The sequence below is a fragment of the Psammomys obesus genome, unplaced genomic scaffold (genome assembly GCF_907164565.1).
Source record: "Psammomys obesus unplaced genomic scaffold, mPsaObe1.curated_primary_1811, whole genome shotgun sequence".
NCBI classification, from domain to species: domain Eukaryota; kingdom Metazoa; phylum Chordata; class Mammalia; order Rodentia; family Muridae; genus Psammomys; species Psammomys obesus.
This window is the reverse complement of record NW_026590061.1, coordinates 391,519-462,807: the sequence shown is the minus strand read 5'-3', so window position 1 is coordinate 462,807 and position 71,289 is coordinate 391,519. Positions and strand designations below refer to the sequence as shown.

At 42.5% G+C, this 71,289-nt stretch overlaps 2 protein-coding genes across 7 annotated transcripts; one reads left to right on the top strand and one right to left on the bottom strand.

Annotated features, from left to right (window-relative positions):
- Positions 1 to 11,094: 11,094 nt before the first annotated feature.
- Etfbkmt (electron transfer flavoprotein subunit beta lysine methyltransferase) lies at positions 11,095 to 32,250 on the top strand. Of its 4 annotated transcripts, XM_055605628.1 has the most exons (5): positions 11,095 to 11,395; positions 14,689 to 15,095; positions 18,366 to 18,496; positions 25,551 to 25,684; positions 32,092 to 32,250. In XM_055605628.1, exons 2-5 carry the CDS (start codon positions 14,803 to 14,805, stop codon positions 32,191 to 32,193), a joined length of 660 nt encoding a protein of 219 aa, XP_055461603.1. In that variant the 5' UTR covers positions 11,095 to 11,395; positions 14,689 to 14,802; the 3' UTR covers positions 32,194 to 32,250. The 4 variants fall into 4 exon arrangements, with proteins under 4 accessions (XP_055461603.1, XP_055461600.1, XP_055461601.1 ...); XM_055605625.1 differs by lacking the exons at positions 25,551 to 25,684; positions 32,092 to 32,250 and adding an exon at positions 22,453 to 23,430; XM_055605626.1 differs by lacking the exons at positions 25,551 to 25,684; positions 32,092 to 32,250 and adding an exon at positions 22,453 to 23,430 and having other exon boundaries at positions 11,095 to 11,452; positions 14,691 to 15,095.
- Amn1 (antagonist of mitotic exit network 1 homolog) lies at positions 30,333 to 65,739 on the bottom strand. Of its 3 annotated transcripts, none has more exons than XM_055605623.1 (8): positions 65,071 to 65,571; positions 54,845 to 54,977; positions 51,985 to 52,129; positions 41,252 to 41,469; positions 40,411 to 40,467; positions 39,475 to 39,586; positions 39,294 to 39,349; positions 30,333 to 30,800 (listed from the first exon to the last, which is right to left on the bottom strand). In XM_055605623.1, the coding sequence occupies exons 2-8, from the start codon at positions 54,884 to 54,886 to the stop codon at positions 30,771 to 30,773; spliced, it is 660 nt and encodes a 219-aa protein (XP_055461598.1). In that variant the 5' UTR covers positions 54,887 to 54,977; positions 65,071 to 65,571; the 3' UTR covers positions 30,333 to 30,770. The 3 variants fall into 3 exon arrangements, with proteins under 3 accessions (XP_055461598.1, XP_055461599.1, XP_055461597.1); XM_055605624.1 differs by lacking the exon at positions 65,071 to 65,571 and adding an exon at positions 64,613 to 65,030; XM_055605622.1 differs by lacking the exons at positions 39,294 to 39,349; positions 65,071 to 65,571 and adding an exon at positions 65,635 to 65,739.
- Between the last annotated feature and the right edge of the window lie 5,550 nt (positions 65,740 to 71,289).

Genomic DNA, 71,289 nt, shown 5'->3' with positions numbered 1-71,289 from the left:
CCTGGCTGGCGACACATGATGACATCATAAGTTGCTGGGTAACCCAGAAGCAGGTTGTGTTCCAAAATACTAACAACCCCCACCCCACCCCCAGTTAGATACCAATAGGCTCAGGAACAAGAAGCATGCACAATCTGACATTCAGCAAGGGCAAGCTTGTCACGAAGCAATTGGCTGACGACTAACATAACTAACAAGCTATCTTTAGACCTCAGGAATGTTAGGTATTTTCCTGTGCCTTGAAGGTTCTACTACAAGGTTGGTGGGCTGCATTCCTAACATAACTAACATTGAACAAGACCTCGGGGAAAATTAGGCATTTTCCTGAGCTATCAAAGTTCTCCTACGTAGTCGGTGGGCTGCCCAGCACAGCTGCCCCACCCTGAGATAAGATCCCTTCCCATTCCTGTGGTTATCTCTAGGCTGATTCCTGGGTGGAAGATTTTTTAGTCTTGTTCCAGGAATTGATGCCCTATGGCCTAGTTTTTCTTTAAAGTCAGGCCTGGTCTTAAAAGGAGACAAAACTGAGTTTATGTCGCCTTCTCATATTCGTCCCCAAACTGAATAAAGCAGATGCACGAGCCTACTTTTACTGGGTCTCGCTGGTGTAACGGGCAGAAGTGTGCAGGGACTTCTACTTTAGGCTGTGGAGTCTGTCCTTTGAAGATGAATCAAGCCATACTCTCTCCTAGAGCAGAGGTCTCAGGAGGGAAAGGCCTGAGACACACCTGCCCTGAAGCCTAGACTGACCTAGAGTGAGAAAAAAGATAAACTTTCTCCTTATCCCTGAAGTCCTTGACTAAGTTAAAGTCAATCTCCCAATCTCCTTACCTCAAGGCTTATCCAAGATCACATATTGTATCCTATATTATCGAGCCCCTCACCCACGCTGGAAAGTGTCTGATCTTCATTCCCTGGGATATTCCATTGCTCACACATCTTCCAGCTGATGCATGGCACACACATAATACCAAATGGCTTCCCTTCTCTGAATTAAAAACCTCCCATTTCTTCTCAGGGTCTCTCTCTGAAAATTCAATCAATGCCTTCCTCCTGTGTTGTATTTTCAAAACTAAATCTTAAAATTTTGTTTTAGATTTTTCTTTTATTTAAATTATGTGTATATATGTGTGCCTGGACTTCCAGAGGTGTTAGATCCCCTGGAGCTAAGAGTATAAGCAGTCATGAGTCACCCAACTTGGGTGCTAACCAGACTCAGGGCCTCTGTAAAAATACCATGCTAGGTGGTGGTGGCACACACCTTTAAAGCCAGTGAGGGACCGCCTGGGAGTGAGAAAAACAACTGTAAAAGCAAAACAGCTGTGACTATTCCCACCCTTGAATTGAAGCCAGAGGCAGATAGCTCTCGAAGAGCAGGGTCAACTGCTCCGAGATAGTTTCTAAAAAAAATAAGGGCAGGGTGAACTGTTCTGAGAAAATCCACAAACTACAAAAACTGCAAACAACCAGCTGTAAACTATCTTCATGCTATTCTTGCTGACCAATCAATGTATAGAGCAAAAGTGGCCAGACTTTTAAGTATAAAAACCCTGTGCTTTGCATGCTCGGGGTCGTCTCCTGCCTTTGGAGGGGCGACCCTATCGTGATTGGAATAAACCTCTTGCTTTTGCATAGAGTTGTGGTCTGTGAGAGTTCCTGGGAAAGGTGCAATCCTGAGCTCCTGAGCTGTGAGACCCCAGGTCTTATACCAGCAGAGGCAGAGGCAGGTGGATCTCTGGGAGTTTGTCTACAGAGCAATTTCTGGGACGGCCAGGGCTATTCAGAGAAACTTTGTCTCACAAAAACGGAACATAAAGTAAAAGAACGTTGTGCCTTAGCCATAGAGCCATCTTTCCATCACCTCTTTCTTAAAACTTACATTTGATTTATTTTGTGTGGAGATCACATTTAGTTCACCAACATTGGCAGCCAGAATCTTACCTACTGAGCCATCTCACTGGCCTGTCCAGCCACTCTTTACTAAATATTTTTAAGTCAATTATGGTCTGAAAAATATTTTTGCTTACGTGCCTCTGGCCACTGTTTCCAATCTGAGAAGGGATTTATGAGGGTGCTGGGCAGGTAACATCTGAAGAAGAAATGTAGGTAAGACAAAAAACGCGGGTTCACATTTTTAAGAAATCAAAGTAAGTTTGCATAAGTCATATGAAGAGGTTAACTCACCAGGTGTGCTGGTGCAAAACTTTAATATTAGCACTTGGGAGTCAGAGACAGGTGCACCTCTATGAGTTTCAGGCCGGCCAGAGCTACACAGTGAGACTGTCTCAAAAAGAGAGGGAGGCAGGAGGCAGGTCTAAGTAGGTTAGGGCAATGGGTTCTTTTCCTCTCCCTGGTTCTTTTTCTAGCTTTTTATCCTGTCTCAGACACTCTTCTCCCATTACTGTTGTGCTTTGACTTTCCAGGATGGGCACCTGGATTGTGCCCATCACAATTCAGATCACCCTAAATTGTGTAGGATCAGAAAAATAAGGCAAAAATTTGAATTCAAAACGACAGAATAGCTTTATGTCAGCTTGACAAAAGTTAAAGTTATTTGATAGGAGGAAACTTCAATTGAGAAAATGCCTCCATAAATTCTGGCTGTACAGCATTTTCCTAATTAGTGATTAATGGGGGAAGAGCCTAGCCCATTATTGGCAGGGCCATTCCTGAGCTGGAGGTCCTGGGTTCTTTAAGAAAGTAGGCTGTGTTAGCCTACTGGAAGTCTGCTTCTACATTGCCTAGTAACCTATGATGTCATCAGGTGTTGCCCACCAGGTGTGTGGCAGATACAGTTCAGCTATGCATGCACAAGCTATAAAAGGACCAACCTGCTACTTTACCTCTCTCTTATTCTCCTCTCTTGCTCTCTCTGCCTCGATTTCTTTTGTGCCCCCCCCCACTGTTGTGCTCAGTTCACATGACCCCAAAGAACACCAGGAATTGACTCCAATGCAAGCACACGAGGGTTCATTGAATACAAGCTCAAGCTCAGGCAGCAAAACTCCCTGACCCAGCAGGAGAGGAATGCAGCCCTCAGCTCTACGGGAACAGGGTTTTTAAAGGAAAAAAACAAAAGCGGGCAATTTCCAAGCCTTGATCTATTTTAGGCACCAAGGCCATAACCATAACCGTCCTCGCCTGGCCATCTGCTCATGAGCAACGTCTGGGATGTCCTGTTACATGCTGATTATGCTGCAGTCAGGAAGGAGGAAAGTGATTAGGACATCTCATGAATTTTCTTAGAAGCAGAGATAGGGGCTATCTGGGTGGGAGACTGCTGGCCATCTGGTTTGGTTGCCAAGCAACGGCATCTCTCAAGTGTAGAAAGGAATATGGTCTGGTTACTTTTTTTTTAACAGCAGGTCAGGTGGGTTTGTCTTAACTTGTCCGTCCTTTGTCTAAACTTATATAAGGGACCTCAGCCATGCTGCCCTAAAATTCTAATTTTTAAACTTTGGAACTCTCACCACCATGTCTCTCCTTTTCCTGTCTCTCTACCTTCATCCAATAAAGCTCTTTCAAATAATATCTGTTGTGCGTGCGCATCATTTTAAAATAAATACTAATAGGCTGAGCAAGCTAGTGAGCAACACCTCTGTATCAACTCCTTGCCTTCTGGTTCTGACAGACCAAAGAATTAAAAGCTACGTTTGGAGTGCTGAGCCAAAAAGTTTAAAACATATCAGGCCAGTTGACCTTGCTGCTTCTAGGCAGAGCCAGCCAAATGCAGGGAAGACTGGCCTTGCTGCCAGGAAGCCAGCCCAGATGGCCCCTAGCTCATTCCAGCTCATCCCTTTGCTCCTGAAAATAGCAAGACTACCCAAGGCCAGCACAGGATAGGACGGAAGCCCAAGGCCAGCTGTTTCCCCTCACCCTCTCCCCTTTCCCTTGCAAAAGAGAACAAAGACAGCCGGAACTGTCCATGGTCCTGACACTTTCCCAGTAGCAAATCGTTTATGAAATGTAGCAGCCCCTTTTTCTGTATTAACCAATAGAAGCTTGCCAGGCTGAAATCCCCTGCTTTGGGTGTTCTGGGACCTAGAAATCACCCACAATCTGGAGGTTGAGGCTCTCTGTTAAATACCAATGCCTTGGTACCTGTGAGAGTCCAGCTTGAGCTGCTAATAAAGCTTCTCATGTGTTTTTCAGTGGACTCAGCTCCCTGGTGGTCTTTTGGGGGTCTCACGAATGGAGCATAACAGTTCCAGCCTTGTTTGTGTTCCTGTCTTGACCTCCTTAGTCTGTGATAGACTACATCTGGAAGGATAAGCCAAAGAAACCCTTTCCTTGGTTTTGGGTCATGGTGTTTCATTGCAGCAAGAGAAACCCTAACTAAGACCTCTAGTAAGTGCATGAAAACCTAATCAAACATTGCTAGTTGAAGGGCATAAAAAATATACTTTAAATATGCCAGTGTGGTCCATTTGTTACTTCAGAATGAATATGTATGAACTTTGTAGAGTACTAGCTTCTGTCTAGCAGAATTCCTATTCTGCTAGGAATATTATAAGACAGCATCTGAAAACTACAGAACAGACTCTCCACTCTGCTATAACGTCTGCCTGATATCCCCACCAATGTATGTGGGAAATGCTTTATTTTAGGACAGTTCTGCTCTGTGACTATGAACACTCATGTAATCACATTCATGGTGGAATGTATCACCAAGAGCAACCCACCCCATGGTCCTTCACATCTTGCTCAGAATAAGCAAGTTCTTATTCTATCTGTAGTGTCAGTGATATTTTGCATATAATGGGTAAAGAAATAAATCTTTTCACATTTATTTGTGTTGTCTGTGTCATCTGTGTGTGTGTGTGTGTTCCGGTGGCTGGGGAAGGAGTGCCGGTGTACATGTACAGGTCAAAAGACAACTCAAAGGAGTAAGCTCTTTGCTTTCATTGTGTGAGTTCTGGGGATTGAGCTCATGTTAAGTCCTTAGGCTTGGTAGCAAGCACCTTTACTTGCTAAGCCATGTCACCAGTCTCGGGAAATTCTAATTATAAAAACAGTGATAGCTGAGGATGCAGTTCACCAGAACATACTTACACACATGAAGCCCTGAGCTATAGTGTTGCTCTAAGTACTGCCATTTTGTTTTCAGACTCCGTTTTAATCACGGGGTTAAACTAAGTTCAAGTTCCCAGACCCTTGGGGAACTAGGGACTTCCTAGTAGCTGGCTAGCTTCCATTGTTCATCAGTTGTTCCCCAAAACATGACTGTTCCTAACCACAAAAGAACAAATGGATTTGATTGGTTAGACTGTAAAAACCTACATTGTGTGTTGGTTGGGACAGATCAACCACATAAGGAAATACCCTATGCCTGAATCCTCATTGGTGGAAAAATGTAACTGTAACTTGGCAAGTATGTTTGTGGTGTTTAACTTTAAAAGCTCTGTAACATTCTGGCTCAGGGTCCAAGTTCAGCTCCCAAGTCTGTTCAGCAGCCCTACCAATCAGTAACGACTTAATTATAATAAATTTTTGTCATCTCCATTTACCTGGTGTTTGAGTGGTATTGTATCTAAGCAGGCCCCATAACACTATCTCCAGAATTATAGAAAACTAAGACAAAACAAACATAAAATTATATACTGTTAGGGTCTGAGAATCACTGAAGGAAGACCCCAGACTCAGGTAGTATGCAAAAGCAAAGAGCATTTATTCTGCAGAATTCCAGCATGCAGGGATCACCATTAAGGCAAAATGGTGACCCAGAAATGAGTTCCTAGGCTCTAATTATAGACAGTTAGGGGCTTTGTGTGGTAACTCTTAAACTAAATGGTCAGGAATAACACAGGGATATGAGGGGATTCAGGATTGGCCGATTGTTGAGGGATTTTCCCTAGTTCCAGGGGACTTTATTGACTTACTGAGGTTTGGCTTTTACTCATGTGTTGACCTTTAACTTGATGGTTAGGACCAGCTGTGCTTTACTTTGGGAACAGCAAGGCCGTGTATTCATAAACATGGCTTTTGGTCAACTTGACCTGTAAGCTGATTGGTTGTCCTCAGGTTGTGGCTTTTTCAGAAATTCTTTTTCAGAACTCTGAGGAACAGATACACTCAGGCCTAGTCAAACAAAGTGGAGAAAAAAAGCCGGTCAAAGTGTCAGATTAGCCAAACAGATAGGCACTGTCTGTCCCAGCTTATTTAAATATCAGCCAGGCCCAATCAGAATAGAGCAGTGCCATCTGCGATGGTATGCCAGTAGACTCCAGACCCCTCAGCTATGTGACCTTGACTGGGATTGGCTAGTGTTCATCGAGGCCCTGTGACCTCCATCCGTGCCGGAGCCTGCAGCCTGCAGCCCGCTGGCAGAGCTGAACAGTTCCTGCGTGGGAAGTGAGGATTGAAAGAAAATTTAAAAAATAACACACTACACATGAAGTCAGTTTGAGATGCTGCCAGTAGAAACTGTAGGGCCTGGTTTAGTCCACAATTTCTTTTTATAGTTAGAACAATACAATGGATACAATGAAGGGGTTCATGGAGAAGTAAAATTTGTTTACCTTGACCATATAACTGTGTGATCCTCACACAAACAAAAGAAAGTGAACTTGGCAAAACATCCTGCCTATCCCTGTCTCCAGGTGAAGGCCAGGGGTGGAAACACGTTTTTTTCTTGTCGCTGAGAACTCAATAACAAAGCAGCCTGACAAACAGGTAGCTCTCCACAGATTGGAATTGGCTGGCTCCTTGGAATTAAGTCCTCTCAATACTACTTATAATAAATCAGACTTGTGTTCCATTAAATAGCATAGACATATGATAATTATGCTGAATGAAAGAAATAACAACGAAGAATCCAAGAGCTAGATAGATGGCTCAGGTGTTTGTTTTAGAGGAATGGGTTCAGTTCCTAGAACCCACAGAGCTGCTCACAATTGTGATCTCTTGGCTTTTAAGAATACACATGCGGGGGCTGGGGAGACAGCGCGCAGAGGTTAAGAGGACTGGCTACTCCTCCAGAGGTCCTGAGTTCAATTCCCAGCAACGACATGGTGGCTCACAACCATGTAGAATGAGATCTGGTGCCCTCTGCTGGTGTGTAGGTGTATATGCAGATAGACTATTGTATACATAATAAAGAAATAAACCTTAAAAAAAAAAAAGAAAAATCTGTTGAAAAAAAAAAAAGAATACGCATGCATGTGGTACACAGATGTACTGATAACACCCACACATATAAATATTTTTTAAAAAGTTCATAATAGATAATTGCATTTTTATAAAAATTGAAACACTAGGACTAGGAATGTAGCTCAGTCAGTAGAGTGCTTGCCTGGCAAGCATAGAAACTAAATCCCCAGCACTCTATAAAGTTGGGTGTGGTGATACACAACCTGTAACCCAGTTTTCAGAAACTGGAGGCAGGAATATCAGAAGCACAAGCTTATCCTTGGCTACATTGCAAGTTTGAGGCCAGCCTGGGCTACGTGAAACCATCTTTAAAAAAACTTCGTTCCCCAGTTGGTGGTGAGTTTGGAGGTTTTGGAATCTTTAGGAGATGGGGCCTTGCTGGAGAAATTGAAAGACCCCATATCCCCCTGAGTTAAACAGAGTTAGACATAGCTAATGCCATTTTGCAGTGTACCACAGTTCTGGGAAAAATAGTAAAGGCCGGATGGGAACTAAAAATTACTCTGAGAAAATCCAGCAACTAAGTCAGTCACTCCCCTCAAGATTTCTGCGGTCAAGGCTGCCCTAGCTGAGCCAAAAACAAAACAACTTTGTCCTGACCACCCTCATGGGATATCTGACAGGTGGTCCGGCTGAGATAAGAGTCCTGAGAAAAGCAACATATGGCGGCACTAGTCAAGGCCGTCATAATTGTTATGACCACCCAGTTCCTGGAATTCTGATGTCCCTGCCAACTTGATTCATGTTATGGTTTCCTCTCGCTTTGCTTCTGTATCAGTGCTTCTGCTCAAACCCTATAAAAAACCCAGCTTTCTGCCCGGAAAGGCGCGTAAAGTCATCTGAGTGACTTTCCGCCCGGGTGCCTGTGTATCCAATAAAGCCTCTTGCTATTTGCATCCGAAAGCCTGGACTCGCTGATCTTTGGGAGGGGGTCTCTCAGACGAAAGATACCCCCTGGGGGTCTTTCAAAATAATATCACTGAGGTAGATTTTATAAATTTATATCCTAGCCTCACAGTTCTCTTTGCTTTCTCCTTGCTATTGAAGATGTGATCAGCTTCCTGCTCTGGCCATCTTCTGTCATGCTTTCTTTGCCATTCTGGACTCTCCTTTAGGAACCATAAGCCAGAAAAATAAAATAATGATAATTTTTAAAACCCCACCACTTTGTTCTATAAGTTGTTGTTGACTACTGTATTTTGTTCCAAGCAACAGGGAAGTAATTAGTTTGGTAATCTTGGCTAACCTATATATAAATCTCTTACTTTCACTTAATAGAATTTGTAGAATATCTAAATTGTGTCAAAGGGTAGATAAGTTTTAAGATGGTCTGCCTCTGAAGGCTGGTAGGAGAGAAATGCAATGGCAGTGCTAAATTTGTTTCTACTGGATGTGCTCAGGGAGGGCTAAGGAAATATCTGGGCCTGGGTGCTGGGGATGGCTGAGTTCTCAAGGATGAGAAGTGACTTTGGGGGTTAGTTTTTATTTTTATTTTTAATGGTGGTAGGGATGGAACTCAGGTTCTTACTCATGCCAGGCAAGTTCTCTACCACTAAGAGATACACCTCAGCCCCAGCTTTCAGTCTGTTGTGTAGGGGGATGGGTGGGTAGGTGTGTTTGAGATAGGGCCTTGCTATATAGCCCTGACCGGCATGATAATCACTACATAGCTCAGGCGGCTAGCCTCAGACTCAAGCACTCTTTCTATCTTTCTCTTACACACACACACACACACACACACACACACACACACACGGTTGCTAAGATTTCAGTTATGAAAGGGGAGGGAGAAAAGGGGGAGGGGAGAAGATAGGTGCATCCAGGTATTGCTGGCTAGCCAGTCTAAAGAAACAGGGAGCTCTAAGTTCACAGAAAAAGCCTGTCTGAAACAATAAGCTGGAGAAGGAATTAAGACAGCCTCTGGCCTCAATGATCCTTGATGAGTGAACCAGTTCACACAAGCATATATAATACACACACACACACACACACACACACACACACACACGCCACTCACAAATAATTAATTTAGGCCATAAAAGCATATTGGTTACTATAGAAGAAATCTAAGGATACTCTGGGTTTTCAGGGTGTGGGACCTATTATCAGGAGTGAGTACACCATTGATCTGAGTCTAATGAGGAGGCATTTGGGGCTATTACTTGGTATAATGGTGTTATTTTCCCTGGTGGCTCATAGAGATGCTATTGTGGACAGCTGGCTAGAAAACCATTAAAAGGAGGCAAAAGGCATCTGTCCATCTATCTGTATCTATCTATCTATATCTATCTATCTATCTATCTATCTATCTATCTATCTATCTTCTATCTATTTATTTAAGACAAGGTTTCTCTGTGTATGTAGCCTTGGCTGTCCTGGAACTGGCTTTGTAGACCAGGCTTGTGGGAAGCTGCTTCTAACATGACTATTCTGGCTTAACTCTAGCTCAGTCATTTTAGAGGCCATCACCATTTTCTTTACTAACCAAGCTTATAGTTCCTATTCCTCTGCCAGCTAGGACTTTCCCATAAATTAGATGATAGGCTGTTGCCATGGGAAACTTTAGGAGTTTGGTACTTGGAATTCTGCTTTCTGGCCTTGGTAGATATGGGTCTAATCTAGAGTTCCAGGACTGTCCTTGGCGGTCCTTGGGAGAGGAGTGTTCTGTTCCTGAGAATTATTTAACAAGTTCCGTGCAAGCCTGGGAGCCCAATAGTAATTTTTGTGTAGCCTTGAGTGAATTCTTGGATACCTTGCCAGTTGACGCAAATACTGATATTGTGAGAAGATTCATTTGTGATTCTTTGCTATATAAATGTATGCTTTGCCTTCATTAAATGAGACTTGATCAGATTCCTGTCTTGTCTCCATTCTTCGCATCTCTTCTCCCACCCCATTCTCTCCCCCTCTCTTAGGGTCTCATTTGACTGACCTGGGGGACGGGTCACAGGCTGACTTCAAACTCACAGAGATCCACCTGCTTTTGCCTTGTGAGTGTTGGGGTCAGAGGCAAATGTCACCACATTTGGCACTTTAAAAAAACCTTCATTTTTATTTTTAATATTGTTGTCTGTGGGTGTCTGTGTACATGAGTGCAGGTGCCCAAGGAGATGTGGGATGGAGCTGGAATCCCAGGCAGTTGTGAAGTACCCTGAATGGGTTAGGAAAGAGAACTCCGATTCTCTGCAAGCGCTACACATGTTCAACCCTGGGCTGCTTCTCTGTTCTCTAAACACCGATTTCTAATGTCTAATTACATTTATTTATTGTGGTGCTGGTGTCTTGGGGGGAAGCCAGAGGACGCTTGCTCTTCCATCTACTGTGTGAGCCTGAGGAACTCAGGCTGTCAGGCTTGGCAGTGGGAGCCACCTAGATACAGTCCAATTTTTGTTTTCTTTTGAGAGTGGGTCTCAGGTAGCCTAGGGTGACTTCTTCAGGGCTGAGTATTATGACCTTGAACCTCACCCCTCCACTCCTGAGTGCTAGAGATGAATCCCAGGGTCTCCTGCTACATAGGCATTCATAACAGCGGAGCTACTACCCCAGGCTAAATTCAGGTTTTGACTAGGCATCTGAGGAACATTTTTCAGTTTGTAAATTTAGATATAGCAACACGGTTTGCCATTTTCTTAGTTTGGGATTTTTTTTTTTTTCTTTCTTGTACATCATACCAGATTTTCAGTAATGAAGGTGAGAGGGGTTCATTTTAGAGCCGAATTGAGGAACCAGTGGGAAATTTGAAGTTAGAAAGGTGGGTTACGAGACCCCGAATCTGAGTCCTACAGGCTGAGAATAATCTCACACTGTGGCTTTATGATAAGGAGCCATATATTATGACTCATCACAACTGAATGTGTCATGAAAGCTCACCCACCACGCCAGATTCACACTCTAGAAGTGTGCTTGGGAACAGTGCTAGCAGCACGTCAGACTTCTCCGCTCAGGCGCACACAAGCTGTGCAGTTCCGCTCCGGGTCTGCAGGGGCTGACTGAGGACTCTGAGGAGTCTCCAGGCTACGGAGGTCCGGCTGCGCGCAGGAAGGGTCGGGAACGGAGCCCGGGCTTCCCAGCCGTCACCGCGGCTGCGCGCACCAAGTCCTTCCGCCTTCAGGTCCCGGCGGCCCTGTGAGTTCCAGCCGGCTCAGGCTTCCTCTCCCCAGAGAGGAGACTTAATGTACTTTTTTGTTTTTCCTGCGCTAGAAGGGCGAGTTGTCCACGAGGCCCCGTGCAGCTCGAGCAAAGTCCGGTAAGGCCGCAAGGACCACACTTAAAAGCAGACTCCTGCACTTTGTTTTGGAGGAAGGTAACGTGGTCACTGGCGCGGCTTGGAACTTAGCATTTTGTTTGCGTGGGACCAGGCCTGACGCTGTAGCCCCAGGCCTGCGGGGCAGCCCAGACTGGCTTGAATTAGTTGCCGTGGTGCCCGAGCGACGAGATTACAGAAATGCTCTACTGTGGCCTGCATTGTTGGCGTGTTTACTTTCTTATCAGTGCGTGCACATCTGTGTGCGGAGACCAGAGTGTGTCCCCAGAAGCTAGAGTTACATTCTTCTGGCACACTTCTGCCATGTCTGGGCGCTGAGAGCCAAGCTCTGTTCTCTTAACGCCCTAGCCTTCTCAAACCAGAAAATTCCTTCGTTCTGTCTGTCTCTTCTGGAGGAGGGAGGAGGAGTCAGAAAGATTCCCTGGCAGGCAGGCAGATAGGTAAGAGGGGCCATGGATGGGTAAGCTGGCTGGTTTTTCCTCACTCTCCTGACCTGAGACAAAAGCCTGGCAACTTAAAACAAAAGCCTTGTGAGCTTTTTCTCCTTCCAGCAGGTTGCCTGCTGATGGACTGGCTCGGCAAATTCAAGGCCAGATCAGGACATTTTTTCAGAATAGTTGTCCATTCAGCCATCCTGTCTTTCTTCAAAGTGACCACTACTAAATTAGGGGAGGAAGGCCCTTCAGAGACTTAATCCCTAATCCTCCAGAAGACACTGTAATTTTCACCTCCCCAAGCGGCCCTCTGCTTTAGAGGTGCATTTTCTATCTGTGTGTTTGCTGCATGCCTGCATGTTTCCTCATCTCCAATAAAAGCCTTTCTTCAACTGCTGATTCTGTCTGCTCTTGTTTTCAGTGTTTGAGACTTCTCTGCTAGCTGTGGAGCTGGAAAGTTTTCTTGCTTTTTAATTCTTTAACTGGTAGAGAAAACTGAAGCCAATCAAGAGCCCCTAGGCAGTGGCACCACCTCAGCCAGGTATTTCTGGGTGCACTGACAGGTCTGGGTCGAATTCAGCCCCTTTTCTTAATCACTGTCTCTTTCTCCCATGGAGATCCGCTTGCCTCTGCCTCCCTAGTGCTGGAATAAGAGGCAAGGTGTACAGTATCATGCCATCTTTCCTATAACACAATTTGAGTACCTACCTAGATTGGCTTTATAACTTCGTCAGTGCTGGGAAGGTATGATGTCCTAATACACAGTCATCCCATATTGCTGTGTTGGAAAAGCTCAGCTGCTAGAGTGCTTGCCTAGCATGCATGCAGCACTGGCTAGCAACAATAAAGCTGGAGTCCTGAGAGACCAAAGAATTAAAAATTAGTTTTTTGAGTTATTGACTTAAAGTTTAAAGCATAAGCCTGAACAAAGGCCAGCCAGGTGGAGACATGTCCAGCCACCTGCGGGGAGGAACCAGCCTTACTGCATTCTTTTCCTGCCCACTAGAGATACAGTAACAGGGCCAGATGGCCTGGCCTGAGCCACTTAAAGATACCATCTCCTGCCAACACACCCAGATGGCCAGGCCAGAACCATTTATGGACCTGGTGCCTAAAGTAAACCAATCATTTCAAAAGTCAGTTTCCTTTACCCAGTTGTGTAACACCAGGGCTTGGAGCCCTCTCTTGCCCCTCCCCCACAGTCTTGCCCTTTAAAAACCTTGTTTCCCTAGACCTCCCCCCCCCCCCCCACTCCTCCTCTTCAACAGGGAGGTTGCTGGGCCCCAGGCTCAAGTTTTTACCAAATAAACCCTCATGTGTTTTGCAGCAGAGTAGATTCCTGGTGGTCTTTGGGGGGTCTCACGAACTGGGTATAACACCATAACACTTGTGATATAGGAGAATTAAGAAATCAAGATCAGAAATATAGAGAGTTAGAGGTCAATCTGAAAATGGAAAAATTGGGAAATGAAATTGAAAAAAAAAAAAAAAAGGAGCTGGAGTGATGGCTCAGAGCACTTTCTGTTCTTGCAGAGGACCAAGGTCAGTTCCTGCTACCCATGTCAGGCTGCTAACAGCTGCCTCTAAGGGGAGCTGGGGCTCTGGCCTCTGCAGACAAGTCACATACACTCAGACACGTAAATAAACAACAAGCCAGGCACAGTGGCACAAGCTGTTAGTCTGAGCACTCTGGAGGCATACACAGGTAGATCTGAGTTCAAGGCCATCCTGGTCTGCATAGCTCCAGGGCAACCAGAGATACATAAAAGAGAGACCCTGCCTCAAAAACAAACAAACAACAAAAGATGGTATTCTGCATTCCTTCTCAACAAAAGTATACTTTTGATTATATTTTAAGTTTAGGCTTGGTAAAATTGAATCAATAAGAAATTTTTATTTATTTATTTATTTTTCTAGTACTCTGCCTGCATGTACACCTGCACATCAGAAGAGGGTACCTGATTGCATTATAGATGGTTGTGAGCCACCATGTGTTTGCTGGAAATTGAACTCAGGACCTTTGGAAGAACAGCTGGTGGTCTTAATCTCTGAGCCATCTCTCCAGCACATTGATGTTCTTTTTTGTTTTGTTTTGTTTAAGATTTATTTATTATGTATACAGTGTTCTGCCTGCATGCCAGAAGAGGGCACTAGATCTCATAATAGATGGTTGTGAGCCACCATGTGGTTACTGGGAATTGAACTCGGGACCTTTGGAAGAGCAGCCAGAGCTCTTAACGGCTGAGCCATCCCTCCAGCCCCCATTGATGTTCTTTTATTACAATAAAATCCAAGCTCGGTGTGATGGCATATACCTATAATATCAGCACTCAAGAGACAGGCAGGAAAATCACTACAGGCTTGAGGTCAGCTTGGTCTACATAGTGAATTCCAGTGCAGCCTGGGCTATAGTGCTGGTCTATGTTTTATTTGATGGATATGAGTGTTTTGCCTACATATGTATAAATACACTGTGTGTGTGTGTGTGTGTATGTGTGTGTCTGTGCTCTCAACTGCTGAGCCATCTCTTAAGCAAGTAAGTCTATCCTAGAAACAAAGCAATCTTCATTTTCTTCAAGACTGTTGTAAAATAAAATGCCTGTGTATTTGTCATTATGATTACTAAAAGGATTTCACAAAAAAAAAAAAAAAAAAAAAAAAAAAAAAAAAGAGCAACTAGATTTCTTTGCCCAGACTGGTCAGCCAACGCTGTCCTTTTAAATGAACCTGCGCTTTGCAAGCTGTCTGATAGCGCATACACCAGCTTACTTTCTTGTATTGTGGAAGGCTGTGGACATGTTGGCCGGACTAAGAATTTTCAATATTGCTCATTTGTTGTAGAGATCCAGAAATTCCTGTCAGCTACGCGGAGAGGCTGACCCTCATTCTCTCCGCTTGGGAAGCAACCCTTTTTAGCAGCAGCACTGACAGAACCTGAGGTCTGGAGAAGCACTAATGGCTTTCAGCCTGGGTTGGAAAGCTCCCAGGGGCCAGTGGAGTTTCCTGCAGGCTGTGAGCCGTGGCTTCCCCCTGTTCCCCTGGAGGACAGTGGGGAATGGTTTGAATCCCCAGATGAAAGCCTACCTGGAAGAGAACACTGAAGTCACCAGCAGTGGCAGCCTGACCCCTGAAATCCAGTTACGGCTTTTGACCCCCAGGTGCAAGTTCTGGTGGGAAAGAGCTGAACTCTGGCCCTACAGTGATCCATACTGGGCAATCTATTGGCCAGGAGGCCAGGCCCTGTCTAGGTACGTCTTATTGAAATGTTGATCCTTTTTCTTTTCAGCACCGACCCCCACCTCCATCTTATTCTCTCTGGCCCCATATCTTAGCAGCAAAACCTGAAAGTCACTGGGGCTCATCAGGTCCCAACCTATGTATGGTTTGGATTGCCACCCTTCTTGTAAAGCAGAAGCAGGTTTATCCTGCAGGAAGACAGGACAAAGTCATCTCCAAAAAGGCTCACACAGTCACCCATGACAGTGTGCCATGTAGTCCTTGTACTTGAAAGTGGGGGCATGAGGAAGGGAGTTTGAAGCTATTCTGTGATATGTAGCAATGCTCTCTGAAAAATTTTAAATAGTCTCTTGTATCCTGTCAGAGAGAGGAGGGCAGGGGTTGACGCCTTTTGAGTCTGGGTTTTCAACTGAAACTAAGAAAGAAGACAAGGATTGTCAACAAAAAATTCAGAGAGGGCTGTAGTGTCATCCAGATCTGGTCTTTACTGTTACTTTAGCTTGGCCTCACAACAGTCATAGATATACACACCTTGAAAACACAGCAGCTCTCTTCACACCTGCCCTAGGTAGCCTTTCACGTCAACTCCACTGAATTTGGAATTACCTGCAAGACACACTTTTGGGCATGACTATGAGGATATGTTTTTCTTTGGTTTTCTATTGCTGGAAAAACAAAAACAAAAAATCCATAACCAAAAGCAAACTTGGGGAGGAAAGCCTTTTTTTTCATTTTACACTTCCAGGTAATAGGAAAGTCAGCTGGAACCCAGAGCAGGAACCTGGAGGCAGGAACTGAAGCAGAGGCCATGGAGGAGCCCTGCTTACTGGCTTGCTTCTGAAAGCTTCCTCAAGATGCTTTCTTATACCATACAAGATTACTGTCCATCAATTGCCCCAATAGGCTGGGCCCTCCCACATCAATCATTAAACAAGAAAATGTCCCATACATAGGCTTGCCGACCAGCTACTCTGATGGAGGCAGTTTTCTCAGTTGAGAATCCTCCTTTCCACTTGCCTTTAACTACTGTCAAGTTGATCAAAACAAAAACAACAATTAAAAACTAACGATGATAGGATGTTTCCAATGAGGTTTTTTTTTTTGTTTTTTGTTTTTTTTTTTTAATAATTTTATGTATGTTAGTGTGAAGGTATCCGATCCCTTGGAATTGACATAATAGACAGTTTTGAGCTGCCATGTGAGTGCTAGGAATTGAACCTGGGTCCTCTGGAAAGGCAGACAGTACTCTTAACCACTGAGCCATCTCTCCAGCCCCTCCAATGAGGTTGATTTGGGGAGGGAATGCCACCCTGAATGTGGGTGACACTATTTCCGTTGGATTGGGTTGCACACTGAGTACAAAGAGAAAAAGGAAGAACAGTCCCTGCACCCTAGAATTCCCTTCTTTTCTTCATAGTTTACCCTGACAGGAGCATGGGTCTCATACAGTGCCTCACTGCCATGCCTTCCCTCTGAAAGACCCCCTGCCTCACCCTAAGTTAAATATAGCTATGAGAAACTCTATAGGCTAGGTGGGGAACTGGAAAATTACTGAGAAACCTAGCTGTGTCACCCACTTGGGATATCTGCGGTCAGGCTGCCCCAGTCAAACTAAAAACAGTTTGTGTTAATCACCCTCATGGATATCTGTGAGACTGTTTCAGTTAAGATAGAGAAAAACAAAATAACAGGTGGCGGGCCACGTCAAGGGGTCATCCTACCCCCCTTGACCACCCAGTTCCTGGAATCTTGGTGCCCCTGCCAAACTTTGACGCAAACCGTGGTCTCGTGTAAATGTACCAGTCAGCCCCCTGTAACCATGCTTCTCACTTCTGTACCAGTGCTTCTGCTCTAAAACCCTATAAAAACCCCAGCTTCCCATCTAGGGGGCGCGAAAGTCTCTCGAATGACTTTTCGCCCCGGGTACCCGTGTATCAAAATAAAAGCCTCTTGCTGTTTGCATCCGAATGGCCTCGTTGTTCCTTTGGAGGGGGTCTCTCAGACGGAAGATACCCTCCGGGGATCTTTCACCTCACCACACAGATTATATCTTCAGACTGTGTTCCTTCACAGTAAACTCTTCCTCCCTTAAAAGTTATCAGGTATTTGGTTTCCCCCCCACCAACCTCCCAGCCCTAGGGTCTCATGATGTAGATCTGGCTGTCCCGGAACTCACTATGCAGACCAAGCTGGCCTCGAACTCACAGAGAAATACCTGCCTCTGCCTCTGAATGCTGGGCGTAAAGGCATGCACCACCACCACCTAGCTTGCAACTTTTTTTTTTAAAGATTTATTTATATATGAGTGATCTGCCTGCCTGTCTATACACTCATTTGTGCCTGGTGCCCATGAAGGTCAGAAGAAGGCATCAGATCCCCTGGGACTGGAGTTACAGACAGCTGTGAGCTGTCATATAGGCTCTAGGACTTGAACCTGGGCCCTCTGCAGAAATGAGGGCCTTTAACCACTGAGCCACCTCTCTGGCCCTCATACTAAAGTCTTCCTGTTTTGTAGCAGTGTGGTCAAATCTTTGGTGCTTTGTTGCAGTTTCGCCACCTTACACAAGCTTTTTAAGGCACATCCACAAGTACAGTTTCACCCCTTACGAAACGCTAGTGTGAGCTGTCATGAAAGACACACACGTCTTCCTCTGTGCTCACTGAACTCCTAGGCGATCCTAAAGACCCAGCCTAAAGATCCCACTTTAGTGCTGTCAGCGCCTCCCCTCCCAGACTGGCTGAGTGGTCCTTTGGGAGTTTCTTCTCTTTGGCAGCTGGAGGACATCTTAGGTGGGCCCTGTATTTGATTCAGCTCAGCATTTTTAAGATCCCTCCCAACAATCTTGTTTTTTCACAAAGGCAACTGTACTTTTTTGTTAAAAAACAGTAGCCCAAACAGATGTAATCCCTTTTTAGCATGCCCGTCTACTCCGTGCTTTAGCACTGATCTTGATTTCATTTGGTTTTGTTTTAAGGCTGTAGAGCTGTCAAACAAAAGGTATTCTGTTTCCCAGGAATAATCCTGTTACTGTTAGGCCAGGTGGGTTTTCTGCCGTCGGGAAAACTTAGATTTAACCAATGCTCTGGGTGTGCATGGTGGCACAGCTTGCCACCGTGTGCATGTGAAGGGCAACTTGCATGACCTGGTTCTCTTTTCCTTTCTGCTGAACTTAGGTCATTAGACTTGTAAGCAAGCACTTTGCTTCCAATCTTGCCTGTTTTTAATACCTCTTACTGTCCTTTTCCCTAACTCCGGTGTTTTCTCCTCTCTTTCTAATTAGGTATCTTTTGGATAACCCTGATGTTGTGAGAGGAAAGTCTGTCTTAGATCTTGGGAGTGGATGTGGAGCTACAGCCATTGCTGCTAAGATGAGTGGAGCATCAAAGGTCTTGGCAAACGACATAGACCCTAGTAAGGGCTGCATATTTTAAAGCAGTTTGAGCCCCCCCCCCCCCCCTTTACAGGACGCACTATGGTAGCTTATTGCCTTGTTTGTAATCTGATATGATGAGTTATGTTCACTGGGGCACTGTCTGGGGCCTGAACTGATGGTGCATTTCCCCAAGAGGATTTGATTTGTCTGCTAGACATTCCAGAGCGATACCTGTTAGGGCATGTGTGTTAGCTTCTGGGTTGAGAATTTCCTGAAATGTGTAAGAAATATTTATTTGACATGATACCCAAGTAAAGATAGGCTTGTGTCTTTAGTGGATGTTTTTACTGCATTAAGACCCAAGTTGTGTTGGGTGTAGCAGCCCACACCTTTAATTCCAGTGCTCAGGAAACAGAGGCAGGAGGATATCTACCAGGTAGGGCTACAAAATAAGACCCTCTTTCAAAGAAAGAAAAAGGTCCAAATTGTGACAGGTATGTTTTTCTTTCATCTGATATATATATATTTCTGATCCTACTGTTGTTTAGGGTAGAACCCTTGGTGGCGGGGAGAAGGGTTCTTATATTATTACAAAGTTTCAGATATAACTTAAGCCCAACATTTGCTTTTCTGTCTACATTAAACAAACATACAAAAAATAGCCAGTAAATGTTAAAAAAAAAAAAATCCCACCATTGCTGTGCTATATATAATATATGGCTTTTTAAAAAGTTCCTTTTTTGGCTATAGCCCACATGAGAAAGCCCACATGAATATAAAGCCAAATAAGAGCCCGTTATTAAGCTGGAGACTGAAAGCAGCCTCTTGTCACAAAGAGCTCTGGGCCCCTAGATTAACCACTATAGAATTTATACAGACCCCCCAAAACAAACAAACAAACAAACAAACAAACAAAACAATTAAATCACATCAGATGAAGGCTACGAGAGTTTTCACTTTCAACAAGGGATTGTTTTCCAGCAAAGGGTAAACACTGATCTGTTAAACATTTTACAAGCGTCATTTCTCAGAAGGGAGAAACTGCTCTGTGAAGCAGGATGTAGTGGGTATGGGGTCAGGATAACCTGTTCTCTCCTAGACCATTTCTATTTTTTTTCCTTCCTTCCCTCCCCTCTACCTCTCTCTCTCCCTCTTTGAGGCAGAATTGCATATAGCTCATGTTGATGCTTATTAATATTTGACAAGCAGCAGTTACTCCTTTAAAAAAAAGATTTATTTATTTATACAGTGTTCTGCCTGCATGTGTGCCTGCAGGCCAGAAAGGGGCACCTCATTATAGATGGTTGTTAGCTACCATGTGGTTGCTGGGAATTGAACTCAGGGCCTTTGGAAGAACAGCCAGTGTTCTTAACCTATGAGCCATCAATCCAGCCCACCAGCAGTTACTCCTAAACCAGCTGTATACCCAGATCATCACATACAGACTAGGATTTATTTAATTAACCTAGAGCACAATGCTAGGCAATATTTACTCTATCCTAAACCTTCAAGCCCACTCAGATTTCCCACAGTCTACTTGCTTTTTAGTCATATCTTAGGTCCTGTTCATTTCTCCTGTTTCCCCTCCTGATGTTTCCTCTCTTCTTGGATCTTTCCTCCCGCTCGCTTCTTTCTCCTCCCCTCTGGACCAGGGTGTCCCACCCTATTCTCTCCATTGCTTAGCATTGGCTGGTGTTTTTATTGGCAATAGAAAAAATAGCACGTTTATATAAACTTGAGACAGGTGATGCTTCAATAAGCATTACAATGCAATGTCAGGATTGAAACCAGATAGTGGGGGAGAAAAATCAGCGTTTGAATAAACAAGGGTAAATCATATACATTCCACAAGAACATTATACCAACACTCTCAGGATGACCTCAACTAGTTAAGTGTAGCTAAACATGACCTTGAATTTCTGATCTTCCTATTTCTACCTCTCAAATGCTGGGGGTGTGGGTAGGAGGCCAGCCCTGGCTATGGTCCTGCAGAAGAGATGAAGAGTCATGGAGGGCGGAGGGAGGTAGGCATGGGGATGGGGCCAGTTTTACATCCTGACTGACTGGCAGTCTGGGTGCTTCATTACTTATACAGAACTTAAGCAGGGATAGGTGCATGTTGTTCCAAACATAGATCATATAAATTTTATTTCCCAATAGGTGTTTTAAATTCCTTTTGGTTGTAAGTTTAGACATCATTGGTAAATCATGACAGAACATTATTTTCCCTCATCAACCCCACAACCCAACTTTTAACAATATTGTAGTTTCAAGGGAATATTTTGTGAAAGCATGACAGCCTGTTTTCAGCTCTTGGTGGTTTCAAGGACCCTAGACAGAAAGAAAATCTCCAAGTCAGCCTGGGCAGATTGTTATGTCCCAAGCTGTGTATTATCAATTTTTAATAGTCAGAGTGATAATAGTCATTAGGTCCAATAAAAGTCTTTAGTCCAAAGCTTCTGCAGTTATTTAATTTCTGCCATAATATAATGTTTATATTTTATACATTTATATGTATAATCTTGATATTCTTTTGTTCCATAGTGGCATTTACTTTTTCTGAGAAAGGGAGGTCTTAATATTTTATTTTTTTATCATTTATCCACACCATTCTTTGTCCATTGGTAGTAAGAAGGGGCTTTTTTTTTTATCTGCTGCCAGCTTTTCTAGCCTACCAAATATTGTTTACCTTTTCAAATTTACTTTGTTCTGAGTATTTTGTTCCTGAGTAAGTGCAGGGGCAGATGTGCCAAGAGTATCTTTGAGAGCCTCCAAAGGAGGTCTCTGGGATTTTTATTTGAGTCACAACTTCCAGGGCCTGAGGAAGACCTTCAGGTAGGGCCAGGTAAGGATATCTCCCTAAAAGCGGGAGGGCAGCATGGTCAGGATATTCCTGGGGAAGCTTAGCAGCACCACTCCTGGAAGAAGGAGTGAATGATTCATAAGAAAATTCCCATCAATCCAGTAACCCCAAGTTGTACAAATAGTAAAAGCCCCCACGCCAACATGCAACAGGTAGGGATCAAGGCCAAAAGGTGGGAGGCCAGAGGGAACGAGTGCATCACTAGGCTCAGCTGCGCTGGAGCCTTGTCTAGCAGCTGCGCTGCTTTATGAGTTTCACTGTTGCCATTGGATATGGCTGTGCCACCACCATGCCCAGCCTCCATGTTTGTTTGTTTTGGCTTGGCACCTCCCTTTGTACCCCAGGTTGGCTCATACTTGCAGGGATCCTCCTGCTGTGTACTACCAAGCTTGGGTAGGTCTGCGCAATCAGACCCAGCCAGCATGTAGTTTATATGACGTAAACTTTAAGCCTCTTTGCCTTAAAAAAAAAGAAAGAAAGAAAAAAAAAACTAATGGGAGTTGGACAGATGGTTCAGTGGTTAAGAGCACTGGCTGCTCTTCCATAAGTTCTAGGTTCAATTCCCAGCAACACTAGACAAATGAAGACAAAATACCACATAAAAAATAATTAAATTGAAAACAACAAAATAACAACAAAATGCCTTTTAACAAAAGGAGGTATTAGATTATTTTTACATTTATTTGCTTGTTCATCTGTGTGTGCATGTGTCACAGTGCACTTCACATGGGGACAGGGGACAGCTTGTGGGATTTGGTTTCCTCTTTCCATCATGTGGTTTCAGGTATTGAACTCTTTTATTTGTTGACATGGGGTCTTTCTGTTAGTCCTGGCTGTCCTGGAACTGCCTATATAGACCAGGATGGTCTTACATTCTGGGGGGTGGATATGGAGTCAGGATTACCTGATGTATCCTAGTCTCTGCCTCCTGAGTGCTGGGATTAAAGTTGTAGGCCACCATGCCTGGCCTTCAGATATTGAACTCTTGTTAGGTTTAGTGGCAAATGTCTTAACCTGAAGAGCCACCTCACTGGCCCCTATTGTTAGGTTTAAAAAGTGTTTAAATAATAAGGAATTAAAGTAGCCTACTAATACATGCTTATAGCTCAACTCATCATATGTTTTGTAAAGTTGCAGGAATGGCGATTACACTAAATTGCAAATTAAATGGACTGAATCCTTTTCCCATTTTAACCAAAAACATTTTGAATACCCAACAAGTTAAGTTTGACCTCATTGTTCTTGGAGATATGTTTTATGATGAAGACCTTGCAGACAGTCTTCATCTGTGGCTGGAGAACTGCTTTTGGACCCATAAAACACGAGTACTTATTGGTGACCCTGGGAGGCCCCAGTTCAGTGGACACAGCATTCAGCATCATCTGTACCAACTAGAAGAATACACACTTCCACCGTCAACACAGCAAGATAACAATGGACTGACCACAAGTACGGTGTGGGATTTTCATCCCTGATTTGTCAGAGTGCTTTCAAGAATGAGTATAGTTCTGTTTGTGTTAAACTCTAAAAATTTCCTCTGTAGGAGGTACTCAACATTTTAAAGAATCCAGATCAGTGTGGTGTGATGGCTGGAAGTGTGAATACTATCACTTGGTAGGCAGAAATAGGGTGACCTCTTTGGAGGACAGTCTGGTCTACATAGTTCCAGGACAGCCAAGGATACATAGGGATACCCTGTCTCCTGGAGAAAGTGATTTAAAATTTCCTTCATCCACCTTGGCATAGTGGTTCATGCTTTTAGCACTAGGGAGGCAGAGGCAGGTGGATCTCTGTGAGTTTGAGGCCAGTTTGTTCTACAGTGAGTTCTAGAACAGCCAGAGCTACATATTGAGACTTGAGCTGAAAAAAAGAAAAAAACAAACAAAAATTTCTTTCCTTTGACACCTTTTATAATTCTGTATGGCTTAGTAAAGTTAGTAACTGTTATGTTCCCATTTCATATAGCAGGTTGTCAGGGTTTTATAACGACAAAAACAATGTAATTAATATGTATCCCACACCGCTGATTATGTAGAAGGCATGTTTATATGTGCATGGTTATAATATACAGAATTTGCTGCAATATTAATAAAACATCTCTGGAAAGATAAACAAGGAACTAGAGTGTTATCTTTCTGTCCCGACCCGCGGGACCTAGTTATTCGTGGGGGCGAAGGGGGTCGTACCTGTAGGAGACGAGGGGGAGAGAGAAACGAGCACAAGTAGACGAAGGCCTTTCAAGTGCTACCTTTATTGTGCAGCAGTTTTATTTTTATAGGGCAGTTCTGGCAGGGAGGGGGGTTTCAAGGAGGAGGAAGTAATAGTGGAAAATCACTAAGACTATTGTAAGAAGTCACTTGATTCATGTGATTGTTACAGTGGAGGCTCACAAGGTTATACAGTCACTAAAAACAACGTCTGTGGTTTCGGACATCTGTTGTTTGTCCGGCAGGGCTGTTAACCGAAAGGCATGATTCACAAACATCTGTTGTTTGTCCGGCAGGATATGACAAATCAGAGTCTGGGGGCTTTGTCGGCTCCCGACATCTTTCTGTTAGTGTAACAAATTTACTGAGAAAATCAACTTAAAAGAGAAGTGAGGTAGGGGCTGGAGAAATGGCTCAGCGTTTAAGAGCACTGTCTTGCTCTTCCAGAGGTCCTAAGTTCAATTCCCAGAAACCATATGGTGGCTCACAACCAATGAAAGGGTTAAAACAGCAGAACTAACTCCTTTTTGTTTTTCAGACACCATCCAAGGCTAGCTTTTTCTTGAAGTAACTTGGTTCCACCCTTGAGTTCTGAGAAAAACCACAGAATGTTCTTGGCAGTTACAGCTAGACATAGCAACTGAGGCAGACCAATAAAGACAGGGTTGGTTAAGAAAACATAAGTTGTTTCCAGGGCTGAAATGTTCCTTTTGGCAAGCTGTTCCTCTTTGTGGTTTGGCCAGATGCTGTTAACAAATTAGGTCAAAGTGCATTTCCTTTGTCCAGTCATGTAACACTGAGGCTTAGAAGCCCCTGCTTGCAGTTTTGCCCTTTAAAAACCCAGTTCCCTTGGAGCTCTGGGCTGTTTTTTCCCTACTGTTCCATCAAGAGGGATTGTGGCCTTAGCTTGAGCTTGTAATAAAAAGATTCTCTTGCATTTACATGGGTCTCGTGTTCCTGGTGGGCTTGGGGGTCGTAAGATCTGGGCATAATACCATCTATACTAGAATTTGATGCCCTCTTTTGTCATGCATGCATGCATGCACATAGAGCACTCATACATAAAATAAATTTAAAAAAATCTTTAAAAACGAAAGAAAAAATAAATAAGTAAAAAAAGAGAAGTGATTTAGCCAGGCGTGGTGACACATGCCTGTTGTTCCAATACTTGGGGAGGCAGAAGCAGACAGATCTCTGAATTCTGAGTTTGAGGCCAGCCTCGTCTAGAAAGGGAGTCTAGGACACAGAAACCCTGTATTAACAAAACAAAACAAAAAAACAACCAAACAAAAAAACAGAAATTTGTTTGGCTCAGTTTTGGAAGCTCTAATCCATGGTCTGTTGGCCCCATTGCTTCCCATTGCTGAGGAAGGTGGGATATTAGGACAGCCACAGTATGCAGTAGGAAGTGGCTTCACACATTATAGTGGCCAAGAAGCAGAGATCAAGGGACCAGGGATAAGTCACTGGCACTGACTTTTTTCTTCCAACAAAGCTCCACCTCCTAGAGTTTCCATCCCTGAAGAACCAGCCTGACTCCATATTGTAACCAAAGCCATTTTGATATTCTAGTTAGGTTTCTGTTTCTCAGAGGTGGCCTGCACCGCATCCCTGTGACTATAGAATGTTTTGTAACACATGTTCCAGGAAGATTTCCTTAACTGCCTGGTCTTGCTTCTGTAACCATGCTTACTTGCAAAATCCCTCACCCTGCAGTTTTGCCCTATAAAAAAAGAAATGGAAAATTGGCTCAGGGCTATGTAGTGAGAATTTTGGTTTCTTTCAAAACACAAAACCAACCATTTGTATGTTTTGTTTTAATCCCAGATATGGGATATGGGGCTGCTTGAGGTTGTCCACAGCAGCTGATTATAATGTGTCTCATGCCCTGGCAGGGGTGTGATTTTGCCAGCTTCAGATAGTTTATATTTGGAATTCTGGGGACTCTTCAGAACATACATAAATGCCAGAGCCCCAAGAGAAGCCAGAGGTGCCCTGAAAATATGGCTGCTGTTCCCCCAGCTGCTGTTGGTTCCTGCTGCTTCTTTTGCTGTTGTTGGGTTGCTGGATTGCTGGTTGCTGGTATTCTGACAATGAAGACTGGACTTTCCCCAAGGAACTCGATGTACCTAATCAGCAGGAAGGAAGCTAGAGAGGTCTGTGTCACCTTTTCCCTATAACCTTTCTTGCCTATCTATTGTTGGGGGGTTAGAAGGGACTGGGATGAAGAGTGGTAGATATAGGAACCCAAATAAAGTAGCCAAAGGCCCTGGTTACAGGGCTGCTCTCTTGAACCCCATCTTCCAAATAGTTCTTTCAGTTGGAATCCATTAATGAACTGGTTCATTGGTGAGGTCAGAGACATGAACATTGCATTGGGATGCACTAGGCTTTCAACACAAGTTGGGGGTGAGGAGTTATTACAGATTAATACTAACTGGTTAAAAAATAATAACCAAAATAATAACAAAAAAACCCAACAAAGTTAGTTCTCTGTTCCTTCTGAGAGGGAACTGTTATATCCAAATCTTGAAGTCCCCAAAGACCACCAGCAGACCCATCACATATGCAAGAACAAGGAGCTTTTATTTTGGGCTTAAGCTCAGACTTTCAGACTTCACCAGCACAGTGGATCCATACAGAAGTCCCCGAGCAGCTACGAAGCAGGGTTTTTATTGTGGTTGAGCAAGGAATGGGACTTTCCAACGTGGCAGTTATGTGACTGGTTAGCATCTAGCAGAAGCAGGCTTGTCATAAACTGATTGGCTAACATAGCACAAGCTATCTGTAGACCTCAGGAATGTTAGGTACTTGCCCAGTGCACTCTGATTGGCTCTGTCCACCTGTTGTGTCCGTTGGGGGTTTTTCCAGTAAATGCTTGACTGCTTCTGAGAAACAGAAGCTGAACAACTGTGGGAACATTACCAGGAAACAGGAACTCAGGCCTATAGTATTGAAGCTGATTATGAAGTCTGTCATGGCAGCAAAGCTGCTTGAGTCCTTCAGTAACCAAATGGTTTGTACTTACATATGCTATACTGTTATCTAATTTAAAAAGTTAAACACTGCCACTTTGTATGTTATAAATACCAAATTTAGTCTTTCAGATGTACCCTCATATTCTTTGGGTACTACTCTACTTTGCTTGGAATTTTCTTGGACACTTGAATTACGTACTTTTAAATAATAAACACCAGACCAGGCATGGTGGTGCTTGCCTTTAATCCTAGCACTTGGGAGGAAGAGGCAGGTGGATCTCAGTGAGTTCAAGACCAGCCTGGTCTACAGACCAAGTTCCAGGACAGCCAGGGCTACACAGAGAAATCCTATCTCAAAAAAACCAAACCAACCTAACACAATAAACACTAGGATACTAGGATAATAAGATTTAAAGGCAGAGAGGTAGCAAACAAAACAAAACAAAACAAAACTGGAATAATTATATAGGAGTTTTGGGCTAGGGATGAAGAGTATTGTCTTGGAAGGTTTTTGTTGTTGTGTTGTTACAGCTAGGACTCCACTGTGCATCTGAGGATGGTCTTGATCTCCTGATCTTCCTGCCTCTACCTGAAGTGCAGGGGTTCCTGATTTATACAGTACTGGGGGTTGAACCCAGGGCTTTGTACAAGCTAGGCAACTGTCAACTGGGTCACACGCACTGTGATCTTGTAAGTTCTGTACTTGTGATTCTGGACTTTGGAAGTTAGAGCTCATAAGGAATCAATTAATCAACTTGCTACACAAAATTTACATTGGTATCTACAGGGGCTTAGAAATGAAAACACGCAGCTAAGGAAGCAGGAGGGTAACCAGATCCTCACCTCTCCCTCAGCTCCTCCAAAAACAATCCCCCTGTAATGGAAGCTTCATTTTCTTTGTAAACTCAGTTAGGTTATGTAAACATGCTTTTGTTTTAATCCCAAGTATGGGATTTTACTTGGGCTATAGTTTGTCCACAGCTGATAACTGTCTCGTGCGGAGCATGGTCTTTGCCATCAGTAAAGGCCTTCCACACTGGCGCACAGAGGGGCATGGTCTAGGACTCAGTATAAATGTGAGAGCTGGTTGACATGTGGTGTGGCGATTTGGAGCAGAGAGAAGGAGAGAAACACTTTAGGGCGCAACAGCCTGGAGGAGACTGCTAGCTCGGCTGGGGTTGACAGATTCATATAGGGCCCTAAAAGAGTCCCTTTGACCCTAAGCAGCCAGGAGAATGGGCCCTCTCGCCCCACTGTTAGGCCCAGCAAGAGCCTAAATATAAGAAGGTATGAAGAGAACTCCAGAAACTAATCATCCATTGATGCAAAATCACAAGAGGTTCATTCTAACCATTACGCAATGGGGTCACCCCTGCTGGTCAGCAAGGAGTGGCACCGGGAGACAAAGACCTTAGGTTTTTAAAAGACAAGGCAAGGGGAATTCTAGGGGTTGCCTTCTTGGCAATTCATGATTGGATGAGGTATTTATTTAACTTTTAAAATAATTGGTTGGTTCTGGGCACCCTTAGGTCTGGTCAGCCCTGTCATAAATATCTGATCTTCAAGTCAGTTTGGAATTTCCTGCCATATGAGATATAGCCACAGTTAGAGGTGGGAGAATGATTAACTCATCCCGTGTCTGTTCTGAGGAGTGGGGGTTACAGGCTTTGGATCAAAGGTCAGGAGAAGGATTGGGGCCATTTGGCCCAGTTTCCAAACAAAGCTCATCTCACAGGTGCCAGCCAGTGATTTTCTCTCCATTTAGTAGAGATTTCTGCTTGTTCTCTTCCTTATCTTTGCTCTCACAGATGGCTAATGTTAGGAACTTTTACATTCCTCGGCTCTCTGGAGAAGCACTAAGAGGCTTTAATTAACAGGGGCCTAAAACTTGAAAATATAAGTTATAAGGCAATTAAAGAAACATAGGTTACAAAGTTAGTCTGATTCTTTCACCACTTTTTCTCTCCCCTGTAAGGTTGGGAGGTTGAAGCCCAAACACCTCAAATAAAGTAGAGTTTTAAAATGAGCGCTACACCCCCAGTGCCACTCCCAGCTCTGTAGCAGACCACCGGCTGCAGCCTCCCTTTCTCCCCTGCCCTCTCTCTCCAGGGTCCCACAGATCTCTATCCCCCTAGCCTCCCTCCCACCCTCATCGCTTTATCCTAGCCCCCAACTCCAGCAGGCACTCCCTGGGAACCTGCAGGCACTCTAGCCACTTAGGCCAGAGAAGCAGGCTAGCTGCAGCTCTTCCTCAGCTCCCCCAGAACCACCCCAGTCTTATCCCTAGCCTGGTAACAGGCCACCTGCTGCAGGGCCCACCCCCTTCTCCAGTGGGCCACACACTTCTCCAGACTTCCTTTGCCCACTTACTGCTTTATCCCAGCCCCAACAGCAACAGACATTCCCTGGGACTAGCCCAGGAACCTAGGGTAAACCCAAATACTACCATTATTTAAAAAAAAAAAAAAAAAGTAGCAATGCAATAAAAAGAGTCCTAATGACAGTCTGCTTTACTCTGTAAATAAGTGGGTCTCTTGTTTCTTTTGCCTTTTCTTGGGCTCTTTTCCTGCTGTTTGTTTGGTCCAATTTTGATATTAGCTATTTTTATCTTACAATATTTCATTTTATTTTGTTTATTATTCTTTAGGAGCCTGTTTGTTTTCTCATGAAAGGAAAGGAGCAGATCTAGGTGGAAGGGGAGGTGGAAACTGGGAGAGGAAGGAGACACCATGATCAGTATATATTATATGAGAACATCTATTTTCAAGAAAGGAAAATAAAATGTCAAAAGCAAAATGAAAACACACAACTTTGATTTAGTTTATAGACTACAGTGGCACTGGGTAACATCTGAGATCATTTTGCTGCTTTTTAGAAGAGTCAGAGTGCTCTGGTTATTGTCTGCTAGAGCACTGCTGGGACTGACCTTGCTGTTTATCTCACAAAAATGGGCCTTTTTCAGTTTTGTTTGTTTTGACAGGGTCTCATTGTGTAGTCCTGGCTAGCCTAGACCATCCTGTGTAGGCTAGGCTGGCCTCAACCTCAAAGAGTTCTGCCTGCCTCTGCTTCCTGAGTACTAGAATTAAAGATGTGCAACCACCGTTCCCAGCTCTCTAATGGTACTTAATATTTAATTTTTATATACTTCTGGGACCAGAGGGACATAGCACCTACCTAGCATGCATGAAACCCCAGGTTCAGTACCCAGTAAAACACACATACACACACAAACATTCTGAATCTAATTTTGCCAAAGAACTGGGAAAGAGTACCCATAAAAATCAATGAAATTGCATTGGGATACACCTCAGTGGTAGCATGTCTTCCTACTGTGTATGAGGCCCTGAATTCAAGCCGGAAAACTGAGGGTGCGAATCAACTAAATGAGTGCCTGAGAAAAAGCCTCAGTACTGGGAATATATTAGATGGCTGCCTTCTCCCCCGCCCCCAACCTAAGACAGGGTTTCTCTGTGTAGCCTTGGCTGTCCTGGACTCGCCTTGTACACCAGGCTGGCCTTGAACACACAGCAATCTGCTTGCCTCTGCCTCCCTGAGTACTGTGATTACAGGGGTACCCTACTGTACCCACCTGTGTGTATGTGTTGCGAATCCATCCCTAGCCTCACACAAGCTAGGCAAGTGTTCTATCACTGACCTACTTTTGCAGCTGAATGTCACATTTTAACTGATGAATTATTACCATCGATTTCAGTAAAAAAAGTATATCAGTTTCTGTGATGAGGTAATAGGCCTTATGTTCCACTTTGCTTTTGGCTGAACATTTCATAAAGGTAAAAGCCAGAAATTAACTCAGAAGGTATTTATGCTTTTAAAAGCATCTTTATTTAGAATTCCACTCATAATGTCTCTTACAATAACTCAAATACCTATACCAGAGAACGGGCTATAAATGAAAAGTAAATCATTTGAAACTTTTGTTATCAAAGAAACAAACCCAGCCTTTTCTCCATCAAATAGAGTTCATACCAGGATCACTGTTAAAAAGAAAAGATGGCTCATCAAACAAATATGGGATAATAGAAGTGTTAAAATGCTGTGTCTGGTTACTTAAAAGCACAAACATTTACATAAGATTGAACTGATTCTCTGAGAGTACAGCTTACCTAAGACAATAAAATAACTTAGTGTTAAATTAAGGGAAAAGCAAATATTTATAGAGTATGTCCTGGGAAGGCTCCTGAGCTCAGCCTCAGTGAAGATCAATAGACAGACCACGTCACTTGCTTGAGTTTTCTTGATCCTACTAATTGCTCCAAGACTTCTCTTGAATGATCTTAAAGAGAATGATGACAGCATGTTAAGTTACAATAATCAAACATTAATGTTTTTCATACAAAAACTAGATGTAAGTGTGTGGGGTAATTAATGCATGCTTATGATACTGTACTTGCAAGGTGCAGGTCTGGGAGTCAGGAATTTAAGGCAGACCCAGTGTATAGCAAGGTGGAGGCTAGCCTGGGCTATATGAGATACTGTCTTAACACAAAGGAAAAATAAACACTAGGCGTGATGATAACTATTACAGGGCTGTTGGGAGGATTAACAACATGAAATATAAAGCACAGTAGAGCTGGTAGGATGGCTCACAACATGAATACACTTGCTACCACGTTTGACGACTTGAGATCTGTCCCTGGGCCACATGGTAGAGTGAATATTCTGATCTCTACATGTACACAGATGACACATATTCACCCTCTAGACAAAAATAAATAAATAAATAAACAAACAAATAAATAAATAAATGTGATTTATAAGGCACATTTAAAATGTTATGTGCTTTGCCTAAATGAATGGTTGGTGCACCACTTGTGTGCCTGATGCCCACAGAAGCCAGTAGAGAGCATCAGCTCCCCTGAAACTGGAGTTATAGACACCATGTGGACACCATTAATTAATTATTGTTGGGTTAGTCAGTTGTGTACTGTGCTTTGAAAATTTAAAGAACATTTATTTACCAGGGCTGGCAATCTAGCTCAGGCGGTAAGAGGCCCCAACACCACATTCCACTCCCTAGCCCCCACAGGCTCAGGGTTATGTCATAATGCAAAATGCATTTAGTCCAACTTCAAACGTTTCTACAGTCAGTCTCAGCACTGTTTAAAAGCCCAAACTTCAGCGTCAATTCTAAGACTCAAAGCAATGTGTCATGCACCTTCCCTCTTCCCCTCCACTGTCCTCAGCCCTGGGCCTCTTTACACAGCCCTGTCTGTCCTACTTGCTATATAGATCAGGCTGGCCTCAAACTCAGATATCCACCTGCTTCTGCCTCCAAGTTCTAGAATTAAAGGTGTGTACACCTTATGGCAATTGTAAGCCTTGTAAAATAAAAAAGCAAATTACATACCTCCAACATACAATGGCACAGAATATACATTACCATTTTAAAAGGGAGGAGTGAGGGCTTAGATGGCTTCATCCCTCTACAGCTGCTGCCTGCAATGTATTTCTCTCTCTTGAGCTGGTTCCAATCCCTGTCTGCAGCTCTCCTTGGCAGAATTATTGGGCTCTGGTACCTTTAATATCTTTGAGTCTCCAATGTAATCCGTGTTTCACTTTGACAGCTCTACAAGATGGTTTCTCAGGGCCACCATGCAAGGGCTCCCCTGTCACACTACAGAAGATCCCACAACACCTTTACTTGTATGCCCTTCATGACTGCATAAAGCCAGAGCCAAGTGGAAGACACCGCCATGTCTGACTACCGATTTGGAATGAACCCTTATGCCCTTGAATCACATTTGTAACAGTTTTCATTTGTTGTTTTTTAGCAGCAGAAAATTCTTTAGGCCTTTTCTTTTCACAGATTGGAAGCTTAGCTGGGTAGGGTCTTGCCTCCTTTTTATCCCAATGTGATTAGGCCTTGCCTTGATTTCCATTTTTTTCCCTCTCAGCACAAGCCTTGGCTCCAACCTTACATTTCCTAGTGTTATTTTTTTCTTCAAACTGTACATTTTGTAGTTCTTTTTTCCCCATTGCTCTTTTTCACTGTAGACAGGCTCAGGACTAATTACTAATAACCATGCAACACAGTCAATATTAGGCTGTATTGGAATCTCGGCCAAATAAAGTAGTCCATCATTTGTCAACTTAGCCTCAGGCAAATTATTAGGACAAGGGTAGATGACAGCCATGATCTTTGCCAAAATATCACAATAAAGACAATAAAGAATTGTCTCTAGCCCAGCTGCTAATGTTGTTCCCCTGTTAAATCTCTTGAGCCAGACTCCATAGTCCATCAGCTATCAACACTACTGTATTCAGATCCTACTAGAATGGCTCATTAAGCTCTGCTTCCAGTGTTCAAGCTCTGCTTTCCTAATCCAGAGTACTAGCATCTTCTACATTTTTCCAAAACCAAGTATGGTCAGGTCTGTCACAGCAATACCCCACTCCTGGGACCAACTTCTGTTTTAATTACTTTTCTATTGGTGTGACAAAACACCATGACCAAGACAACTTATAAAAGAAAAGTGTTTAATTGGGTTTATTGTTTTAGAAGGATAGAGTCCATGATTGTGAAGTAAAGGCATGGTGACAGAAGTAGCTGATAATTCACATCTTGACCCAAAAGTAGGAGGCAGAGAGAGAACCATGGAAATGGGAGTCTTCTGAAATTTCAATTCTGTTCTCAGTAACACACGTCCTTCAACCAGGCCATACCTCCTAATCATTCTGAAACAGTGTGGTAGTTGCTAACTATGCTTTCACCCCTTAATGCTGGGTATTGAACCCAGGGTCATAGCATTCTAGGCAAACTCGGATGCTAATCTACTCTTCCTCCCTTCACCATCACTCAGCCTTATAATCAGGCAATTATTTAATTGAAAAACTGAGATTCTTAAAAGTAAAAGCTATGTTGTGGGCTAGCCATATCTAATGGGCACAGCAAGTCATAAAGCCAGCACAGCTGCTTGACAAAGATCCAGCACAGCTGAGCTGAGTGATGCAATCGCTGTGGTGCAATCTCCCACTTTTTGGCTTTGATCTGCACTTGTTGTATGTTGGTGTGGGGGCTTTTATTACAAGTTGGGGATACTGGATTGATGGAAATTTTCTTATGAATCATTTATGCCCTCTCCCAGAAGTACTGCTGCTAAGCTTCCCTAGGAATATCCTGACCATGCTACCCCTCCCGCTTTTAGGGAGATATCCTTATCTGGCCGGACCTGAAGGTCTTCCTTATGATCCGGAGGTTGTAACTCAAGTAAATATGCCAGAGACCTCCTTATTGGGCTCTGACTCAAAGATATTCTTGGCATATCTGCCCCTGCACTTAGTTAGGAACAAGATACTCAAAACAAAGTAAACTTGAAAGGTAAACAAGATTCAATGGGATAGAGATGTTGGCAGCAGAGCAAATTAAAAGCCCCTTCCTACTACTGATGGACAAAGAATGGTGTGGATAAATGATAAAAGAATAAAATATTAAGACCTCCCTTTCATAGAAAAAGTGAACACCACTATGGTGTTGTATGACCAAGGAACACAAAAATGTAAGAGTAGACATATAAATAAGTTCTACAAATATATAAAAAATAAATATTGTATTATGGCAGGAATTAGATAATTGCCTCTGCGTTGGCTTGAAGACTTTTATTGGACCTAATGACAGTTATCACTCTGACTATTAAAAGTTGACAGTGCACTGCTTTGGGACATGACAATCTGCCCAGGCTGGCTTGGAGATTTTCTTTCTGTCTAAGGTCCTTGAAACTGCCAAGACCCATCAGCCTGAAAACAGGCTGTCATGCTTTGGCAGCATATGCCCTTCAAGTTGAAATATTGTTAAAAGTTGGGTTGTGCGGTTAATGAGGGAAAATGATTATAAAAGATAACTGTTCTGTCATGGTTTATCAATGATGACTAAACTTATGACCAAGAGGAAGTTAAAACATGGCCAGGAACAAAAATTATATGATCTATGTTTTGGAACAACATGCATCTATCCCTGCCTACTAAATTCTGTATAAATAAACAACAGTCAGGATATAAAACTGACACCCCCACCCCCCGTGCCTGACTCCTCCTTCCCTGCTGACTCTTTATCTCCTCGGTGAGACCTGGCCATACCCAGGACTGGTTCCTGGCAATGTTGGCAAAGTCTTATCGTAAATTAGAGGCAAGCCCGGGCTACATAGTGTGTACCAGGACACCTGGCAGAGTGAATCTAGCTGAAAAACTTAAAAAGTGGAAGTGACAAAGAGGTGAAGCATAGAGATGGCAGCATGTTGCTCATATTGAATAAACAGGAAGAGAAGAACTAGCCTAAGAAATCTACTATAAACAATTAGAACTAATAAATTAGCCAGATTGCAGGGTACAAAAACAATATACAAAAATCAAATGTATTTCTACATACCATTAAGGAATGGCCCAAAAGTGGAATTACAGTAATTGCACTTATGTTTCCATAAAGAAAGAAAGAAAAAGAAAAAAAAAAAAGAAAAAGAAAGAAGATAAATAAATAAATAAATAAATAAATAAATTTGGGCATATGGTAAAGTCCATGATCCCAGGCCTATGGGAGGTTGAGGCAGGACTATCACAAGTTCCAGACAAAACTGGGACGTAGAGTAAAAAATCTGTCTCACAAAACAGAAAAAAGAACAACTCTAAATAACAAAAGGTGGGAATATTTAGAAATGAGCTAATGCCAGTGAAAACCTACAGGGCTGTGTCTAACCACTACACAGCACATACGAAGCTGCAGGTTCAGCGGAGCGTGGTGCAGCACACCTGCAGTGTCGGCACATGGGGGCAGAATGGGCCAGTTTCTGAGTCAGGGACCGGCTGCTCTACAGAGTCCAGGCCGGTCAGGGATGCACAGTAAGACCCCATGTCCTACTTTTTTTGTTGCTATAGTAAGTGCTGGAACTAAAAGCAAGTTGAGGGAGGAAAGGGTTCATTTCATCTTACAACCCCCAGGTCACAGTCGTCACTGCAGAAAGTCTTACAACTATAATTACATTTTATTTATAACTGAACTGTGGTTGATTGTAATTATCAATTTGACACAACGTAGAATCACCTGGGAAGAAAGTCTGAGTGACTGTCTAGATTAGGTTGGCCAGTGGGCATTATCTATGGAGGACTGTCTTCAGTATATTAAGGGAGGCGTGAATACCTGCCACTCACGATGCTACTTTCCCAAGGCAGGGGATCCTGACCTGTGTAAAAGTGGAGCAAGCAAGCTGAGCCAAGCATGCATACATTAATTTACCACTTTTTGTTCTCGGCTGTCAATGTAATGTGACCAACTGCTTCAAGTTTCTGCCACTTTGCCTTCTATAAACAATGGAGTGTAATATGAATGTGAGTTAGGTAAACCCATTTTACTGTAAGCAACTTTTGTCAGGGTGTAGGAAGAGGAAAAGTAACAGGAAAGAAAGTAAAACAAACTATTATATGTGTGTGTTCACGTGTGTGCATTTTAATTCTGTGTGTGTCTGTGTGTGGGTATGTGCAGGTGAATGGAGGTAGATAATCTGTTTCCTGAAGCTGAAGTTGCAGGTGTTTGTGATCCAGCTACATAGGAGCTGTGAACAAAACTCAGGTCCTTTGCAAGAACATTTTGTGCTTTTACTGCTCAGATGTTTGCCTCACTTTGTACTGGACATGGAACACAGAAAGTAATGACACATTACAAACCTTGTGTTTTATAGGCTTACAAATAACTGGCCAGGGTAGTATTTATAGCTATTATATAAATGCAGAAATTTATTTTGATTTTGGTTTTGAGACAGGGCCTCATTATATAGCCCTAGCTGGCTTGAAACTCACTATGCAGATCAGGCTGGCTTTGAACTTACATAGATCCTCTTGCTTTTTGCTCCCCAAATGCTGGTATTAAAAGCTTAGAGTACCACATCTGGTAGATGGAGAACATCTTAATGAGATCACACTTTCCTGGCTTTTGGAATCTAGCCAGGTAAATCTAGCTAGGTAGGCAATGCTCTTGAATCCACCAACTATCAACATTTATTTGGTTATCAATGATCTGAATAATGATATAATTTATTTTAAGTACTCCTAATCTAAAAATCTAATTAACTACTTAAGAATAAAAATTCTTGAAAAGAAGCGGTGTCTGGCACAAAACAACAGCAACAAAAACTCCTGAGAGGAATTTCTGTGTCTGTAGAGACTGATGGGCCAATTGGAAATGCAGTACTGTGCAGAGACTGGAATTCTGTAGGTTCAGAGGCTAATTACATTCATCTTGGGCCAATTTTAGCCCTTCTGTAACAGCCTTACTCTATAGCTGAGCTAATATCTTGTGATAATAAAACCCTCTTAGAAGCTATTAACTTAGCAGAACACTAACTTCCACCAATTCAAGAGTTAAGAATGCTATCAATACATTCTTAGACCTATAAAAAGTTTCCCCTATTTCAACATACCTGCCTCTTTGGTGTACCCACCAATGTATTTTAAAGTTGCCTTGATTTATGATTTTCTTTGTTCTGTAAAACTACAAAAACCCTGTGAAACTGCTTCCATGTTGGAACACAATTTGGGATAACCTAACTTTGTGTTCCCTGGCCATGCTCACTGAAAATAGCTTCAGAATAAACTGTCATTTATTCTCTTTAAGATGAGAGCAGTGGTTTTTACATTGACATACTCCAGTATGTTTCTGGTTTTGAAAATTAGTTATCTATATATTAGTCTAGACATACTTAATTAACCATTTTAATAATTCCCTCCTACACACTTTAAAATTTTTCTTTTAAAAAATTGACAAATACTTTTAAAATTTTCATTATCCTTAATTGTTATGAGTATTTATTTCATTTTTTAAGCTTTAAACAAAATTTTATTACACAAAGGTTGTCATGTAGTTGGAGACTTTTCTTCTTGGTATGATGTTTATTTTAAGCTGTCTGGGGCCAGTGAGATGGCTCAGTGAGTAAGTGTGCTTGCCACCAAGCCTGACAATCAGGAGTTTGATCCCCAAAACTCATATGGTGGAAGGAGAGAGTGGACGCTAGCAAGTCACCTTCTGACCTTCACATGCCTCCCACTGCATGTGATACACACAAATAAATAAATAGTAACATTTTGCCGAAGAATAATTTTTCTCATTGACTGCATTATTATTATAATTTTTTTACCTGACTTGATTTCTATTAAAAATAGGAGGGGGAATGCCAATTTGATTATTTTCAGATAGAAGCCAGAATGATCCTGGAAGTGAAATTAGCAAAGGTAAATTTTATAACATGTTTATGCAAGGTATTCCTACACAAACAGAAGAACACAGGCAGACAGGTATTTCAGCTAAAGTTCCAGGACCAGAAACGTCTGCTCCACAAACTGTTTCACTTCAAACTTTGATGCTAGCCTACCTATTCATGACTTTCAGATTTTAGAATCCATAGCACCTCATCTATTTTAAAATATGAAAGTATTAAAATAGGGAGCTGGAAAGACAGCTCAGTGATTAAGAGTATTTGCTGCTCTTTAGTAGAACTTGAGTTTATGTACTGGGTGGCTCACAACTGCCTGTAACTCCAGTTCCAGGGGATCCAATGCCTTCTCCTGGTCCTGAGGGTACTGGCATTACATGGCATATACTCTCTCTCTCTCTCTCTCTCTCTCACACACACACACACACCTTTTAAAAATATTCAAGTGGGAAAGAGATACAAAATTAGAAATCTCAGAAAGGATTTTTCTTGAGGCCACTGTGATTGGAGTAGTTTAAGAATGGCGAAGGTGCTTCTATCTCCCCTCAATTCTATTAAGAGTGACTCTGGGTGCCGGGGTGGGGTGGGAAGCTCTTGGAGCCTGAGAGGCAGGGTAGGCTGTCCGGCAAGCTGAAAGGACTGTGGCTGAGAACCCTGCGCTCGTACTGTCTAAGCATCTATTTCCTACAGACAGAAGAGACCTGACATAGAGATGTCACTTCACAGAGAAAGCTTAAATCCCCTGGAAGCAGGACTTAGAGGCAGTAAGCTCTTAAAATGAGAGGGCTACAAGAACAAGCTCTCTTCCTTATCCCAGGCCTGGAGTTCTGGACTAGTCTAGTGTCAATGACAATCATAATAATGATCACACTGTACAAGGGAAGTTAAGAGTTTCCTTGTAAGCATCTTTGCTTATTCAGTATATAGGTTAAAAGCACACACAACTCAATGTTGTTGTTGTGTATGTACATGTGGTGTGTGTGTAGGCAGACGTGTGTAGAAGCCTAAGGCTGACACTGGATGTCTTCCTAATGGCTCTCCACCTAATCTATCTGGTCCTAGAGCTCGCCATTTCAGTTAGTTTGGCTAATCAGTGTGTTCCAGGGATTCCTGGTCTCTATCTCCTGTGGGTACCTAAGCTAGGATCACAGGTAGTATCTGGGCACCCAACCTCTGTGCCCAAACTCTGAGTCATGATGCCTAGGTTAAATTGCTCTTAATCTTCACTTTCTACATCCTGAGTAAATGGTCATTTAGCACATTTAATATATATAATATAATAAACTTGACTTTTTTGTAGTTGGTCTGCTTGCTTGTTTGTTTTTCAAGACAGGGTTTCTCTGTGTAGCCCTGGCTGTCCTGGAACTCACTGTAGATCAGGTTGGCCTTGAACTCAAAAGAGATTCACCTGCTTCTGCCTCCTGAGTGTTGAGATTAATGGTGTGTGCCACCATGCCCAGCCAAACTTGACATTTTTTTATTTTCTGCATAAAGCATCATATTAACACTATGATTATGACTATTGCTGGCATCAACCTTATGTAGGTAACACTGAGCCTTACAACCACTATTACCATGACTAGTATCTGCGATGAGATCCCAATAGATGAGGTAGTCACCATGAGTAAGCCTACAAAGGAAATATATTACTGTATCATTTTACTGATAAGGACAATGAATAATGCAACTGGAGGACTAGGGAGTTTTCTCAGGGTTTTACAGTTGGTAAAAGATGAAGCAACCTGCCAGACTGACCTGTTATCAGAGGGCAGCCATGGAAAAGAAGTATACATATTTGAGGACAGGCAGTCAGGACAGCTTCTACGGCCTTATCAGTTAGATTTATACAGTATCCCATGTTAATCTCCTATGTAGAAAACAAAATGAAAGAAAAAAAATTAAAAACTAGATCTATAATAACAGCACAAAAAAGTTTGGAAAATAATTCTATACAAAAAAGAACTAAAGTGATTAAGGTAGTACCATCTTGTCCTGACTCCATTTTGTGTCTGCTCAGGGCATTTCTCAGCCCCCTGCCTCACTAACAACTTGACACACTTGGAATTTTCCCATGACTCTGACTATGGCCCAAATGTATTAACGAAAATAACTGATGTTTATGTAAACTAAAATACCTGATACTGGTATAAATAAAAATAAGTTGTTATGTTGTGACTGAAATAACTGTCATGTCTGCCAAAGCGAATACTGTAGGGTTGTTTTGACTTTCATGTGACTTTAATGTCATTGTGGTTTTTGTTTTTAAAAATTCTGTATCCCTGAGTTTCAGGACCCAGAGTCTCTGTGAGGCACTAGCCTAATCTTGGTTGTCAGCCAATAAAGGACTCTTACAGTTGGCTTAATAAGCATGTATCTGTTACCTTTTGAAGTGGATTGTTTCAGAACCAAATATCTACTTACAAAAAAAAAAAAAAATCTCACAACTATATATAAAGAAATTGAAAACAAACAAAAACTTTCCAAGATAAAAGGAGCAGAGGGAAAGGATGTCTCAGCAGATGAAGAGGCCTGCCATGAGACCTGAGACCTGAATTCTTCAGAACTCATGTAAAGGTGGAAGGAAATAACTAACTATGCAAAGTTGTTTTCTGGCACTCTGCCCACCACTGGTAATACTTTTTTCCTGAGGGTAAAATAAGATTGAGTATTTTCACAGACATGAAAAATCACCTCTAATTGTTTGGCACATGGTCCACTGACAAGTGCAGCCACGCCACTGTCAGATACCTGAGCAAAAGGGAAAAAGAAAGAGCATGGAACAGGGATGAAAAACTCTTCTGAAGTACACAGATCATGAAGAATAATTACTCCCATTCAGCAAACATACATTTTAGTCATATATTCTTCCATCTTTGTTACACAAAGTAGTTAATGGAAATATGTAAATCTAGTATAATCATTAAGCACTGCAGCAGGAAAGAAACTGACCCCTGAGTTGCTTAACCAATGAGCTGGATGCCCCTAACAAAAGACCACACTTTCTGTTTACTGAAAAGCACATCAAGCATGGTATACGAATGGAAGGAGTTTTATGCTAATCTTTTACAGAAGAAGGGAAGAAGTAATTTCTCTGACCCCACTGACACAGAACAGCAGCAAGCAAAACCACAAAGCATGTTATACCTTATACACTGTTCTGAGTTAGGGGCACGGAAAGGTCATAAGGGAGACACATTATTCTGTGTAAGGGGCATGACGTTGTTATAACTGAAAAATAAAGAATGTAGTTTGAGATAAAAGTTATGTGTTCAGCTTAGCTTTTAAAAGTTGATTACATGGAGAGATCAAAGTATAGTTCAAAGATTGATTAGGTTGTTTTTATTAAAGGTAAGTTATATTTAAACAAGGTGAATACACAGTATCTAGCTTATAACTTAGGTTATAAGGTTGGGCAAATGTATTTATGAAGGCATTCCAGAAAAAAAACATTCTCATACCACCTGTATCACGAAAAACTAATTATGGTATTCTGATTAGACATGGATAATAATTGGGACAGCACATTATTTACCTGAGTAGTTGAAAAGTCAACACATTGCAAAGATGGGCAGTTTTTTCCTAATGCATGTAAGGATACATCAGTGATACTTAGGCAGCCGCCCAAATCAATGATCTTTAGCAGCTGGCAGTTGAGTGCAAGAGCAAGGACTCCTTCATCTGTGACGCTGCAACATCCTTTCAAGGAAATTTCATGAAGGTCTGAACAGGAGGAAGCCAGAGCTTTTATTCCTGGGAGAAAACACATTTACTGTCAGTTAACTGTATGGTTATAAATGTATATTACAAAATTAAAAAATACCTAAAGAATTACCAGGAAAGAATTTCTTCAAGCATCAAAGGGACAAGGACTTCCTTTATGAGATATAAAAACGGGCAGGCTTTTGGAAACCTGTACGAAGAGACACCAGAGGATGCTTTTATACACGACTTCAGGCCTGTGGAAAGCAAGCCCTTTTGTCCCTGACCTAACATTCTCTGTTAGGTCACCCTGTGTATTCATGGTACTCATACCCACCTTGTCAAAGAACAGACCCCAGATTTGAGGGAGCTAATTACCTCACCAAGAATGCAGTAAGATACAGAGTACAGTTCTCAGAGTTTCCTTACTTTACCTTAAACTAGCTATATAATTTACCCTACCAATGTAGTCACAGGATACAATGCTTTACAGTTACTTTTGTCTTGTTGTTTTTTCTTTTTCTTTTTCCAGAGTTGAGGACTGAACCCAGGGCCTTGTTAGGCAAGTGCTCTACCACTGAGCTAAATCCCTAAACCCTTGTCTTGTATTTTAAAGTCATTATAGTTCCTTTTGCTTTGTAATCGTTTTTGTTTGTTTGTTTGTTTTTGGTTCTACTTGCTTTGTAGACCATACTGGCCTTGAATTCACACAGATCTGCCTGTCTGCCTGCCTCCCTAAGTGCTGGGACTAAAGGCATGCGCCACTGAACTCGGCTTTGGAATACTTTTCTCTGGGAAATTTGAATCTGTATCTTAAGACTATCCATATTTGGTTCAGAACAAACTATTTTCTTATCTCCTTCAAGTGAGTTCATTATTTTGCATCATATAATATAGGTAAATGCTCCACCATTTGTGTGTGTGTGTGTGTGTGTGTGTGTGTGTATGTGTGTATGTAAGAAATGTGACTAAGACTGTTTTTTATTTTAGCAATCACCAATTGTATGTTAGTCATTTTCAAAGTAGTCCATCCCACAACAAGCCAAGTATATCCAGGACAAGGTGTGGAGGCAAGGAGAGTAGACACAGCTTTGTTAGTGTGAGGGCTGAGGAAGGAGATATTTGAGGTAAAAAAAACCCAGATGAAGCCTTCGACTAGCTACTTCCAAGTTCCTGTCACTGGCAAAGAACTCGGAGACAAAGTAAGAAATCACTGGCAGGTTTACTAAAGGGAGTGTAGGATTCTCAAGAAAACATCATGACTTACAGGCTTTTCTTGGTAGGCCATGTGCTGTGGGGACAGGAGTGTTTGCCATCATGCATCATCCCGTGTTTCCTTTCTTTTTCTCTGGCCAGAACATCACAATGGACTTAGACCTTCTGTAGCTATATTTTTAATTTATACATTCATTCATGTCCCACCTCCTCTATCTTTACAGACAGGGACTCACTATGTGGTCCAGGCTGGCCTTGAACTCACAACAATCATCTTCTAGAGCACCAGAATTACAAATGTGAGTCACCATGACCAGCTTCCCATCTTAAAACAGACATATTCTGCACATTAAGTTTCATAGCTATTAACAAAAATCTAAGGAAAAACAGTATAAAGGCTAGATATTCTGGGTTCTATGGCTCTAAAGAAAGATTTGGCAATTTACATCTTTGCAGCAAAATGATGAGAGGAATGGTTGGGAAAAGAAGCAGAGAACAAATCCAAAGAACAGCCCTATTAGCTACTTATGAAGATATACGTAATTTTCTAGTGATGTTGAAACAGGCACTTAGAAACTGCTTTTGTTAAAAAGGACTGCATATTCACTTGGGCTGACAACTAAAAGCAGGATGTAAACCTGATATTGCTGTCCTTGTTTCACTTCTATAACTTTTACTTTGAGGCAGACAACATTTGGCTTTGATTATACAACATCCTCCTCTTATAATAATACACTTGGCAGCCTAGTTCCTTCATCTGCAAACACTATTTCATCTAGCACCTTTAGAACTCTTTCAGCCTTCCACCTTCATCAGGCTACTTGTACTCCCATCTCTGAAAAACAGTCCAAGACCCTAGAAACAAGTGTATTCCTACTGTATCTAGGTACAAAGAATAACATTCAGGATCACTTGGTTTTGTGTATATCACCATAAGACAAAATTGTGTCCTTTTGTGAACTTTCAGGGAGAATCTTCTATTTTCCATTTTGTGCCTATGCATAACTGGGCACAGAAGGGAAATTATAGGAAAGGACATACATAATAGGAAAAATTATACATGGCTTAATCTAGCAATCAAAATGAGAGCCACCTAAGCTATGCCTCTTATAATCAGCCCTCCTTAAGATCCCACTGTTGAAAAAACACTACTCTTACCTAGTTTATTCTAGAGCCTAAAATGAATGACTGTGGCCCTGGAACACTGGTTCAGCTTATTCCTAATTCCACGTTCCAAGTTAAGAGGATGTTTGAGCACATTGTGACCCTGAGATTGTATACAGGAAAAACCTGTTTCTAGACATGGTATGGCTCAGCCCTAGCCACACTGTTAATCCTCTCTGTAAACAGGATTAAATACAGTTAACCCTAGATCAAGAGGCATAGTAAGCAACCAGTTGACAGGGAGTGAACATAGGAAACAGCCATAGAGAGTGAGAAGAAGTCCGGAGGAAACACACAGGAAGCAGAAAGGAGGAACATTCTGTTTAAGGGGTTTTTAAAGACAGTGTGGAGAAGGAGAAGGTAATTTTTTCCTTCTGGGATGTTGGCTGAGTAGGAAGGTCAGTTGAGTGCTTCCTCTACCTTTCTGAGTTAACAGGCTTTCACCCCAGCATCTGGTTCCTGAGTTTTCATGGTAAAATAAAACATTTGGCATTTTGTTTAAAAACAACAGTTTCATGATATTTTTATAATAGAACTAAGAAAAGCATGAATCAGGACACTTTATTGTTTAAATAAAAGAAAACATTTAATTGGGGCTTGTTTTACAGTTTCAGAAGATGATTCCATGACCATCATGGTGGGAAGCAAGGCAGTAGGCAGTAGGCATGGTGCAGGAGCAGTTGCTGAGAACTCACATCTGATCCATAAACAGGGCTAAAGAGAACAAGGTGGGGGCCTGGTGTGGGCCTTTGAAGCCTCACTGTCTACCCCCAGTGCCACACTGTCTCCAGCTAGGCTACCCTCCTAATCCTTCTTAACAGTTTACCAACTAGGGATCAAATATTCAAATATACGAGCCTACAGTCTCATTGAAACCAATACATATCTTGCTCCACGTGGCTCTTAGTGGCCTCTGGTTTACATGAATTGCCTTTTACAAGGGAGGACACGTGTTCCTGGCCCAGGCCACACTGCTAGCAAGTGTGAGATCTGACTTCAGGGCTGCTTGCTGTGTCTGGAGGATCATGTGTCGAGGCAGGAAGCCAGACAAGCTTCTGGGATTGCCCAAAATTGTGTCCAAACATCCAGATAGCCAGCTTCCCTGTGGGGCCAGGCACTCTGAAGGAAGCTCTTTGTAGGCCTATGGCTTAGGCATCCAGGGCAGCCATATGCTCTCTAGCCTTGTGAGCACAGCAGAGGCCACTCTGGCAGCAGACACTCCCCTCTCAGGCATTTGTGTCAGATTGTGCTTGGTTTTCTTCTATCCACCTGCCCCTGCCTCCCTCAGTCATAGGAGCTGAGGTTCTTGGGCTGTCTTTATGGGGTCCAGCTGACTCCAATGTCCTGATATGGAGCCTAGTGGCTAGGAATGGACAGCTGGTATGCTTCAATTTCCACAGATGGCCAGGACATATGAGTGGCAAGGACAGCCAGCACCAGAGAAAGGCCACTTTCTACAGTGGGCCCACCAAGTGGCAGAATATCCCTGACATGCCCAAGGAGGCATCTTTTCTTACCACCAGTTTTCCAATGCCCACTCCCACAGCCCTGCCCTGCCAGGGTGTTGTCAGCATTTTGCTACTTTGTGGATTCTTCTTTCTTCTACCTTTCTCCACCACTTTCCTTCCATCCTTTTAACCCCCTAATACTAGATAGGAGAGAAAGAAAGGATAGAGAGGAAAGAGGGAGATGTTATTGTTAAACTACTTTCTGTTGATTAGAGGTGTTGATCTCTTTGGGGCAAGTTTTATCTTTGCTGTCAGGTTATCTAATGTCCTGTTGTTGTTTCTTCTTTGCATACAACTACTCAACCAACAAACAACCACCTCTCTTGTGGCCCCAGCATTTATATCCCTCTGAAAAGTCCCCAGAATTCCATATGTCACACAATGACAGAAACTATCTGCAGCTGGCAAAATCACTCCTGCTAAAGCAGGAGGTAAATCATAGTCAGCTGCTGCAAAGCAGCCTCATATCCCACACCTGGGTTTAAAATTGAAAACACATTCCTACAGTATTTCTGTGTTTTTAGAGAAACCAAAATTCCCAAATTCTCACTACACCAGGGTTTCATGCCCTCTGGGCTCTGTCTTAAGTCAAAGAAGGGAGTTTCTGGCATGGGTGAACACTGCAGATTTGGGGGAAGGGACAGTCCATTGTATACTCCATGGCTGGCAATGACATTGGTTTGCTCTGCCAAACTCAGAGCTATAGAGCTGGCAGAGGAATAAGCCTGAGATGATTTTACCGAAGAAGAGATGGCTTGTGAGTGGGAGGCCACTGTACTGACAAACCCCAAGAAGTCAGTGAGGCAAGGCCAGCCCAGGAGGCAAGGATGATCTCTATCCACAAGCAAGACATGCAGGGGTCCCAGAGAGCTGGTGAAATTAGGATTAAGGATTTGGTTCTGGGGAGCCCTCTGGCTGGCGGGTGTTGCCTTGGGAACAACCCTGTGTTAACCTAATATTCAGCCTAGTCTGGCTGTCCTCCTGGCCCGCTCAACCTCCTGTGGTCAGGATATACCTTTCCCTGGAGTCACCTGACCTTGTGTCATCTGGAAATGGTCATTCTCACAAGGTAAGATCTGCCTCACAGGTGAGGCAACAGGGTGCTCCAAGAGGTTAAAAAAATTCCAGCCTGCAGGAAAGCTCCTGAAGCTCGGGAAGTCCCTGAAACTGGACATACTCACTAGGCCTCGAGGAGCAGAACACCTACCCGGAAGAAGCAGAGACTAGTGAGCTGCCTGGAAGAGGCTCAGGCCAACTGAGCTCCCTGAAAAGGACACTTTTAACCTGTTGAGCTAACTGTAGGTTGTGCGCTGTGCGCCAGGTTCCCAGCTTTTGTGAACTGTCACATTTGCTGGGCTGGGCTTTGGTGACACAGGTGTGTATGAGTCACTTCTGCTCCTATAAGGAGCCCAATTAAACTCACTGGCTCACCAAGTTGGACTTTGGTGGTGTCCTTACTTTGGTTTGTCATTGGTTCGCTATCTGGAGTAAAGAGATGTTTGCTCATGTCGCCTCAGGAATAGTGTCATGGAACACTGTATCACCTACAATCCCAAGTGCGCTAGTTATTTAGTTTTGGGTATTTAACAATTAACTCCAAAGTTTAATATTTTTAAAGGAGTGGGATATTTCTTTCTTTCCTTTCTGTTTGTTTGCTTATTTATTTATTATTTATTTGTTTTGTGTGGTCCTGGCTGTCCTGAAGCTTGCTTTGTAGAATAGGCTGGCCTCAAACTTAAGAGTTCCACCTGCCTTTGTCAGGACACTTTTCAAATGCATTGGTGGATACATTATGAAGGCAGGTGACAGAAAAGAAAGGAAATCAAACCTATAGGTCTCAGATACTATCTGTGGGCATTCTCAGTCTTGTGATTGGTGGAAACAAGTGTATTCTTGAGTTCCAAAGGCTTTATCTTTAGATCACACACAAAGGGCAATAAATGTTTGTTAAGGAAGCCAAAAGTAATTATAATTTGACTCTGGACATACATTCCAACCTTTGCACAATCACAGATGTTCTAATCAGTTAATAAGTTCAGTGGAAAGGGTGACTCCTTCTAGGAACTTTACAACTCTGTAAAAAGAAACACAAGGCTATATATAGCCTGGGGCCCTTAAATATTCTTGAGTGGTTCATAATCAGTCTTGGTGGTATATCCCTCTATCATCTGGACCTTGACTTCATTCTGAATAAAATTATCTTCTTTTGCAAATCTATGTGAATCCTTTATTTTTTTATTTCCCCAATTCTGTGGATAAGAGGCCAAGAATCTGGAAGCACTTGACTCTGGCCCACCTGAAACACTGACTGAAAGTACAATGATAAAGTAATTGCCCTAAACCTGTAGGTATCTTTGATTTAAGGAAGCACCAAACCTCAAGGTGCAAACCATTTGAGACTAGGAGAATTACCCATGAAGGCAAGGCTTCATTCTGTAGCAGAAGGAACCATGTTGTAGGAACCAGATTGGTTAGACAGCAGAGTTAACCATTCAACTTCCTAGAGGTACCAGTGAAGAATTGATCAGTGAACCTCACTTTGACTAGGGCGACTTAATCAGGCACACACATTGCTATCCTGCCCTAATTCGTTCTTTATTTAAGCCTAAAGCTGTATCGGTACCCCTGAAGATGAACTGGTCATTATTGGACCTCTTTACTTGCTCCTCTCTCCAATACACACTGGTTAAATCTCTTTTCTCTGATTTTCAACATTACCCATTTCCTCAATTGGTAACTTGGGGTGGGTAGAAAATTCGAGATTTCTGGGGCTGCCAGAGCTGGGTTATTGACCTAATACTCCAATTCTATTGAGGCAAAAGCTCCTGCCCTAGGGACCCTTCTAGATTCTCCCATGTTCTTTTTGTGTTGCTCACCATCTTTGTCTGGTATTAATACTGTCTGCAGTCACCTAGTAAACATGGTTAAGTGACTGAGGAATGCCTTCTTGTCCTGATCTTACCTTAACTCCATTTCAGGTCTGTTGAGGTGTTCGTTCTACTGCAAACCCACCCCTTGACTAACTATATCTACCTTGGCAGCACCTTTCCATGACCTTGACCATAGCCATATATATATATCTCCAAAATGACTGCTGAACGTATAACCAAACCTAACAATGATGTTATTAGGGATTTTTGTCTTTATAAATGCTGTATGCTGGCTGAGAAATCATTGTGACAAGAGTCTGCTCTGGCTTAAATAAAGGACTCTTATTTGGTCTTATATTAGTGATGGTTTGTAGCTTTCTCACATGGATTATAACAAAGCGAAGTATGTTCTTGAGTTCTGTGGGCCACTGTGACAAGTTATTGATTCCTCAGGAGTGTTCCAGATTTGAGACCCAAGACCATTAAGCACAACCAAAGTCTGAATTTGAGAGTCTTTATTTAGCTGGAGAGAAACAGTTCTCACAGAGCAGCCTTGAATGTATTACAGAGAGCTTTTAAAGGCAAAATAAATAAATAAATAAATAAATAAATAAATAAATAAATAAAAATATAAAAAAATAATAGAAAAATTATATATATGTATATACTGCTACTGGTATATACTGGTTGGCAGTAGCAGGGGGAAGTAAAGCAAGCAAGCAGTTTAACAGAAGCCAAAAATGTGCAGTTAGCTGGGGCATTTTGTCCGAGAGTTTCTAGAACAGGGTTGGGTACTTTCCCATGGGGCTTTCCATGGCAAGGATAGAAAAGGTGTGTGGAGCCAATTAAACCAAGGATGGCTCTAACTGAGACAACATGGAAGGAACCTATGCACTGATACAAGGAACAAGCTGTGGCATATGGTGATCTGAATAAACATGGTCTCCATAGGCCCACAGGGAGTGGCACTAGGAGGTGTGCCCTTGCTGGAGTAGATGTGGTTTTGTTGGAAGAAGTGTGTCTCTAGGAGTTGGACTCTGAGATCTCAGAAGCTAAGCCAGGCTTAGTAGCTCACTGTTTCCTCCTGTTGCTTGTGAACTCAAATGTAGAACTCTCAGCTCCCTCTCCAGCACCCTGTCTGCCTGAATGCCACCATGCTTCCCACTATCATGATAATGGACTAAACCTCTGAACTGTAAGCCAGCTGCAATTAAATGTTTTCCTTTATAAGAGTTGCCTTGGTCATGGTGTCTCTTCACAGCAACAAAAAGTCCAACCTAGACACAGAAAGTCTATATAGCTTATTGGTCAGAAGTACCTACTGGAGGCCAGGACTTGGAACTGGCATATGAACTGGAGACAGTCTTGCAAGGCAACTTAACTATAGAATGTGATGCTAACTCTTAAGAATATAGTGACAGAACTGAATTAATGATAGGAAATCAAGCTGGGGCTGACAAGATGGCTCAGTAAGCAATGGTTCTTGCTGCCAAATCTCTGGGACCCACATCTAGGTAGGAAGAGAGAACCAACTCTCCCAAGCTCTCCTCTGACTCCATTAAAAGAAATCCATACATAAATAAATAAATAATGAAAAAAATTTTCCAGCTAGTATATGGACAATAAGATAATTGCTTATTATAGAGAAAGATACTCATTTGCTTTCGGAATAGCTATGCTTATTTAGAGTTATTGTTTTGTTTTTTTCAAGACACTGTTCTCTGCGTAGCCTTGGCTGTTCTGGAAGGCCTTGAATTCACAGAGATCTGCCTGCCTCTGCCTCTCTGAGTGCTGGGATTACAGGTGTGTACTACCAGGCCAGGTTTCAGAGTTCTTATTTAATGACTTTCTTTTTCTTTTCTTTTTTTTTTCTTAACTAACCAGGCCCAACCCTGCTTAGCTTCCGAGATCAGACAAGATTGGGCCCGTTCAGGGTGGTATGGCTGTAATGACTTTATTTTTTCATGTAAACATTTCAAAACTTGTTTATAGGATGATTATCCCAAGTGGATAACCAAAATGATTGGAAAATAAAGTCAACTAGCCAAACAATTATCTAGGAACTTACTTATGCAAATAAGTCCTTCCTTCCTCTCTCCCTGCCTTCAAGATAGTGTCATTACACAGCCCAAGCCAGTCTTCTGAGTGCTATGATTATAGGTATGTGCTACCATATCCAACTAAGTATTTCTTTATTATACTAAAACAAAAAGGTCAAATCCTAAATTGAAAAATAATCTATACTAGAAAAAAAAAAAAAAAAAACTAAAGCAAATACAAAAATCCACCATTTTACGTAATTACTCTTAGTAATTATATTTCACATAATTACTGATCTACATAGTGAATACCAGGCCAGCCAACATCAACAAAGTAAGATTTGTATTGAGACTTTCTTGAACCCACCAGTGGATGAATAAAGACACAGAGACTTGTTATTATTTATAAAAGCTTAGTCACTATAGCTAGGCAGATTTTCAGCTATTCCTACTGCCTGCATCCTGCCTTGTGGTCCGTTACCTCTCTCTCACTCAGTCCCAGCACCTGTTCCTTCCCATGTCATGCTGGCAAAATCTCCCACCTCTGATTTCTCTCACAGAAACCCTCTCTCCTGCCTAGATATTAGCCGCCAGTTCTTTATTAAGCTAATCAAAAAGTGAAGAAGAAAAAGTGTTTAGAAAATATGAGGTAGGCAATGAGCCATAAGAATAACAATACCAAAGTCCAGACAGTACTCAGCTCTTTGCCAGTTTAGCAATCAACAATGGAATATACAAAGACAACCTTCACACAGTGCACAAAAAGGTCATCCCAACAAAGACTCAATTCTAAAAACCAAAACAAGAGTTTTGTTTTCTTTTTTGTGATGCGTTCATTGTATTTCAGGCTGACCTCAAAATGGCTATGTAGCTCAGACTAGACTTAAACTCTTGCTCCTCCTGCTTCTACTTCCCAAATACAGAGATTACAGGCTTTTGTTATCACACCTGGCTAACAACATAAACCTTAATCTTAAGCAAATACCAACTGGCCATGTCTTGTACTATACTAGGTAAAATATTTAAAATACAGCAGTATTATTTTAAATATGTTTAACATATAAAGTAGTGACTTAACATTTCTTAAATCATTATCAATAAGAATTCTAATTTTGATTTCTTTTTACTCTGATTTTTTTCTTAGTTTGAATAGTTTTATTGATAATATAATTCCTGTTTTTTATTTTATTTTATTTTACTTTTTACCTCTATATTCTCTTGCTATGTAGGCCCAGACTGACTTGAAACTCACTATGGATTCCAAGGTGGCCTCAAATTTGCAATGAACTTCTTGCTTTTGCCTGGAATGACAGTTACATGCCACCATGCCTGGCTCACATTCTGTATTTCACTCTTTTGTTGGTTTGTTTGTTTAGATTTTATTATGCATACAGTGTTCTGCCTGCATGTGTGTCTGCAGGCCAGAAGAGGGCACCATATCTCACTATAGATGGTTGTGAGCCAGCATGTGGTTGCTGGGAATTGAATTCAGGACCGGTGGAAGAACAGACAGTGCTCTTAACCTCTGAGCCATCTCTCCAGCCCCATCTCTTTTAAAATTTAGTTAACATACGAAGTCATGTTTCATTTTAACATTTCCATATATACACACCACTGTACCTTGCTCATATTCCCCTCTTCCTTCTCTTCTCTCCCCACCTTGCTGGTGCCTTCATAGTCTAATGAGATTTTTTTTTTTCTTCTTTGTTCCAAAATTATATCAGGTGCTAAGTATTGGCCTACCCATGTACTCAGTGACCATAAACATACCTTCTGAAGTTATGCTATTTCTATGTTCTCTGGAGGATTTTAGATTTAGTGTCTTCAGTTTTCTGCATTTAGACAGGTGTTGGAGAGCCAAGTCTGAGATATCACAGCTTCTCAGATCTAGTCTTTGGACTTCAGGATGTAACACCTGTAACAAATACATGATTTTGAAAAAACCAACAAAACAAAACACTTTTTGGGGCTGGAGAGATGCCTCAGAGGTTAAGAACACTGGGTGTTCTTCTAAAGGTCCTGAGTTTAATTCCCAGCAAACACATGGTGGCTCACAACCATCTACAATGAGATCTGGTACCCTCTTCTGGTCTGCAACACAAATGCAGGCAGAATACTGTATAAATAATAAATAAATCTTTAAAAAAATAAAAATTAAAAAAAGCTTTTGCAATTCAGCTGTCTCTCTGGCCCCCAAATTAAGTTTTCTGTAAATATGTATTCCATAATTTCATAGTTAGTGATCTGATGATTATAACAGATAAGTGGTTGATGAAAAATATAGTCAAGAATGTAGGATTTAATTCATGTGGAGATGATAAAGCAAAACAAACAAACAACAACAAAACCAAGTTAGCTTCTAGCTGTAAATTCAGCATTCAGAGCCCAAAGTTCTCAATGTTGAAACAGTTGGTGCAGAGCAAGGACCCCAGCCTGAATAGCCACAGTACTGGCATTTCCCACTGACATCATCTTCTGACTATGTACCCATTTGCTTCTGTTCAGCAGGTACTGTTTCCAAAGAAAAACTCTGATCCTTTAAAACACTTTCATTCCAATGACCTCATGGTAATTGGTCTGTACAGGAAGAATCAATCCTCTAGCAAACCCAGCTCTCAGCTGGGTGAAAAATCACCAATTTTAGAGGCCACACAGCTGAGCAATATGAGGAAGATAACATATCTGTTTGTGGATTGTGTCACCCAGATTACAAGGCAGGGACTTGACCAGTGCTGCTAGCTTACAAATGTCTGATGGATGAGTGGAATGGAATGCAATACTTGGCATTTGTCTATATTTTATGTCTGTCTTCTTCATTGCCTTCATCTTTTGGTTAAATCTCACACAGTTCTATATGTAGACATGCTGAACATCTAAGAACTGTTTTGTTTTGTTTTTTTCCCCCAAAACAATCTTTCGGGGTTAACTTGACCTACAGTTGTCTAGATTTTCCTTACATCCACTTAGGGATAAAGCTGCCTACCAGGCAACATGACCAGAAATTCCAGATTATAACAGGAATAAAAAGAGGTAGCACCTGACTTCTTGGAGGATCTTTGCTTACTCCCAGAGAAATATATTTACCAGCCCCTCTACCCTCTTATTCCTCCTGCCCTGTATCTGTAACACTCAGACCCTTGCAGGTCTGACAAGCTGATTTGTGAGCAAAGCTCCCATTTCTTCATTCTTTAGCCACTGAATCAATTTTTGTGTTCCCAACACATGTTTAGTAGTTATTATAAGCGAGATATTTACTTATATAGGGTAGTAGCCCTGGCTGGCCTGGATTTCTCTATGTAGGCCAGGCCAGCCTTGAACTCATACCGATCCGTCTGCCTCTGCCTTCCGAATGCTGGAATTAAAGATGTGCACCGCTATGTCTGACACTAATATCACTTCTTTATACACTCAGTCTTTTTGTTGGAAAACAGTTTATTATTATTACTATTGGTATTATTATCTGTGTGTATATGTTACAGTACAAGTGTAGAGGTCAGAAAACAGCTCTGGAGAGTTATTTATCTCCTTCCACTGTGGGTTTTTGGGACTGAATTCAGGTTATCAGGCTTACCTGGCAAGCATTTTCCCCTAGTGAACCCCAGCTCCCCCTTTTTTTCTTGGTCTTCTGAGACACTTTCATGTAACTCAGGCTATCCTCAAACTCACTATTTAGACAAGGCTGGTCTTGAATTTCTGGAGCTTTTGCCTCAACCTCCCAAATGCTGGGATTATGGGTAAATACCACCATTTTGTTATTGTTTTGAGACAGCATCACTCTATGCAGCCCTGGCTATACCAGAACTCTAATCTAGACCACACAGGCTTTAAACTTACAGAGTTCTGCTTTGCCTCTGTCTTTTGAGTGCTGGGATTAAAGGTATGTGCCACTGTGTGTGGCTTCATCATGCCTTTTGAATTTTTTTTTTTTTTTAACATGTATGTGTGGATGACTAAAGAGGTCTGGTATTGAATCCCTAGGAACTAGAGCTACAGGCATTTGGAAGGCTCCTGATGTGGGTTCTGGAAACTCTGATCCTCTGGAAAGACAGCAAGTACTTTTAACTGCTGAGCCATCTCTCCATCCCCCTCCCTTCTTTTTTTGAGATAAAGTCTAGCTCTATCACACATACTGGCCTAGAACTGTGTAACCCAGGCTGACTGGAAAGTCATGACAAATTTGCTGCTCTGACTCCTGAGTATTTGAGTAACACACAATCTACCATGTCTAAGTATTCTTCATTGTTGGGGTAGTTAGTACATATCCACTGTTTTGGGGAGCTACTGTTTAGTATTTCCTTGAGGCCAATAAGTAACAGCCCAATTTCTAAGCAGGCAGAGCTCTGTGAGTTCAAGGCCACCCAGGACAGGGAGACCCTGCCTCAAAAGCAGCAACATCAATAAAAAAGTTTTACTATATATTTAAGTGTAGAGAGAGGAAGGGAGGGGAGGAGAATAAAAGCAAGGAAGGGTAGAAGATAGCACATATCTAAGGTTGAGTACTGGCTTCTCAAGCCATCTTAAAAGGACTATTGGTCCCACTATGTACCTTTTTTTTTTTTCCCTTTTGCTCAAAAAAATCTGAAACTAAATCAAAGCAACGAAATAAACTTTTATGGTTACACATTCTTACCTCACTTATATTGGAATCTGTTATCCGACCCCGCATGCTCATTATTTTAATCAGTCTATCTTTGATGTTGGGAGGCAAATATTTAATATCTGATAAATATCTGGAAATATTGATTATTAGGCACCGAAGACATCTGAAACACAAACACAATACAGTAAATTACACTGTATCTGCACTGGTAACTGACACTATCAATACTGCAGTGAGTCCTTTCATAAAACAGTATTTAAGATTCATAATCATTATCTATTATGTAAAGTTATGTAAAGTTATGTTTGATACAATTTCCCTTTACCACTTTCCCTCTTGTATACCCACTGTCAATGTGTGTAGAGGAATTTTAATTCAGAACATGGCTGCTCTGGCAAGAGATCCCATCAAAGACCTTCTAGGATTATGTGATCTGGCTGGAATGCAGATGCACTGGGCAGTGGTGGCACATGGCTTTAATCCCAGGAGACGAGAGACAAGCAGATCTCTGAGTTCAAGGTCAGGCCATCTGGCATACATACCTGGTGTCCATGGTGGCCAGAAGAGAACATAAGATCCCCTGGAACGAACTAGAATTACAGATGGTTGTAAGCTACCACCTGGATGCTAGAAATCGAACTTAGGTCCTCTGGAAAAGTAGCCACTGATTTTAAGCAGAGAACTATCTTTCCAGTCCTAGTTTTGTTTTTTGAGACAGATATAGCTCAGGTTAGTTTCCAACTCACATGACGATAGCTGTGAACCCTTCTCCCCCAAGACAGGGTTTCTCTGTGTAGCCTTGGCTGTCCTAGAACTCACTCTGTAGACCAGGCTGGCCTCAAACTCAGAGATCCATCTGATTCCATCTTCCAAGTGCTGGGTTTAAAGGTGTGTGCTACCACAACTCGCCATCTGTGAACTCTTAATCTACCATTTCCCAGGTGCTGGTATTATAAGCACACACACCATGCCCTTCTTAAAATATATTTTAATAAAGTCAGGCATGGTGGTAACAAGCCTGTTATCCTAGAATTCTAGATGTAAGGCAGGAGGAATTCCAAATTATCCTGTGCTACAGCAGTTAGTTGGGGGCAAGCCGGAGTTACATGAGACTTTAAAATTTCTTTAAAATTTTAAAGAAAAATTTTAAAATGCATATATGTAACAGTAATTTTTATTCACCTGTTGTCTCCAAGGCCTACTCCCTCCATCTGCTAGCCTAGGCCAATCCTGGAAGCGTCTAGCTGCCATACAATCTAATCTAGGCCTAGAATGTTGTTCAGCTTCTGAGACTTCTTGATAAGCTCATTCTTTCTTATTCTGAGCTCTGCTGGCTGGTTCAACTCAGCTGTCTGGCTAAACACCTCTCCCACTTGGCTTATTCAATCTGGGTTTTCTCTTGGCCTCAAACTAACTTCAGCAATCTGTTCTAACTTTCTGGCTCCTTCTCTTTTCACCCTTTCTCTGTAAAACCTGCCTCCTCTTTCTCTCATTCTCTGTGCTGCTCCCTAAGTAGCTTCCCTTTCCTCTCCATTCTCCTGAGAGTTGGGAGTATCTTATCCTGTCAGATCTTCCTGATTTTGTCACCTTTTCTGCCACTCAGTCATCACTTTCAAACATGGGTGCTTCCTTCTACAAACTAATTTTACCTTCATTGTTTGGGATAAAGGCATGTACCACCACACTTGGACCTAAGCTTTTCTTTTCATAAAATTTGCTCAATGTGCACAGTCATACATACAGATGAAGTAGCCCACCCAAACATATAAAATAATTTTTAAGAAAGTTATGTGGGCAATGAATGACTAGAAAAAAATTAGAACCACAAAGACTCATGGAAAGTACAAATCAGTTACCTGCATATACAGTTACCAGAAGTGGCAACCACTAAGACCCTGAAGCAACTGAGGACAATTTAGTCAGGATTTCATTTCATTTATTTGGAAATACATTTGATAAATGCAGCTTGCAGGAAGGTCCTTCTGACCTATCCTTTCCTACACTAGCAAACCACAGGAATCCTTTGAGCAGCACACCTTCCCTGAATATTGTCCAAAAATAACCTTAACCCAGCACCTGGGCAGTAGTTGTCATGGGCCATACAAACTTCATACCCCTCCTTATAGCTCCCACTGTTAGCTCTAGAATTTACTGGCCAGCCCACACCCTTCTGCCCTGTCATTTTTTCACGTTGTTGCTTTTTGTCAGAAATGTGCTAAAGCCTTTCACTTTGACAATTTCTCTGAAAGAATGAAGACAAAAAAAAAAAAAAAAAAAAGTGCTCCAAAGTGTGAGTACGTGTTTTGTTTTGTTTTTTTCTTTCCTTGTTAATCTTCCTTGTGTTTCTTTAGTTCCAAGACCCAAAGATCCTTTTTAGCCAAAGTGGTGGTTGGGGATGTAGTTTATTGGTACTAGTAGCTGTAAGGCCCTGGGTTTGATCCTCAGCACCATAAAAACAAAAATGAAAAGCCAGAATGGATAGAGGACTTCTTTTGCTTCTTATGGCCTCAAATTCTAGCCATCTGAGAAACTCATACCTGTGTCAAGTGATAATAAATTCTGTCTACAAATACCATTGTATATAATTTTAATTCACAAAAGACTAACCATATACTTGTGATCATTTTTTGGTGCAATCTTTTTTTTTTTTTTTCTTTTTTGGTTATTTCCATCTTCCTCTATCTGCCCTTATCCAACCACCATTAGTGTCTTATATTAATCTAGGCCATATTCTTTCTTCCTCTGTGCTTTTATATATAACTCTACACAAACATAACAGAGATATCATGAAGGGAAGTCATAGTTTCCTAAAACAGCATCCCACTATATTCACTTCTCAGTATCTTGTTTTTCATTCAACAGTATTTCATGAAAACCCTTCAAAGTATTTCCGTATTGGTCTCATTCTTTGTGGCTATTGGTATAACTTTCAGTGGATAACTTATTTAATTACTTCCCTTTTGAAAAGCACCACCTATATTGTTCTGTGTTATATTAACAATATTGTCAGATTGCTTTCTAGAAAGTCTGTAACTGGATTGTTACTGGCAGTACTGGAGGGGTCTTTTCTTCCATATCCCTCCACCAATGTATATTATTAATCACTTTTCCATGTATTACCGTTTTCCCTACTTTTGTGTGTCAAAACATTTCCTGGGGAGATGCAACACAACTCACCCGCGACAGGGAGCCCACAATATACTACAGTGTAGATGACATCAAAGTCCAACCTGGTGAACCATTAGTTTTATTGTGGTTACTTATAGGAATATGGGTGAGGGTTACTTAAGAGGAATAGGAATGACTCAGAGATGGCACATCACCAAAACCCACCCAACATGAATGACAGCTCACAAAAACTGAGAACCTGGAGCATGCTACAGAGCTACAACCAGGGTGGAAATGTCCTTTCCAAGTGACTTAGTTGTTTTAAACCTCTTCCAGGCACCTGGGCTTCCATACAGCTGCTCTCTTCTTCTTTCAGCTAATCTTGTCTCAAATTCTATGTATCTTGGCTTGTCTGAGAGTCTCTCTTAGCTATCTTTTATTGCTTATCCTTGGAGGGAGGGACAATAGTAAATCTGGTCAGTTTCAGGGACTTTCTGGTTGCTTTCTGTTTTAAGGAACTTCCCTGGTAGATGTAGTACTTTTTAAACATTCATTTATTTTTGTGTATGTGTCAGGGTGAATATATGTCTGTGGGCACACCTGTCATGCTACATAGGTGGAAATCCAAGGACAATCCACCAGAGGTACTTTGCTCTACTATGTGGCTCCCAGGAATTGAACTTGGGTCCTGAGTTTGGAGATGTGCATCTTTATCCACTCAGCCATCTCTCCAGCCCTTGATAACTATTTTTTTGCATTTTATGTAGAGTAATCTAGATGTTAGAATAGCTGGAAAAGCTCCTCCCTTTTCATTCTATACACTTACCTAATTTCCTTTGCTCTGCAAAGCCTTTTTTAATTTTTTTTTTTTTAATTTCATGCAATCTTATCTGCCAATTCCTGGGATTTATTTTTTTCTGAGTTATTAGAGTAATTTTTGGATAGTCCTTTCATGTGCCTTTCCTTTCCTTTAGAAGTTTCAGAGTTTGGGGTTTGTCATTAAGGCCTCTAATCCACTCTGAGTTTATTTTTATATGGGAAGAAAGGGCTACTTTTATTCTTCTATATGCTTTCCCAGAACCAGCTGTCAAAGAGACTAGACTGTCTTTTTTCCAATGTATGTTTTTGACACTGTTTGACTGTTGTGAAGACACCATGACCAAGGCAAGAAAGCATTTAACTGGGGCTTGCCTACAGTTTCAGAGGTTTAGTCCATTATCATGGCAGCAAGCAGGCAGTTGCTGAGCAGTAACTGAGAGCTACATCCTGAGCCACAGGCAGAGAGAGGGAGAGTGTCACTGAGCCTGGCTTGAGCTTCATCCCAGTGACCACACTTTCTAATCCTTATAAACTTATGGAAGAGTCCACTTCTGGTGACCAAACACTCAAATATATGAGCCTATGGGGGCCATTCTTATTCAAACCACCACCACTCCCTGGCCCCCATGACCTTATAGCCATATCATAATACAAAAATGCATTCAGTCCAACTTCCAATGTTCCCATAGTTTATCAGTCTCAACACTGTTTAAAAAATCCAGTGTTGGAGTTGGAGAGATGGCTTAGTTGGTTAAGAGCACTGTCTGCTCTTTCAGGGGTCCTGAGTTCAATTCCCAGCAATCACATGCTGACTCACAAACATCTATACTGGAATCTGATGCCCTTTTCTGCCATGCAGGTATGTGTGCAGATAGAGTACTCATATACAATAAATAAATTTAAAAAAAGTCCAATGTGTCTTCCAAGACTCATGGTAATCTCTTAGCTGTAACCCCCTGTAAAATCAAAATCAAAAGGTAAATCACAAATGTTCAACAATGGCACAGAACATACATTACTATTCCAAAAAGGAGGAAAGGGAACATAGTGAGCAGTACTGACCAAAACCCAGCAGGGCAAACTCTAAACTCAGCTATGTTGACTGCAATATACTTCTCTCTCTTGGGCTGGTTCCACACTTTATTTGCAGCTTTCCTTGGCAGATAGCCCACAAATTTGTCATTTGATCCACAACATATTGGGGTCTTTAACATAATCCAGGCTTCATCTTTATAGCTTCTCATAATGGCTCTCTGGGCCTCCATGCAGGGACACCCCTAGCCTTAGCAGCTTTCCTTAGCCACACAGAGAGAATTCCATAACCCCTTTATTGTATCTCTGATGCTAAAGTCAGAACCATGTGGCAGAAGCTGCCAAGTTCTTCTGCTTGCTAGGGCTGGTACATGGCCCACTCCTTCAATTACATTTGTATCAGCCTTCTGTTGATGGTTTCCTCCACTACTTATGCTTTTCTTTAATTCCTTTTCAGAAGCTGGAAGCTTAGCTGGGTGAGGTCTTGTCCAGAGGTCAGCACTCCCTTTATTCCATTTAGCATGAGGATTTTCTCTAACTTTTTATCTCCTTGAGCACTAAACTTAGCTCCATTATACTTCCCAGTGTTCCTTTTCTTCTCAAACTGAGTACTTTGTGTCTCTTTGTCCAGCCTGCTCCCTTTTCATTATAGATCTACAGACTCTAATTACATGACGGTGAATACTACTAGACTGTCTTGAAATCTCCTCTGCCAAAACTCTTCAGGCACATTAATCTCAGGAACATTTTTTTGACAAGTGCAGAAAGCAGTAACATTCTTTGCCAAAATATACTAAGAATGGTCTCTAGGCCATGTTCTAATATTCTTCATGTAGAATATTCGGAATATCCTAATATTCTGAAACTTCTTAAACTGGGTACCACTGAGTCCAAACTGCCCTCAGTAGCACTGTCTTCCATGCTCCTACTAGGAATAAGTCCTGCTTAACGGGTCCAACTGCTTTTCTAGCCTAAAGACTTTGGAGTCTTCCATATTTCTCCAATAAACAGCATGATCGGGCCTGTCACAGTAATACACCATTTCCCCAGCACCAAAATCTGTATTAGTCAGGGAACAGAACTTATAAAATGAACACACACACACACACACACACACACACACACACACACACACACACACGAGATTAGAATGGCTTACAGGCTTACAGCTAGTCCAACAATGGCTGTCTACCAATGGAATCCAAGAATCAGTAGTCGTTCAGTCCATTGGGCTAGATGTTTCATCTGGTCTTCAGTACATGCTAATGCCAGGAAATGAATAGACTTACTATGGAGAGCAAACAGGCAAAGGAGAGCAGGCTTCCCCCTTCCATGTCATTTATATAGGCTGACAGCTGAAGGTGTGATCCAGATTAAAGGTGGATATTCCATCCCAAAAGATTTGGATTAAAGGTGTATCTTCCTATTTCAAATGATTTAATTAAGAAAAAAGGGTGGTACACATCTTTGATTCCAGCACTTAGGGAGGCAGAGGCAGGTGGATCTCTGTGAGTTTAAGGGAGGCTAGGCTGGTCTATACAGTGAGCTCTAGGAGAGCTGAGGCTACATAGAGAAACCCTGTCTCTAAAAAACAAAGAAAGACAGACAGATAAAAATTAAGAAAGAAAATCTCTTTTAGGTATACACAGCCTTTTGGGTTTTAGTTAATTCCATATGTAGTCAAGTTAACAACCAAGAATAGCTGTCAAAGATACCTTTGTCAAAAATTAAGAGATCATGTATGTAGGACAGAGGGCTAACTGAATGCCCCTCTTCAGAAGCCATCTACCTTGTTTTGTGAGACAGGGTTTCCAATTAGTCTGGGGTCTCCCAGTGCAGCAAGCCTCAGAGATCCTCCTGTTTTTACCTTCACAGTGCTAGGAAAGGAAGGCAGCAAAACTACTTGGCTTGCTCCCCCCTCCCCCACCAATATGGTTTCTTCAAGACTGTTTTGCTTTGTTTGTTTATTTCTGTGCTTCAACATAGAGATGGCTTAGTGGTTAAGAGCACTGACTATTCTTCCACAGGATCTGGTTCAATTCTCAGAACCCACAAGGCAGTTCAAAACTGCTTGTAACTCCAGTTCTAGGGGACCTGACACCTTCACACAGACATACATGCAGGCAAAATACAATGCTCATAAAATAAAAGTAAATAAATAAAATTAGTTGTTTTTTTTTTTTTTTTTTTGGCGTGTGTTTTAAAGAATGTCTGTCTTAGGGTTTCTATTGCTGTGAAGAGACACCATGATCACAGCAACTCTTATAAAGAAAAACATTTAATTGGGGCTGGCTTATAGGTTCATTATCTTAATGGCAGGAATCATGGTGGCAGGCAGGCAGACAGACATGGTGCTAGAGAGTTCTACACCTGGCTCAGCAGGATGAGAGAGTGACACTGGGCCTGGCTCAAGCATTTGAAACCCCAAAGCACACCCCCAGTGACATATTTCCTCCAACAAGGCTATACCTAATAGTGCCATTCACTATTGGGCCTATTAGGGCCATTTTCAAACTACTACAACTTCACTGGGATTTTTATGAAGATTGCACTGCATTTGTAAATTGTTTTTTTCTTTTTGTAGTATAGCTCTTTTCACACTAATTTTGCCAATCCACAGGTAAGGGAAATCTTTAGGTGTTTTAAAGTTTTTTCGGCTATTATGAATGGGGCTGTTTTCTCAATGTCTTACTGGTACATAGGAAGCTACTCTTGTTTGCTTTGTTTTAAACACTGGGTCTCACTATATAACCTGTAACTCACTGTGTAGACCAGGGTGGCCTCAAACCTGCAGAGATCTGCCTGCTCTGATATCCCATCACCTCCCCAGTGCTGGGATTAAAGGTGTGTGCCATCATGCCTAATCAGGTACTGATTTTTGTAAGTTGATTTCAGATTCTGCTACTTTGTTAAAAGCTCTGAATACTTTCTGGTGGAGTTCTTTTTAAGTAAAACATTTTAACTTTGACATCAGAGATAATGACTTCTTCCTTTCCTATCTGTATCCCTTTTATTTCTTTCCCTTGTATAGTTCTGGCTAAGACTTCTAGCATGAATAGAATAGGCACCTTTGCATTTTTCCTAATTTAAAAAATAGTTTTGGTCTTTGAGATAGGTAGCCCTAGCTAGCCTATAACTCACTAAGTAGCTCAAGCTGGCCTCTAACTTATAGTATCTTCCAGAGTGCTCCTATTACAGGCATGAACTTCCATGATTGTCTTCCTGCTTCACTTCCTTAACCATGGGTCTCAGTTCTTTGGGCACAGATCCTTTAGAGCACTAGGTAATTCTTTGTGTCACTTCCAGCAGAAAGGGCCAGCCTGTTAACAGCAGTAAAAAGGTATGTCTCCTGCTGCTGCCCAGTATAGTGAAACAAGACTTTTTTTTTTTTTTTTAAAGTGTGTGTTTCTCTAAGGGTAACCCTCAATACGTGTAGGTATCCACTTGGGTTCTATGTCACCCTGTGAGTTCAAGGAACAAGCTAACACTCATGTTGCTTGCAGTACTATGAAGAATAACCCTTTTCTTCTCTTATCTAGGAATCTTTTATCTTCTGCCAGCCTCTATGAAACAAAGTAAAAACCTAACCTATTATATGTAAATGACATAAAATCAACTCCCAGATCTGACAATTTGATAATGAAAATTGGATGCTGAAAGAAACATATGGAAGAGGCCGTGTAACAGGCCCCTAGACCTTAGTAGGCCCCAGACTGTAGCACAACAGATACTGCATTAGACACACTATTCAGGCCTTGAAACCCAGCAGGAGGCTGCAACACCTGTCAAAACAGGAACAAAGGCTGTCAATAATTAAAGCTACTCTTCTTTAGGTTTATGAACGATGGAAATTGGACTAGAAAGACATGGAAACGACTAGAAATTCATTACTAATCAAGTATGCACCATCCAGATAGCTGCTGTTGCTGCCACAACCCATACTCATATATCAAACAGGGCAACACATCTACCAATATGGCCTGGCACAAACAAAATGCTGATGTGTTTTATGCTGAAGCTACTATTGCTTGCCAACCTTGTACCTCAAAAGTTACCCTGTAAGGTAGAGATGCAACTCAGTGACAGAACACCACCAAGTGAAAGACTCCAGGTTTGATCCTCAGCACCACTGTCTTCCCTTTATACCCACTCATAAACCCAATCATGCTTTTACCTATTATCTGTGTTGAGTTTATCCCCAATCTTGGTTGCCCCCATCTCTCTTAGAGTCAATATTATATCACATTTGTTTGCTTGAAACTTCTACCTGCTGTTGTAGTTTATTTTGCCCCTAAGATATTTCTTCTTCCACAGGTTCATCCCACTCTCTCCTCCCAGTTGATCAAAACTTAAAATTTTAGGATAACTTCTGATTCTTCTCATTCTTTGGTGTCTGTATGCCAAGATTATTACCACATGCCAGAGTTAGAGAGTTCTCTAAGGTAGTGCTAGTCAAGGTGCTGGTCAGGGAGGAGGGAGAAGGCAGGGCCTGAACCAAGCAGTCTCTTTCATATAGTCTCATCTGCAGGACTTCTGTGCTTTGGGCACAGTTGAATGCTACCCTGACAAAACATTTTTGCTTTGTTACAAACTAGAAACAGCTTCACCACTGTTGGTTTCAGGCTTTAGTTCCTTCCCAAAGGGTTACAAACTCTAAACTAAATGACAAAATGGGCCCTTACAAGAGGAACAATACCTAGTTATGACAGTGCAAATCATGTGCTCATACTTATGCTATATTTCCAAGTTTCCAATACATTTTCTTGACTGTTATTTATATCCTTCCCACTAAATACTGTTTTAAGTTTTGTCCACACAGTCAAGTATGGCAGTGCATACCTGCAATCCCAGCACTCTGCCAGCACAGGCAGGATGGATCTGAGTTCAGGGTCATCCTCTGCCACATAGTGAATTTGGGGCCAGCCTTTGCTACATGAGATCCTGTCTCAAAACAAAAGGGTTAGGGATGTAACTGGGTTGGTATTCTGTTTGTCTAGTACCCAGGAGGCTTAGGTAACATCTGAGCATCCAGGAAACGGAAGTAGAAGCATTAGACTTTAGGGTTATCCTTGACTACACAGAGGCCACCATAGGCGACATGACACTGTCTCAAGGGGAAAAAATAGGAATGAAGCAATACAGAAAAGAACACTGGAACCTAGGCCAGAAGTAGCATCGCTCATGTAACGTTGGATGCATCAATGGAACCGAAGTGTCTTTGCAGTTTCCCCTCCTAACCTTTTTTTTAAATTTATTTTTTATTGAAACAATAACAATGAAACCGGCCCGTAACTCACTATATAGCTGAGAAGGGCCTTGAACTTTTGATCCTTCTTCACCTCTCAAGTAGTGTTTGCCACAATGGCCAGTGTCTGTCCTAAGGGCTTTCTTGATATGTTAAAATGATTCTCACAAAGATTCCTTGAGATAGGTACTATTACATGAATTTTTAAGATTGTACTTATTTGCTTTGGCAGCGTTTCACATTACAACCCCACTGGCCTCGAATTCGTGGCAATCTTCCTGTTTCAGTTCACACAGAGCTGGGATTACTGGCCTGAACTGCCACGGCCTGCTGGACTTTAGAAAGCGTTCCTGCTCCGGGAGAGATTCTGTTACTGTGCGTGGTCCCCGAGCTGGCGAGGCGCGCCGGCATCAGCGGAGGTCTGTGCAGCCCACAGGGCTCGCTTCCGTCCTGCTCGGCGCCCCTCGGAGCCCGGCCCTCGGGGGGAGCCGCCCGCCCCGCGGTGCACCACGGTCCCACCGGGCTGAGGCCTGGGAGCCGGAGGGCCGCGGAGCAGGTGAGGGGAAGGGCTGGGGGCTGGCGCGGACGCGAAGGGGGGCGGGCGGGGCCGACTCACAGTTCCACGAGCTGACTGACTAGTCGCGACGAGGGCATCGCGGCCGCCCTCCGAAGCCCGGACCGCAGTCCGCGGCCGCCACCGCCAGCTTCCGGCCGCGCGGCGCCCGGGAGCCCAGATGACGTCACACGGCGCCGGGCCTGGGCGTGGCCACGTTCGAGGGGGGGCGGCCGCGCGCTCGGGGGCGGAGCTTGTGGGGCTGCGCGGGTCAGCCGGGGCCACGCGGTTACTGCTTCTCCCGCCCGCCGCACCGCCTGCAGCCGCCGTCCGAGGACCGCCGCCGGCTTGTCGTTACTTTCGCCGGGCTCCAGGATGCACACTAGTCAGACTCTAGTCAGGTACGAGGCCACTGACTTCAAACACTGTTTACAAGCTGGCAGTGGAATGGGACATGTTCATATAGTCCCGCTAAACTGAAATTTTGTTAATAGTCACCTGTTTTGTTTTGTTGTTGTTCTGTTTTTGTTTTTTGAGGTTTCCTGGACTCGCTTTGTAGACCAGGCTGCCCTTGAACTTGAAGAGATATGCCTGCATCTGCCTCCTATCTGCATGCGCCACCACAACCAGCTTTTGAAGTAAGCGTTAAATAAACTTTCACCTTAACTGAGATCGGTGTCCGAGTGGCAGTGCGTTCTAGTCTTGGACCCCAACAGTACCAACACATACACTCAGTGAGAATGACATTGTGGAGGAGAGCAGGTCTTCAAAAAGGACACTGAAGAGGCCTGGTTCCCCCAGGTTAGATTCTCTCGTTATGGCTCTGCTGTACAATACTTGTGGCTTTTAAATGCTATTTTTTCATTCTTTCTTGCAGAGTAATTTATTGGTTCTATGTCAAAGTTTTGTAACTCCTTGAATGTTGAGATCATTACAGCTACCTCTTCAGAATGCTACTCAGAACACATTTATTTTCGTGATCGTGAGGCTCAAATTCAGGGCACAACCACACAGGAACACACATTGGATCGGGTTGGGTGCTGAGGGTTCAGAGGTGTACACTTCTCTTAGACAAATAAAAGCGCCATTAGCGCTTTTAGGAGGAGCTAATTCAGCGGGAGCACCAGTCGTGTATGTGCAGGGTAGAGTTCAGAGGCGGAAAGCTGCGCTGGAGTTGCTGCTTCATGGTTTCCTCCCATTTCTTGGCAAAGATGACAACCAGTGGACTAGAGAAGAAAGGAAGAGGAGCAGATAAAATCACTGAATGTCTTAACTTTCAGACTGCTTTTATGAAGGAGAAAGTAGTTTGTAGAAGAGATGTTGGGTTGGAAATACTGCACTGTCCTAGGTGGTGATGGTGAACGCCTTTATCCTGGCTGTTGGGAGGAAGAGGCAGGCAGATCTCCAAGTTTGAGGCCAGCCTGGTCTACAGAGTGAGATTCAGGACAGCCAGGGCTACACAGAGAAACCCTGTCTCAACAAAACATAATAATAATAACAATAATAGAAAGAGAAGATAATGTACTAAACAAACAAAGAGCAAGCTCTAATTCAAGCAAACATTCTGCACTTATTCTTAGCCAAAGGCTGAGAAGCGATCAAGCAAACATTCCGTAAGGGTCTGAGAATCACTTAAGAAAAATCCCAAACTCAAGTAGTATGCAAAAGCAGAGAGGGTTTATTTTGCAGAAACTCCAGCATGCAGGGATTGACACCCTTTTTCAAAATGGTGACCCTGAGGTGAGCATGCAAGCTCAATTTAAAGGCAAGTAGTGCAATTTCCAGAGGGGCTGAAGTAACCTTTAATTTGGTTGGTTGGAAGTGACTCCGAGGGACAGAGTGGAAATTTAGGGTTAGCTAATACTTGGGGACTTCCCAGAGTTGCTAGGGACTTTTTGCTGAGTCACTGTGCTTGGCTCAAGTTCATGTGTTAACCTTTAAGCTGATTGGCTGCCTTCAAACTGGTGGTTTTACAGGAATTGTTTTCTATGTTCCAAGAAACTGAAACTTAGGCATAGTCAAGCAAAGTTGAATGAAGTCTGTCATGGAGTCAGGTTAGCCAAGCAGATTGGGGCCTTCTGAGGAGTTTCTCAGGGACTTTGGGGTTATTAGACCTTTCAATTCAAAATAGAGTAAAACAAATGCTTTCTCATCTAGTATTCCACTGCAAGCTAATTCTACAGATTCTGAAATGTGTGACCTACCAATAACAGCTGCCTGTTCTGACAAAAAAGGAGGTAAGAAATGAAGGTGAAAGAACAGTGGAAAGAACTGGGGAAAAGGAAAATAGCTGTTCTTAGCAGGAGGTGCGCACTCAGTGGATAGATGTATCCTGCCTGGCTCTTTGAATTGGTTACATTGTAACTGCCAAAAACACCTTCACGAAAATTATTTGCATGTAGAAATGGATGTTGAGAAACTGTCCCAAGAGCAGTTGGGACAGTGAATCTTGATCCTCTTGAACAGATACAAGAGCAGGTGGTGATTTTACTTTGTAACCAGAAACCTGCAAATATAAGAAAGTGCTGTTTCAGGCAATCATGGGTTGTACTAGTTTACCAGAAAACGCAGAAATTTAAAGTGTTTCTGGAGACTGTTCTTATTATTGATGATGACAGCAGGGTCTCATGTACCCTAGGCTATCCTCACACTTGTTACTTAACCAGGGATGATCTTAAACTTTCTGATCTTCCATTTTCTGAGTGCTGGGATTATAGCCTTGTGCCACCTTGTCTAGTTTATGCTGTCCTGTGGATCAAACCAAGGCCTACACCACTAAGAAAGCAATATACTAAGATGTAGTCCCAGCTCTCCGAATCACGTTTTAGTGCTTTGCCTGAAGTTCGTAACAAATTTCTGAATCTATGCTGTGTACAGGCATGGCTGTTCATCTTCTAGTAACCTATAATCCCAGTGCTTGGGAGGCTGAGGCAGGAGAATTACCATTAATTTGAGGCTAGGTTGGGCTACATAGTCCATTGCCAGTGTGAGCAATATATGGAGATCTTAGCTCAAGAGAGAAAGGGGATTGCTTATTTCAGGAATTTTTTTTCATTTTTTACATTTTAGGACAGTTGCTGAAAGCATAAACTCAAGAATAGGCCTAAACCAACAACAACAAAAATCATGGTATACCTTCAGCCATAGTGATTGGTTCTATAACTGGCATGTGGACAAGGGACTCATTTTGAAACTATTTACATTTTGGTAGAGATTTTTGGGAAAGAAGCTTCCATAAACTGGTATTTCCAAGTTTTTTTGCTGACTGTGGATGTATCCAACCTTTTAATGGTATCCAAATAGAACAGAATGAGCGTGAACTCTGGCAGATCTTTTATTTGGGAAAGTGCTTCTTCTACCAGACCCACACTGAGAGGAGAACTGTTGCTCAAGGAGCAGACATACTGTTCATTGCTGCTGAGGGAAATCTGGAGGACGTTCCAGTTCCCATGGAGGGAGCTGGAAGGGCTCCACTCCTTTTGGAACCTGTACGACTTGTGCCCTGTTAGGGGCTGGCCAAGTCCTAGTTTTTGGATATTCTGGTTGCTCGAACAGCCATATTTCCAAGTATGCAGAACATGATCTCATGAATCCTTAAATGAGTCTAGGGTATTATCCTATTTTATAGATGATAGTTGTACAAACTACCAAATGAAAATGTAATGCCCAGTTCACAAGACCCCAAAGACCACCAGGAATCGACTCTGATGCATGCGCAGGAGGGTTTACTATACAAGCTCGAGCTTGTGCAACAAATCTCCCTGACTTAGCAGGAGAGGAATGCAGCCCCCGAAGGGGCCTAGCTTGAGAACAACCAAGAAAACTGGGAACTTTCCACTAATTGCCAAGTGCAGAGTACACCCTGTTCCCTCTGCCACCCCCTCCCTGGGGACTCAGACCTCACAGACAGTTGCCGGAAACACCCCAAGGACACAGATGGGGCAGGCAGTCCTTAGAAAAACCGAAACTCCAGCGACTTGACCCTGACCACACTGGCCACCCACCCTACTGGGAATGTCCCAAGCACATAGCCAGACCTCAAATATCCCCTGATTCTAAGCAGCCAATTATTTTAAAATATCCACCAATATCCAACTGCCCTGTTGCTATTTTCAGTTTGCCTATGCCTAAATGTATAAAACCCCAAAGCTTTTGTTCCTAGGAGTCACCTCTCCTTATGGTGCAGGATGACCCCAGCAGGTTGGTTTCAATAAACTTCTTGCTGTTTGCATCAATCCTGGTCTCTGTGCCTCACTCAAGGACCTTCCGGGTAGCATAGGACTCCCCTAAGTCTTACGTTTGGTTTCCTGCCTGGGAATTGAAGTCCCCCGAGAGGGTAAATGGTTGCCGAGCAGACATACTGTTCATTGCTGCTGAGGGAAATCTGGAGGACGTTCCAGTTCCCGTGGAGGGAGCTGGAAGGGCTCCACTCCTTTTGGAACCTGCACGACTTGTGCCCTGTTAGGGGCTGGCCAAGTCCTAGTTTTTTGATATTCTGGTTGCTCGAACAGTGGTAGTGTCGGATTTCTGTGTTTCTTGCTTGTTTGTTTCTCTGTGGCTATTTTTTTCTTTGTGGACTTAGACTGACAAAAGTTTTGGACATGGAACAGTCTGAATTGACACCTTTGAGTTTGGTCATGGATTACTGGAGTGAGGTTAGAACCAGAGCTCACAATTTATCCATTATAGTTAAGAAAGGGAGAATGGATACTCTTTGTTCTGTTGACTGACCCTCCTTTGACGTAGGCTGGCCAGCCACAGGAACTTTTAGCCTAGAAACCATCATGACAGTGTAAAGAAAAATTTTTGGAATAGGGTCTGCTGGTCATCCTGACCAGGTTCCCTTTATTGTTATCTGGAAAGAACTCATTACTGACTCTCCCCTCCCCCCCCTTCTTGGGTCAGGCCTTTTCTCTCTCCTCCCTCACAGATCTTAACAGTCTGAGAAGAAAAGAATAAAACCAAAAAGGTCTTGCAGGATTCTTCGACTACTGACCTCCTCCTCCTAGATTCTCCACCCCCTTATCCTCCTGCCTTACCCTCTGCCCCATCTGCTCCTCCTACAGGGGCCGAGGCAAGGGACTGTCCTGCCCTACACTCTGCCCCTTCGGCACTTCCTGTAGTGGCCGAGACCAGCCCACATTCGGCTGAACCAACGCCTTCTGGATTGGTGGATTCTGCTCCCGAGACCGGAATATACCCCCGCCTTACCCAAACCATTGGGTGAGCCAGGGCCTGCCATGGGAACATGGAGCCGCTGGGGCATTTCTCCTGATAGCACAGCATTGCCACTTTGGGCTATCGGACCTGGCAACCAGATGCAATATTGGCCCTTTTCCCCTGCCAACCTCTACAACTGGAAGGCCCAATACCCTTCCTTTTCAGTTGGTCCCCAGGGCCTCCCTAACCTTTTAGAATCTGTTTTGTTTACTCACCAGCCCACCTGTGATGACTGCCAGCAGCTCCTCCAGGTGTTGTTCACCATGGAGGAATGTCCTGGGCACCACCGGAGTTCCCACCCAGAACCCCGCTGACATAGACCCTGGATTCCCTCTAAAAAGACCAGAATGGGATTACAACACAGTGGAAGGTAGGGGACACCTGAAAGCCTAGGCTCTGTTGGCAGGTCTCAAAGGAGCCACTAGACGGCCCAGCAATTTGACTAAGGTAAGAGAAGTTAGACAGGGCCCTGAGGAATCTCCAGCTGCCTTCCTGGAG

Coding starts and splice junctions, on each gene's coding strand:
- Etfbkmt (XM_055605625.1), top strand. CDS start 14,803: ATGGCTTTCAGCCTGGGTTGGAAAGCTCCCAGGGGCCAGTGGAGTTTC. Junction 15,096..18,365: donor GGAGGCCAGGCCCTGTCTAG/GTACGTCTTATT, acceptor CTTTCTAATTAG/GTATCTTTTGGATAACCCTG. Junction 18,497..22,452: donor GGCAAACGACATAGACCCTA/GTAAGGGCTGCA, acceptor TGTTTTGTAAAG/TTGCAGGAATGGCGATTACA.
- Amn1 (XM_055605622.1), bottom strand. CDS start 65,672: ATGCCCTCGTCGCGACTAGTCAGTCAGCTCGTGGAACT. Junction 54,978..65,634: donor GTCAGTCAGCTCGTGGAACT/GTGAGTCGGCCC, acceptor TTTGTGTTTCAG/ATGTCTTCGGTGCCTAATAA. Junction 52,130..54,844: donor CAGATTCCAATATAAGTGAG/GTAAGAATGTGT, acceptor TATTTGTTACAG/GTGTTACATCCTGAAGTCCA.